At 36.6% G+C, this 68,752-nt stretch overlaps 2 protein-coding genes and 1 pseudogene across 2 annotated transcripts; all 3 read left to right on the top strand.

Moving 5' to 3' along the window:
* The window catches only part of LOC100618854 (olfactory receptor 10G9-like), a 10,446-nt pseudogene extending 9,566 nt beyond the window's left edge, over positions 1-880 (top strand).
* Positions 881-32,464: 31,584 nt separating this feature from the next.
* On the top strand, positions 32,465-37,895 carry LOC100030307 (olfactory receptor 10G9-like; the record flags this gene model as incomplete). The annotated part of the gene is made up of 2 exons (XM_001379815.3): positions 32,465-33,377; positions 37,879-37,895. Coding segments are annotated over exons 1-2 (930 nt in total), but the record flags the coding sequence as incomplete, so codon positions are not given.
* A 14,457-nt stretch (positions 37,896-52,352) lies between these two features.
* LOC100030294 (olfactory receptor 10G9-like) lies at positions 52,353-53,285 on the top strand. Its single transcript, XM_001379804.2, has one exon. It carries the CDS (start codon positions 52,353-52,355, stop codon positions 53,283-53,285), a length of 933 nt encoding a protein of 310 aa, XP_001379841.2.
* Positions 53,286-68,752: the final 15,467 nt, after the last annotated feature.

Genomic DNA, 68,752 nt, shown 5'->3' with positions numbered 1-68,752 from the left:
AGAGAGCTGGTCGAAACAACAGCAACCCTCAGGGCGGGCAAGACAGCCTCACGGGCTGGATCCTGCTATCCAAGTCTCAGTGAAAGTCCTTGCCCGGAGCTTGGGAAAGCTGCAGCCCATCCCCCCGCAGGCCAACGAAACAGCCTCACGGCCAGCGATTCTGAAGGCAACTTCCGGAAAGCCAGCCAGGGGGAGAGTGTGGCCTCGTGGTCCGACCCTTCCATTCCAGTTCCAGTGAGGCATATTCGTTTAACCCAGGGAAAGCCCATAGAACTATCTGCCCAGGACTAAAGCCTCTGAACACAGAAAGAGACAAGAAAAAACTAATCCTCCACATTCAGAAATGGCAAACTCCACAGAACCACAGAAGCCCCAAAATACCAGAAAAATAAGAAGAAAGGGGCGACTTTGGACACATTCTATGGAGCCAAAATACAAAATACAGAGCAGACAGAAGATAATATAAAAGAAAATGCTCCAAAACCTTCCAAAGGAAATGGAAACTCTCCACAAACCTATGAAGAATTTGAATCAGAAATGACCAAAAAGATGGAAGCCTTCTGGGAGGAAAAGTTGGAAATAATGCAAAAGAAATTCACGCATCTACAAAACCAGTTTGACCAAACTGTAAAAGAAAACCAGGCTTTAAAGGCCAGAATCAGGCAGCTGGAAGACAACGATCGTGTAAAAGAGCAAGAATCAATAAAGCAAAGCCAAAATACCAAGAAATTAGAAGAGAACATAAAATATCTCACCGACAAGGTGATAGATCTGGAAAATAGGGGGAGAAGGGATAATTTAAGAATAATTGGACTCCCAGATAAGCCAGAAATAAACACCAAACTGGACATGGTGATACAAGATATAATCAAAGAAAATTGCCAGAGATTCTAGAACAAGGGGGCAATACAGCCACTGACAGAGCTCACAGAACACCTTCTCACACTAAACCCCCAAAAGACAACTCCCAGGAATGTAATTGCCAAATTCCAAAGCTATCAAACAAAAGAAAAAATCCTACAGGAAGCCAGAAAAAGACAATTTAGATATAAAGGAATGCCAATCAGGGTCACCCAAGACCTTGCAAGTTCTACTCTGAATGATCGTAAGGCATGGAACATGATCTTCAGAAAGGCAAGAGAGCTGGGTCTCCAACCAAGAATCAGCTACCCAGCAAAACTGACTATATACTTCCAAGGGAAGTATGGGCATTCAACAAAATAGAAGACTTCCAACTTTTTGCAAAGAAAAGACCAGAGCTCTGTGGAAAGTTTGATACCGAAAATCAAAGAGCAAGGAATACCTGAAAAGGTAAATATTAAGGAAAGGGGAAAATGTTATCTTCTTCTTTTACTCAAACTCTCTTCTATAAGGACTACATTTATATCAACCTATGTATACTAACATGTGGGAAAATGTAATGTATAAATAGGGGTAAAGAAAGACCAAATAGAATAATCATTCTCACACAAAGATTCACATGGGAAGGGGAGGGGAAGAAAACTCCTATAAGAAGGAGAGGAAGAGAGGGGGGGGTTACTTAAACCTCAATCTCAGGGAAATCAGCTCTGAGAGGGAAAAACATCCAGATCCATTGGGATCTTGAATTCTATCTTACCCAACAAGGGTAAGGAGAAGGGAAAACCAAAGGGGGGGAGGGGGAGAGGGAGAACAAAAAGGGAGGGAAAGAGAGGGGGGAGGGGGAGGGAACAAAAAGGGAGGGACTAAAAAGGGAAACATCAAGGGAGGGGACAAGGGGGACTGTTTCAAAGTAAATCACTGGACTAAAAGGTAGAGCCGAAGAAGAAAAGGTTAGAATTAGGGAAGGCAATCAAAATGCCAGGGAGTCCACAAATGACAATCATAACTTTGAACGTGAATGGGATGAACTCACCCATAAAACGTAGACGAATAGCAGAATGGATTAGAATCCAAAACCCTACCATATGTTGTCTTCAAGAAACACACATGAGGCGGGTTGACACCCACAAGGTCAGAATTAAAGGATGGAGTAAGACCTTCTGGGCTTCAACTGATAGAAAGAAGGCAGGAGTGGTAATCATGATATCTGATAAAGCCAATGCAAAAATAGACCTGATCAAAAGGGATAGGGAAGGTAATTATATTTTGTTAAAAGGGACTATAGACAATGAGGAAATATCATTAATCAATATGTATGCACCAAATAATATAGCACCCAAATTTCTAATGGAGAAACTAGGAGAATTGAAGGAAGAAATAGACAATAAAACCATACTAGTGGGAGACTTAAACCAACCATTATCAAATTTAGATAAATCAAATCAAAAAATAAATAAGAAAGAGGTAAAAGAAGTGAATGAAATCTTAGAAAAATTAGAATTAATAGACATATGGAGAAAAATAAATAGGGATAAAAAGGAATACACCTTCTTCTCAGCACCACATGGCACATTCACAAAAATTGACCATACATTAGGTCACAGAAACATAGCACACAAATGCAGAAAAGCAGAAATAATGAATGCAGCCTTCTCAGATCACAAGGCAATAAAAATAATGATTAGTAATGGTACATGGAAAACCAAATCTAAAACCAATTGGAAATTAAACAATATGATACTCCAAAACCGTTTAGTTAAAGAAGAAATCATAGAAACAATTAATAATTTCATCGAGGAAAATGACAATGGCGAAACATCCTTCCAAACCTTTTGGGATGCAGCCAAAGCGGTAATCAGAGGTAAATTCATATCCCTGAATGCTTATATTAACAAACAAGGGAGAGCAGAGATCAATCAATTGGAAATGCAAATGAAAAAACTGGAAAGCGATCAAATTAAAAACCCCCAGCAGAAAACCAAATTAGAAATCCTAAAAATTAAGGGAGAAATTAATAAAATCGAAAGTGATAGAACTATTGATTTAATAAATGAGACAAGAAGCTGGTACTTTGAAAAAACAAACAAAATAGACAAGGTACTGGTCAATCTAGTTAAAAAAAGGAAGGAAGAAAAGCAAATTCACAGCATTAAAGATGAAAAGGGGGACAGCACCTCCAATGAGGAGGAAATTAAGGCAATCATTAGAAATTACTTTGCCCAATTATATGGCAATAAATACACCAATTTAGGAGAAATGGATGAATATATACAAAAATACAAACTGCCTAGACTAACAGAAGAGGAAATAGAATTCCTAAATAATCCCATATCAGAAATTGAAATCCAACAAGCCATCAAAGAACTTCCTAAGAAAAAATCCCCAGGGCCTGATGGATTCACCAGTGAATTCTATCAAACATTCAGAGAATAGTTAATCCCAATACTATACAAACTATTTGACATAATAAGCAAAGAGGGAGTTCTACTAAACTCCTTTTACGACACAAACATGGTACTGATTCCAAAACCAGGCAGGTCAAAAACAGAGAAAGAAAACTATAGACCAATCTCCCTAATGAATATAGATGCAAAAATCTTAAATAGGATACTAGCAAAAAGACTCCAGCAAGTGATCAGAAGGATCATTCACCATGATCAAGTAGGATTCATACCAGGGATGCAGGGCTGGTTCAACATTAGGAAAACCATCCACATAATTGACCACATCAACAAGCAAACTAGCAAGCATCACATGATTATTTCAATAGATGCAGAAAAAGCCTTTGATAAAATACAACACCCATTCCTATTAAAAACACTAGAAAGCATAGGAATAGAAGGGTCATTCCTAAAAATAATAAACAGTATATATCTAAAACCAACAGCTAATATCATCTGCAATGGGGATAAACTAGATGCATTCCCAATAAGATCAGGAGTGAAACAAGGATGCCCATTATCACCTCTACTATTTGACATTGTACTAGAAACACTAGCAGTAGCAATTAGAGAAGATAAAGGAATTGAAGGCATCAAAATAGGCAAGGAGGAGACCAAGTTATCACTCTTTGCGGATGACATGATGGTCTACTTAAAGAATCCTAGAGATTCAACCAAAAAGCTAATTGAAATAATCAACAACTTTAGCAAAGTTGCAGGATACAAAATAAACCCACATAAATCATCAGCTTTTCTATATATCTCCAACACAGCTCAGCAGCAAGAACTAGAAAGAGAAATCCCATTCAAAATCACCTTAGACAAAATAAAATACCTAGGAATCTACCTCCCAAGACAAACACAGGAACTATATGAACACAACTACAAAACACTCGCCACACAACTAAAACTAGACTTGAACAAATGGAAAAACATTAACTGCTCATGGATAGGACGAGCCAATATAATAAAAATGACCATCCTACCCAAACTTATTTATCTATTTAGTGCCATACCCATTGAACTACCAAAATACTTCTTCACTGATTTAGAAAAAACCATAACAAAGTTCATTTGGAAGAACAAAAGATCAAGGATATCCAGGGAAATAATGAAAAAAAAACACATATGATGGGGGCCTTGCAGTCCCTGACCTAAAACTATATTACAAAGCAGCAGTCATCAAAACAATTTGGTACTGGCTAAGAAACAGAAAGGAAGATCAGTGGAATAGACTGGGGGAAAGCGACCTCAGCAAGACAGTATACGATAAACCCAAAGATCCCAGCTTTTGGGACAAAAATCCACTATTCGATAAAAACTGCTGGGAAAACTGAAAGACAGTGTGGGAGAGACTAGGAATAGATCAACACCTCACACCCTACACCAAGATAAATTCAAAATGGGTGAGTGACTTAAACATAAAGAAGGAAACCATAAGTAAATTGGGTAAACACAGAATAGTATACATGTCAGACCTTTGGGAGGGGAAAGGCTTTAAAACCAAGCAAGATATAGAAAGAATCACAAAATGTAAAATAAATAATTTTGACTACATCAAACTAAAAAGCTTTTGTACAAACAAAACCAATATAACTAAAATCAGAAGGGAAACAACAAATTGGGAAAAAATCTTCATAGAAACCTCTGACAAAGGTTTAATTACTCATATTTATAAAGAGCTAAATCAATTGTACACAAAATCAAGCCATTCTCCAATTGATAAATGGGCAAGGGAAATGGATAGGCAGTTCTCAGATAAAGAAATCAAAACTATTAACAAGCACATGAAGAAGTGTTCTACATCTCTTATAATCAGAGAGATGCAAATCAAAACAACTCTGAGGTATCACCTCACACCTAGCAGATTGGCTAACATAACAGCAAAGGAAAGTAATGAATGCTGGAGGGGATGTGGCAAAATAGGGACATTAATTCATTGCTGGTGGAGCTGTGAACTGATCCAACCATTCTGGAGGGCAATTTGGAACTATGCCCAAAGGGTGCTAAAAGAATATCTACCCTTTGACCCAGCCATAGCACTGCTGGGTCTGTACCCCAAAGAGATAATGGACACAAAGACTTGTACAAAAATATTCATAGCTGCGCTCTTTGTGGTGGCCCAAAACTGGAAAATGAGGGGATGCCCATCAATTGGGGAATGGCTGAACAAACTGTGGTATATGTTGGTGATGGAGTACTATTGTGCTAAAAGGAATAATAAAGTGGAGAAGTTCCATGGAGACTGGAACAACCTCCAGGAAGTGATGCAGAGCGAGAGGAGCAGAACCAGGAGAACATTGTACACAGAGACAAACACACTGTGGTATCATCGAACGTAATGGACTTCTCCATTAGTGGCGGTGTAATGTCCCTGAACAACTTGCAGGGATCCAGGAGGAAAAAAACACCATTCATAAGCAAAGGATAAACTATGGGAGTGGAAACACCGAGAAAAAGCAACTGCCTGAATACAGAGGTTGAGGGGACATGACAGAGGATAGACTCTAAATGAACACTCTAATGCAAATACTATCAACAAAGCAATGGGTTCAAATCAAGAAAACATCTAATGCCCAGTGGACTTACGCATCGGCTATGGGGGGTTGGGGGGGGGAGGAAAAGAAAATGATCTATGTCTTTAACGAATAATGCTTGGAAATGACCAAATAAAATATATTTAAAAAAAAAAAACAGATAGGTCTTGAATAGAGATCTTTTGTTTCCTAAAATATTGCTTTTTCCACATTATCATATAAGAAAGTAAATGAGACACATAACAGAAGGATGTTTATCTGGGTAATCCTTTCTAAGACTCTTCTCTGTGACTTTTAAATTCCTAGATAAAACATATGGGTAATTTTTTATAAACAACAAGAAGTCAGGGATTGCACTTGAACAATGATGTGCTATAACTGAACCAGGGTATTAATATTATTGATTCAGTGTTGTACAGAGTGTGGGATAGTGCAAAAGTGATTATGGATAAATAGGAAGGGATGGTAGCAGGCAGATTAGTGATAAAATTTTGTTCCTATAATAGAGAAGATATATAATGGATGTGGACCTAAACTAGGACAGATGTGACAGGATTGAAAAGAAGATAAAATCAAAAGAAATCGTGGAGACAATCAGTTTGCCTTGGTGACTAATTTGAGGGAGTTGAATGAGAAACAGAAATTTTAAAGTATTTCCAACCTGGATGATGGAAAAATGTTGGGAGGAAGTCAACTTAAGGCTAATTAATGTTAGCTTTGAACATGAGTTTGAAGTGTTGGTAAGACACCCAGATAGAGATGCCCAATAGGGAGTCTAAATGGAGAAAAATAATAGTAGTACATGAAATTATAAAACAATAGAACACAGATAAAAAGGAAAAAATGCAAAATTAAAAGTCTGTATGATGCCTGCATTAGATAAGGGTGAAAAACTGGGGAGTAACAGAGGAAAAATCAGATAAATAATAGAGAACCACTTACTTTGAAGAAAAACTATATAAAAATAGAATTCCTTGTAGTAGGCTTTCAATAATATTACATTTTCTCAATTATCTATTTTAATCTTTTAACTTTTCGGTTTGTTTGGTTTTTTGTTTGTCTTTGCTACAAACCTAAGAACAAGTACCTCACTTAGAACTAAGTCTATGGCACTGTAATTTCATTGGGGGATGAGATTAGAACTTTAGAAAATTTTAGAAAACTGATACAAATACTTGTTTCTACTGAGATTCCTATGTCTTTCAACTTGGCCCAAATCTAGTCTTCATTTTTCAACCTTGACATATTCTTTTTTCTAGACTTCAGGAGTCACATATTGGCACAACCCATTTTTCCAGTCCAGAAATCAAGTAAGATTCGTTATTAGTGTAATAGATGCTCCTTACTAGGATATTTAAGGTAGGAGAGAAAGGCTGGGGCAATGACACCAGGAAATAGGTTAGAGGGAAAGCTAGAATTCTCACTCCTTCCCCCCACCCCACTTCCTTTCTCTCTCTCTCTGTTGATCCTAATGGCTCTTCTCAATGTGGTGAGATCTTAGAAATTTCAAGATTACTCTCATACTATGCCTCTTTCTGAAAGCAGTTTATTCTTAAAGAAGAGAAGTTAGGCATGGTGGGAGAAGGGGAAAGAGGGAATTTAGGGTCTCCCCAATCTTTTGTGGAATTCAATAGAAGTAAGTAAAGTTGATTTGTCTCTGAGGGGATATTGCTGATAAATTGAAAAAGATCTTCAGAGCTATGCTCCAATCTTTTCAATGTTAAGTCACTAGCCAGGAATCCAGAGCAGATGTCTGCTAGCTCCTTCTCCAAAGTTCAAGAGAGCAGAAGTGACCAGTTTTAGATGCTGGCTTTCTTAACTATCTCCCTGGCCAGATTCTTCTTTAGAATCTTCTTTCCTTCTCTACTTGATTGGCAGTTCCTTCAAGCTTCCATTTCCTTGCATTTGATTGTCAATCACACTGATGTTGTAATCTTTCCTTACATTAGGTTGTTAAATATAGGTAAAGAGAAGTCACCTCTCCTCTATTTATACAAAGAGTAAAGAGGAAATGCCAGATGAGATGAGAGAAGTAGTAAGTGTTGAAAAAGTTATGGGGAATGTTTGTTAAATGTTTGAAGTTATAAAGAGGCAAAACTGGAGGTTTTATTCTACCTTGAGCAGAGGTTTGAAAGGAAAATTGGAATATTAAGGAAAGATTATTAAGGGATTTTAATGAAAGAATATTTGAAAGGTGTTTGGTTTTTAATTAATATCCATTGGGAGTGATCTATTATTCAGGTTTTCAATACATACAAAAAATTTTAAGTGTTGTAATTAAAGTGTTAAAAAGGATTGGAAAGAAGGGAATATTTTTTCCCTTGGTAATACACTTTTACTGGGAACACAGCCAGGAGTGCAGCCAAGTGTTGAGGAAAAAAACCTTCTACAAACTTGGAATCATTACAGAAGTAATTTAACCCCTTCTTCACACACAGGAAGGAGAACAAAGGGCTTGCAATTATATTTACATTTATATATATATACATATATATATACATTTATATTATGGGACTAATACAGCAAAATATTTTAAACAGGTAAAAGTTTTCAGCTACCTTATCTAAACTTTAGAGATATAATTTGAAAGCCCTGAGATGTTAGTTGACAGCTGGAGTATATTTTGATCTAGTAATAAGACATGTTACAACTAAGGTTAAAGAGTAACAAAAATGTTAAGAGTTTATTTGAGCATGCCAAATATTATAATTTCTATATGCCATTATTAAGTAAAAATATGGTTGAAACTGCACAATGCACTGCCCAGATAATTTGGCTAAGTAAATCAATCTATAAAGCTGCAGAATTCAAACTATAAATTCAGAATTCTAAAGAAGTTCAGGTTAAAGAACATGCTTCCCATTTTTTCACAATTGATAGGTTAGAGTTAGTTAAGCTAAATTAGTAATGCAATGATTTATGAATAATTGGACTAACTGTTTAAGATGCTAATGTAAATATATCAGAATTGAAAGTTTTATGGTTCAGATGGTTAGGATAAATTTTTTGGGAGAATATCTGGATTGCCTTTATATACATCAATATGCCAGTCTTTCCTGTAAATGCTTCTGTGTGAACCATAATACATTCATGATATAAATTAAGGATCCCATTTTGAAAAGTTAAGTATATTAACCCCTCAAAGGAAATTGTTTATTAGGCAAGAATTGCTAGGAAACAAACTTGATGATTCATTCTGAGTCCTTGATTTCCCCCCATCTTTCTTTTCACAGCTAGAGTTAAGTAAACATACATTAGCTGACAAGCAGAAGCAGGTTTTTGATTAAAAATAATTTAATTGGTTATTGGAAAAAGGATTCCATTATCTGCCTTTATGTATGAGAATCTGCATATATTTTTGAAAACAAAAATCCTATGATTTTAAAACACCGTTATTGAAGATTTTATTTTTATTTATTTATTTTTTCAGTAAATCTGTCTCATCACACCCCTTCTTTCTCCTGCTGCAGCAAGGGGCACTCGTACACCCTCCTTTATCCTACTGCAGTAAAGAGGATTCTTAGAGAGCACCAAAAAGTTCTACCATAAGTAGGTTTATACTAACTTTAAATAGACTTTAAGATAGGATACGATAGTTTTTACCACTATAGTGACGTGTACATAAAGCTTCCAAGCAGCAAAGTTAATGAGAGAACCTTACATTTATTTGAGGTAAGTATTTTAGCAATTGCTAGGTTATGTGAACATGCAAACAACCTGTTTCCAAATTGTGATAATGATCAGAATTGGATTATTATTGATTATTAGTGGAATTTTTGTCCTTGAAGAAGAAAATAACCACATCTATTATACTTTGCTTTTATTGATATTTGCTGCTTAGTCTGTGCATGTATATTTCTAAACAAGATCTTTTCCCCTGAATTTCTGAGATTCTGATTGGCCTACAATTAAATGTCACAAGTATTATTTAGCTATTTACAAGGGATATATAATCTAAAATTTTAAGTTAAAGGTTAAAACCTTTAGGACGTGTCCTCACCATGACTCCCACCCCCACAACAAGCCGCATGAAGCATCCAAGCAGGAAGATGATGAAGAGAACGCAGGTACAAAGAGACTGTGCTAAAACAACTCAGAATGCTCTACCAACTTGGGGACAAATTAAGACACTTACAGCCCAAGTGAAAGAAAGAGCAGACAACAAGGATTTGCACTTCCTGATTGTATTGCTGCTCTCAAGTTTACAGCAGTGACTGACTTTCTCCGTGGTCCTATGGATGCCTACATATTGCATAAGTCTTTTTTAAAATTTTACATACTCTGGTTTGTCTCATATGCCACCCTTATGTTTCCCCACTGGTCCTACTCCCACTCCAGGTTGCTTGTTGTCAGATGATCATTTATATCTTACTGACTTCCCTGGAAAGGGCAGTAGGAAATGTATGTGATTACTTCATATGTTATCCCCTGTTTCTTCACTGAACAAATTCTCTGTTCAGACAACCCCTGTATGTCCCCCTAAGAATATTCTTGAACACAAACACATCTCTGATAAGCCTTGGCATCAAATTGATGATAGATATGGATGCCCTCCCTGGAGAGATTGTGGATTCCCCAAGAAGGGTGTCCAATTTCCATTATTAATAGTTCATTTTTTTGTATTTGATTGGTCTATTTATAGTCCTGACTATGATTTTAGAGGATTTCAAAAATACACCGCTGATAGTTCCACTTTTAATTGAACAAAATTAATCAAATTTTCCCCACTAAGGAACCAATTTCTTGCTGGTATGATCCTGGTTGGCCTTCACCCTTCTTGGCTTTCTTTGAAAACCCCTCATCTCCCATTACTCATTTTTCTTTTATGGAGACTCATTGCTTCTCTCCTCCCTGCTGTATTACTGCGCCCTAGTGGCAAGAAAGATTTCCGACCCATTCAAGCTTGGGTTAGAGCCCCTTATGCATTACTTCTGCAACCACCTAAGGGTTCTTTTTTACAACACACTTCCCCCAAGACTTTTACAATTTTTTGTTCAGGATGTATTTTAACTAATTGCCTTAATCCCTCCATTCCTGCTACCATTGTATTTGTTGTTAAATAACTACCTTTTATCATGCTTCCTGTTAATATGACTACTGACTGGTATGATGCCCCAGGCATTTTTGCCCTACAATTGATTCCCCACAATTTGAGACACACTAAACATTTCATTGCATCCCTTATTTTAGGTATTACTGCACTCATCTCTATCATTGCATCATACCTCTATTAAACCCCCTGTTATACACACTAAGGAGTAAGGAAGTAAAGATGGCTTTACTTAGACCTTAGAGGGAAATTTATATAGTTTATTACCACTGGAAGAATGTAACTTTAAATTTATATATGTAAAGAAATTGACTTAATATGACTTGAGTGTCTTTGTTTCATTGCTCAGTAGAAATCATGCTATGTTCAAAAGCTAAGCTAGTAAAACAATAGTAGACCTTTAATTTTACCTCTATCACTCTAATTTTTCTCATTTATAAAATATATGTGGAGGGTTTGGCCTTTTTTTCTGGGTAACAACATTTTCTGGGTAACAAAGACCAATATCCATCCAAGGCAAACATCAAGTATGTAATGTTTGCATGTGATATCATTTGACCATCCATTCCCTCTCTCCCTATGCCTTAATGTGCTTTAAACCTATTGAAATCTACACTTTTCTGAGTGACAAAAGACAAGAACTTGAAAAAAAAAGGAGTTTTGAAATGAATCCATACTACAGTATGAGACAGTGGAAAAAAATCAATATGCTACCAGCCCTAGGTAATTTTGATTTTGATTAAGGGACAATTCCATAGCACAAAAAGGGGTAATCATTTGTATATAGTGCAAATATACTCTCAAAGACTAATTGAGACCAACGGAGTTAAACACAAAATTTTCAGTCCAGTATGCAAATATATTTTTCTATCATGAAAAAAATGGAATAATTTTCTCCACATTTTAAACACAATTTGCAGTCCCAAATCTCTTCTTAGCTTGTCTTCAGCCTTCTCAGAGTTTAATTACAATAGTAGTCTTAGAAGGAACATATTTTTGCATATTAGTATAAGAACATAGTGAAGTTAGAATTTGTTTTGTAAATTTATTTTTTAAAATTTGTTTATAGGGTATATTGAAATTCCCAGGTCTCTTTCTTCCTTTCATTTACTCATTAGAGAGAGTATCACGTGGCAAAAAATAATATGTATATAGAAAAAAGTCCTGGGTCAAGATGGCTACCAAGTAGAAGCAGAGCTCTTCTTCTCCTCTCCACCAATCGAGACAGTGCCTCAAAATGACAAAACCAAAATAAAACAAGCAAAGAAGTTCCACAGTAGGGCACAGCACAGAAAGTAGGCAAAGTTAGGGCATTTCCATGCTAAAATGGGGTGAAATTTCCCCCACCAAGGGGCAAGCTCATCACCTCTCCTCCACTTCACCTATTTTTCCAGAGTCTTAGTGAGCATGGTACAAACTTCTAAGTTCTAGAAGCGAGACTGGCTGAGGTCAACACAAACTTCTCCCTAAGAGAAAATAGACTTTGAACATTGAGAGGCTGAGGAAACATTGAGATAGGCTGCAGAGCTTGGGGAAAGGGGGTGGCTCACAGCAAAATGCCACAGAGAACAGAAAAAGATCCAGCTCTCAACACAGAGACTTGACTATACTCCACACCCAGACCTCTTCCCAGGCAATCATTAAGTTCTAAGAGGCTGAACTTACCAGTAAGAATAGCATGACTAGGGACCCCAGGAGACTAAGGAAACATGGGGATAGGGTGCTAGAGCTTGGGGAGAGGGGGAATCTCACAGTAAAATGCCACAGAGAACCCAAAAAAGCCCTCAGGCTAAAACTTCTCTAAGTGCTCAATACAGAGACTTCCCTACACTCTACACCCAGACCACTTCCCAAGCAATATAGAACTTCTTAGGGGCTGGACCTGCCACTAAGAGCAGCTGGACACTGCTGAGGACTGAGGAAAATATCCTCAGGGCAAAAACCTTTCCAGAGCCCAATACAGAGATCACCCACATTCCTCACTTAGACATCTGACCAGGAAGGAATAAGGCAATGGCCACTAAATCCCAGGAACTAAAATCTACAAACACACACACACACACACACACACACACACACACACACACACACACACACACAAACCAAGAAGAAAACATTGACCCTTGGTAATTTTTAGGGAGAAAAAACCCAAACTAAACAAGAGACAGCAGAAGATGACAAACAATTAAACAAACCCAAACCTTAGGAAAAAAAATGAAAATTGGTCACAAATTCTTGAAGACATTAAATCTGAGATTGTCAGAAAAAAATAGAAGAGATATGGCAAGAAAAGTGGGAAAATTTCATTCAAAAAGAAAATAATGGTTTAAAAGACATGATCTTCCACTTGGAAATTGAAGCCCAGAAATCCAATGAAATAATAAGAAAATCAAAGACCAGAAATGACCTGTGGAAGCCATGAAAAGCAGGATAGATCAAACCAAAAAGGAAAACCAAAAGATCTTAGCTAAAAATCAGTAATTAAAAACTAGAGTTGGGCAAGTAAAAGCCAATGATTTCACAAGACAGCAAGAATTAATAAAGCAAAGTCAAAAGAATGACAGATTAGAAGGCAACACAAAATATCTCATTGAGAGGGTGGTTGGCCTTGAAAATAGATCTTGGAGGGACAATTTGAAAATTATAGGTCTCCCTGAAAATCTATAAACTAGAAACCTTGACACCATACTAAAAGAAATTATCCAAGAAAACTGCCATGAGGTTTTGCAACAAGAGGGCAAAATAGACATTGAAAGAGTCCGTAGGAGAGGCAGAGTCAAGATGGCAGCTTAGAAGCAGCAAAAGTTCAGACCTCTGAAAACCCTTCCTTACCGATCACAAACTGAATGCTCTTAGGGGACCGAAATTTGAACTTAACAACAGGACAGTGGCGGGGAACCCCCCTTCTGGACTCAAATCAAAATGTATGCCCCACAAAAGCCGGAATCTGAGAACACTTGGGTCTAAGGGGAAGGCAGGTCCCAGGACTCCTCCCCCCCAATCCAGAGTTCTGTGGCAGAGGGAACCTCTGGGTGGGCAAAGGTGCTGGTTTGGAGGGTCTTCCTTGTGAGCAGTGAGGCACTGGGCTCGGAGCATCCAGAACAAGCAGTGGGGAGGAAGCCAGGGAGAGTCCAGGGAGCCTGAAGCCCATGGCTGGGTCATAGCATCTGGCTCCATTCTCACTGGAGGTTTTTGCCTCAGGGCACATCCAGACCAACCCAGTTGAACCTAATCCCATCAGGACTCCTCAGAGCCCAGAGAGGCCAGAACTCCTCCCCCCCTCCCCCCAAGTGAAGGGTGGGTAAAGGCACTGGGGAACCTTGCAGACAGCCAAGAAGAAGATGGCGAGAACTGGAGAGATCCTGGGCGGCACCAGCCTCAGAGCACATACAACCCAACCCAGTTGAACCTAATCCGATCAAAAGTCTCCAGAGGGACTTCCTGGTAAGCATGGCTGCAGAGTAGACGCGACTGGCTTCCTCTCCTCAGACCCAATGACACAGATGACCTCAAAAGACCCCCCCAAAAGACAAAAACAATCATCCTCATAAGAACAGAGAGACCCCATACTAAAGTGCAGCACTGAAAGTAGGTGGGACTTTCTCATTTCCACAATATAAGGGAATGAAAAGCTGACGCACCCTCCCCCCACCCACCACGCTGATGGAGCCAGAGTTAAAGTCGGCACTGGCCAGAATCAACAAGTGAGGGAGGGGCACCCAAGGACTGAACAACGGGCAGCCCCAGGTGTGGGGACCAGAGTAATACCACCAAGAACCCCCTCCTTTGAGTTGTAAAACCCGAAACCCCAGCAGGTGGGCAAGAGGAACTCAGACTGTGGGCTCCCAGAACTAGCGTGCTATAATCAATGAGTGCACGAAGGGAACCCCTTGTAAATCTTGAAATCTCTCAGACTTGTGAATGTTAAAAATTTCCCCATCGGGGAATTCTTAATTGGAACAAATTCCCTACTGAGAAACATTCCCCATTTTGATGTGAGAACTCGCCAGGATCAGAAATGGGAGGACCTCTACTCCAACCATACTTAAGACTGCTTTAGGGGAGAAAACTCCTTGCTATGGGAGGACCCCTACTCTACCCGTACTTAAGACTGCTTTAGGAGAGAAAACTTGCTAAACAATGAAAGTACTTGGACCCATGCTTATAATAAGGCAAGGAGTTCTTTGAACCAGGCCTGTTTTTAGAATTGATACAATGGGATGCTAGGTACCTAAAAGGGTCGGGCAAGTTTTCTCTTGATGAGATTAGTTGACTCAGCTGGGTTTTCTCTTGTTCAGACTTACTGAGGAGATTGGTCGACACAGCAGCATTTTTTCTGATTCAGACTTACTGAGGAGATTGGTCGACTTAGCAGGAATTTAGATGGGCAGTCCATTGGAAAGTGTCTACAGTGATTGGTAGATGTAGAGACTTAGGGGAGGTGACATGGGAGAAAAACCCCTATATAAGAAAAAGCAGAATCTCTTGAGGAGATATCCTTTTGGAGAAATCCTTTTGGAGGATCTCTGATGAGGATCACTTGGGAAGAATCTCTCGAGAGAGGCTCTGTAGAAGGGAAGCTCTTGGAGGACAATCTCTAAAGAGGTCTCGCTGGAGCTCCTCTAAGGGGACTCTGTCCCTCTGGAGGCTCTGGAGAGAGGCTCTTTGTAACAGTCTCTGGCTGGAAGTCTTTGGTGAAGTCAGCTGAGATGGAGCTGGCCTGGTGTCACTAGAATCCTTGTTTAGGCAGACCTTGTGGTGAGTGTTAAAAGACTGACTGACTGATTCTCTCTCTTAAGACTCAGGTCTAGGCCATATTGGCTTGAGGCCCTTCATAATTATTCCTTTCCTACTCTTTCTCTCTTTCTCTAATTCCTCATTATATTATTAATTAAAAATCTCTATAAAACCCAGTTGACTTGGGTATTTGAATAATTGGGAATATTTCTCTGGCAACCACCTTATATTTGATTTAAAACCAAGACACTGTAGTGAAACATATTTTCTGCAGTCAAATTTACTCACCCTCCCTTATATCTATCACAATTTATATCTTCCACTATTTTAATCACTATAGTTTAAGACATCAACCATTTTAAATGTCACACCCTGAAGTGAGCAAGGGGCATCCACAGGTCTTGGGAGTTAACTAAAAACACCAAAGACCAACACCTGAGACTGACACCCGAAACTCCAGCAGGCAGGGGAGCGAAGACCCTGGGCTTCCCCAGAAAGACAGCACAGCTGTGGAGAACAGACAATTTTCCTGAGGCTAAAGCCTTGATCATTAGACCCATACACTGAGAGCCAGCACTCCTCACTCAGATTTCTGACTGGAAAGGGGAGAAAAAAACCATAGAGATGGCAAACACTGCACAGGAGCAACAGCCTCCAAACCAAGAAAAGCAAGAAGAAGGGGATGACTTTGGACACATTTTATAGAGCAAAAATACAAAATACAGAGGAAATAGAAGAGGAAAAACAAAAGCTCCAAAATCTTCCAAAAGAAATGGACATTCTCCACTAGTTATTGAAGAATTTAAATTGGAAATTATCAAAAAGATGGAAGCTTTCTGGCAGTAAAAAAGGGAAATAATGCAAAAGGAACTCAGCAATATGAGGAACCAAAATATGCAAATGCAGAAACAGCTCAACATCTCAAAAACAGGTCAGAACAAAATGAAAAGGGAAACCAGTCTTTAAAGGTCAGAATCAGGCTTCTGAAAGACAATGGTCTTGCAAAAGAGCAAGAATTAATAAAGCAAAGTCAAAAGACTAAGGAATTAGAAGATAACATAAAATATCTCACTGACAAGGTGACAGACCTGGAAAACAGAGGAAGGAGAGACAATCTGAGAATCATTGGCCTACCAGAAAAGACAGAAATGAACAGTAATCTTGACATTATAATGCAAGATATCATCAAAGAAAACTGCCCGGAGATTCTAGAACAAGGGGACAACATATGCATTGAAATAGTTCACAGAACACCCTCTACACTAAATCCCCAAAAGACAACTCCCAGGAATGTAATTGCCAAATTCCAAAACTTCCAAGAAAAAGAAAAAAATCTTACAAGAAGCCAGAAAAAGACAATTTAAATATAAAGGAATACCAATCAGGGCCATTCTACTCTGAATGACAGTAGGGCCTAGAACATGATATTCAGAAAGGCAAGAGAGCTGGGTCTTCAACCAAGAATCAGCTATCCATCAAAACTGACTAAATACTTCCAGAGGAAAGTATGGGCATTTAACAAAATATAATATTTCAAAGCATTTGTAAAGAAAAGATGAGAGATCTGTGGAAAGTTAGACATCCAAACACAAAGAGCAAGAGAAACATGAAAAGGCAAATATGAAGGAAAGGGAAAAGGAGAAAAATGTTATCTTTTTCTTTTATTCAAACTCTCTTCTATAAGGACTACTTATTTAATATGAGGGGAAAATGTAATGTGTAACTCTCAAAAATTGTATACATCATTAGAGTAGTAAGAAGAATCATGCCTAGGGAAAGTTTGGGGCATCAAGATGATATGGAGAAAGGAGGGGAAGAAAGAAAAACGGAGGGGGAGAAATAGTCGATGGTACTAAGATATACTCCAAGAAATAGAAAAAAACTAAATAGAATAATCTTTCTCACACAAAGATACACATGGAAAGGGGAGGGGAAGAATTCTCCTATAAGAAGGAGGGGAAGACAGTTTTTACTTAAACCTTACTCTCAGTGAAATCAATTCTGAGAGGGAAGAGCATCCAGATCTATTGGGATCTTGAATTCTATCTTATCCAACAGGGTAAAGGAAAAGGGAAAACCAAGGGGGGGGACAGAAAAAGGGAGGGAAGAAGAGGAGGGAGGGAGAGGGAACAAAAGAGAGGGGCTAGAGAGGGAAATATATCAAGGGAGGGGACTAGGGGGACTGATTTAAAGTAAATCACTGGCTTAAAAGTTTATAGCTAAAGAAGAAAGGTCAGAATTAGGGGAGGTTATCAAAATGCCAGGGATTCCACAAGTGACAATCATAACTTTGAACATGAATGGGATGAACTCACCCATAAAATGTAGACAAATAGCAGAATGGATTAGAATCTAAAACCCTACCATATGTTGTCTTTAAGAAACACACATGAGGTGGGTTGATACTCACAAGGTCAGAATTAAAGGATGGAGTAAGACTTTTTGGGCCTCAACTGATAGAAAGAAGGCAGGAGTGGTAATCATGATATCTGACAAAGCCAAAGCACAAATAGACCTGATTAAAAGGGATAGGGAAGGTAAATATATGTTGTTAAAAGGGACTAGAGGCAATGAGGAAAAATCACTAATCAACATGTATGCACCAAATGGTATAGCACCCAAATTTCTAATGGAGAAACTAGGAGAATTGAAGGAGGAAATAGACAGTAAAACCATATTAGTGGGAGATCTGAAACAACCACTATCAAATTTAGATAAATCAAATGAAAATATAAATAAGAAAGAGGTAAAATAAGTGAATGAAATCTTAGAAAAATTAGAGTTAATAGACATATGGAGAAAAAATAAACAGGGACAAAAAGGGATGCACCTTCTCAGCACCACATGGCACATTCACAAAGATTGACCATACGCTAGGTCACAGAAACATGGCATACAAATGCAGAAAAGCAGAAATAATAAGTGCAGGCTTTTCAGATAATAAGGTAATAAAAATAATGATCAGTAAGGGTACATGGAGAGCCAAATCAAAAATTAATTGCAAATTAAATAATATGATACTCCAAAATCAGTTAGTCAGAGAACAAATCATAGAAAATATTAATAATTTCATTGAGGAAAATGACAATGGTGAGACATCCTTTCAAACCTTATGGGATGCAGCTAAAACAGTACTCAGAAGAAAATTCATATCCCTGAGTACATATATTAACAAATTAGGGAGTGCAGAGACCAATGAATTGGAAATGGAAATAAAAAAAACTTGAAAACGAACGAATTAAAACCCCCAAGAAGAAAACCAAACTAGAGATCCTAAAACTGAAGGAGAAATTAATAAAATCAAAAGTGATAGAACTATTGAACTAATAAATAAGACTAGAAGCTGGTACTTTGAGAAAAAAAACAAAATAGACAAAGTACTGGTCAATCAAATTAAAAAAGGAAAGAAGAAAAGCAAATTAACAGCATCAAATATGAAAAGGGGGAACTCACCTCCAATGAAGAAGAAATTAAAGCAATCATTAAAAACTACTTTGCCCAATTATATGGCAATAAATATACCAATCTAGGTGATATGGATGAATATTTACAAAAACAAAAATTGCCTAGACTAACAGAAGAAGAAATAGAACTCTTTAATAATCCCAAATAAGAAAAAGAAATCCAATAGGCTATAAAAGAACTCTTTAAGAAAAAATCCCCAGGGCCTGATTGATTCACAAGTATATTCTATCAAACATTCAAAGAATGGCTAATCCCAATACTATCCAAACTATTCAACATAATAAGTAAAGAGGGAGTTCTACCAAATTCCTTTCATGACACAAACATGGTACTGATTCCAAAGCCAGGCAGGTCAAAAATGGAGAAAGAAAACTATAGACCAATCTCCCTAATGAATATAGATGCAAAAATCTTAAATAGGATACTAGCAAAAAAACTCCAGCAAGTGATCAGGAGTGTCATTAAATATAACCAAGTAGCATTTATATCAGAAATGCAGGGCTAGTTCAATATTAGAAAAACTATCCACATAATTGACCATATCAACAAGCAAACCAACAAAAATCACATGATAATCTCAATAGATGCAGAAAAAGCCTTCAATAAAATACAACACCCATTCCTATTAAAAACACTAAAAAGAATAGGAATAGAAGGGTTGTTCCTAAAAATAATAAACAGTATATATCTAAAACCATCAGCTAACATCATCTGCAATGGGGATAAACTAGATGCATTCCCAATAAGATCAGGAGTGAAACAAGGATGCCCATTATTACCTCTATTATTTGACATTGTACTAGAAACACTAGCAGTAGCAATTAGAGAAGAAAAAGAAATTGAAGGCATTAAAATAGTCAAGGAGGAGACCAAGTTATCGCTCTTTGCAGATGCCATGATGGTCTACTTAAAGAATCCTAGAAAATCAACCAAAAATCTAGTCGAAATAATCAATAACTTTAGCAAAGTTGCAGGGTACAAAATAAACCCACCTAAGTGATCAGCATTTCTCTATATTTCCAACACAGCTCAGCAGCAAGAATTAGAAAGAGAAATTCCATTCAAAATCACCTTAGACAAAATAAAATACTTAGGAATCTATCTACCGAGACAAACACAGGAACTATATGAACACAACTACAAAACACTCTCCACACAACTAAAACTAGACCTGAGCAATTGGAAAAATGTTAACTGCTCATGATTAGGACGAGCTAATATAATAAAAATGACCATCCTACCCAAATACATCTTTCTATTTAGTGCCATACCCATTGAACTTCCAAAAAAATTTTTTTTACTGATTTAGAAAAAAACATAACAAAGTTCTTTTGGAAGAACAAAGGGTCAAGGATATCCATGGAAATAATGAAAAAAAATACAAAGGAAAATGACCTTGCAGTCCCAGATCTCAAACTCTATTATAAAGCAGTAGTCATCAAAACAATTTGGTACTGGCTAAGAGACAGAAAGGTGGATCAGTGGAATAGATTTGGGGTAAGTGACCCCAGTAAGACAGTATATGGCAAACCCAAAGAGCCCAGCTTCTGGGACAAAAACCCACTATTTGACAAAAACGCTGGGAAAACTGGAAGATAGTATAGGAGAGATTAGGTTTGGATCAACACCTCATAGCCTACACCAAGATTAATTCAGAATGGGTGAATGACTTCAACATAAAGAAGGAAACTATAAGTAATGTAGGTGAACACAGAATAGTATATATTTCAGACCTGTGGGAAGGGAGAGGCTTTAAAACCAAACAAAACATACAAAGAGTCACAAAATGTAAAATAAACAATTTTGATTACATCAAATTAAAAAGTTTCTGTACAAACAAAACAAATGTAACCAAAATGAGAAAGGAAGCAACAAATTGGGAAACAATCTTCATAACAAAAATCTCAGACAAAGTTCTAATTACTCAAATTTATAAAGAGCTAAGTCAATTATACAAAAAATCAAGCCATTCTCCAATTGATAAATGGGCAAGGGACATGAGCAGTTTTCAGCCAAAGAAATTAAAACTATTAATAAGCACATGAACAAGTGCTCTAAATCTCTGATAATCGAGATGCAAATAAAAACAACTCTGAGGTATCACCTCACACCTAGCAGATTGGCTAACATGACAGCAAAGGAAAGTAATGAATGCTGGAGGGAGGGGATGTGGAAAAGTCGGGACATTAATTCATTGCTGGTGGGGTTGTGAATTGATCCAACCATTCTGGAGGGCAATTTGGAACTATTCTCAAAGGGTGCTAAAAGACTGTCTGCCCTTTGATCCAGCCATAGCACTGCTGGATTTGTACCCCAAAGAGATAATAAGAAAAAGGTTTGTACAAGAATATTTATAGCTGCGCTTTTTGTGGTGGCCAAAAATTGGAAAATGAGTGGATACCCTTCAATTGGGGAATGGCTGAACAAATTGTGGTATATGTTGGTGATGGAATACTATTGTGCTCAAAGGAATAATAAAGTGGAGGAATTCCATGGAGACTGGAACAACCTCCAGGAAGTGATGCAGAGCAAAAGGAGCAGAACCAGGAAAACATTGTACACAGAGACTGAAACACTGTGGTACAATTGAATGTAATGGACTTCTCCGTGAGTGTCAATACAACATCCCTGAACATTCTGCAGGATCCTAGAAGAAAAAAACACTAGCCAGAAGCAGAGGACAAATTGAGGGAGTAAAAACACCAAGGAAAAGCAACTGTTTGATTATAGGGGTTGAGGGGACATGACTGAGAAGAGACTCTAAATGAACACTCTAATGCAAATACCAACAACATGAAAATGGGTTCGAATCAAGGACACATGTGATACCCAGTGGAATTGTGAGTCAGCTATGGGAGGGCTGGTGGGAGGTGGGGAGGAAAAGAAACTTATCTTTGTTTCCAATGAATAATGTGTGAAAATGACCAAATTAAAATAATGTTTAAAAAAAAAAAGAAAGAGTCCATAGATCAACTGCTATACAGTGGTAGTCTTTTGGTGATTGAGAATGACTATTGTCTTTGTGCAGTTTCATCTACGGTGTACCCTCATGTGGCTTTGAAGTCCAAAGGCTGAGGCGCACAGTTTGTGGCACATGGGGCATGGGACACCAGTTGTTACAGGAGGTGCAGTTGTGGCCTGGTGTCGGCATTCACGCACAGCGGCAAGACGTCAACGTCGCTCATCTTCAAAGGTGGTGGCGGCATGGTTAATGTGGGTTCGCCAGCTTCTTCTGACAGAGGCAGCGAGTTCTAGTTGCTTTGGTGTAATGCCAGTCCACTTCAAGTTGGATTTTAGCTGATCCTTGAATCTTTTCTTTGGTCGGCCTTGTTTCCTGAGTCCAGCTGACAGTTCACCATAGAATACCTGTCTTGGTATATTCGCTGTGGGTCCATGTGGATGACGTGTCCAGACCATCGTAGCTGGGTTTTGAGGACCATGACTTCGATGCTGGTGGAGTTGGCTCTGTCGAGGACTTCCTGACTGGTGATTCGGTCCCGCCATTGGATCCTCATGATTGACCGGAGGGAGCATTGGTGGAATTGCTCCAGCTGTTTCATGTGCTTCTGGTACAGTGTCCATGTCTCACAACCATACAGGAGCAAGCTGAGGACCACTGAGTTATACACTTTGAGCTTCATTGCAGTGCTTACACCTCTGTGTTGGAGTACTTTGCAGAGCTGCCGCCCAAGTACCTGGATGGCCTTTTGGATCCTGGCATTAATCTCGTGGTCTAGGGACCCATCGTTGGTGATGGTGCTGCCCAGGTACTTGAAAGTGTTGACGTTAGAAAGCTGCGTGCCGTCGATTGTAATGCATGGCTGGTTCATTGGCTTCCCTGGGGCAGGTTGGAACAGTACCTCTGTTTTGCTGAGGCTGATAGTCAGGCCAAACAGTTTTGTTGCGGTGGAGTACCTGTCCACAATGGTTTGGAGATGATTGTCTTGGTGGGCCATGATAGCACAGTCATCTGCGAAGAGAGCTTCCAGGATGAGTCTCTCTGTTGTCTTTGTTTTTGCAGTCAGGCGGCGAAGGTCAAATAGTGAGCCATCCAGTTGGTATTTGATGTAGACGCCCAGGTCTAGATCCATCACAGCATGTCGTAATACTTGGGTGAAGTATAGGTTGAATAGCACAGGAGCGAGGACACAGCCTTGTTTCATGCCATTGGAGATGTTGAAGTGATCGGAAGTCTCTCCACCAGATAGGACTTCCCCTGTCATGTCAACATGAAAGAGCTGGATCAGTTTGACGAATTTTGCTGGGCAACCAAGCTTGCTGAGGATCACCCACAATGCGTCCCTGTTCACTGTGTCGAACGTCTTTGTCAAGTCTATGAAGACAATGTAGAGACTCAGGTTCTGCTCAAGGCATTTTTCCTGCATTTGCCTCACTGTGAAGACCATGTCGATGGTGCTGCGATTTGGTTGGAAGCCACATTGTGATTCAGGCAGGTTCTGCTCTGAAACAGATGACAGGAGTCTGTTGAGTATAACACGGGCGAGGATCTTTCCAGCAGTAGAGAGTAGTGAGATGCCTCTGTAGTTGTCACAGGCTGCTCATGAGCCTTTGTTCTTGTATAGGGCTAAGATGGAGGCATCTCTGAGTTCTGGGGGCATGTCTTCCTCTTCCCCTATGCTGGTCAGCACTATGTGGAATTCCTGGAGCACCTTTCCATTTAAGGCTTTGTACACCTTGGTTGGGATCTTGTCTTTGATCAACTGCTATACTAAATCCTCAAAAGACAACCCTCAGGAATGTAATTGCCAAATTCAAGAGCTTCCAACCTAAAGAGAAAATATTACAAGAAGCCAGTAAGAGACAATTTAGCTATCAAGAAGCACCAACCAGGAGCATCTAGATCCACTGGGGTATCGAATTCTATCTTACCTTATAAGGAAGCTGAATTGAGAAAATGAAAGTGGGGCAGGGAATGGGCTGGTGAGTTAGAAAAAAGGGGGGAGAGAAAGAGAGGGGTAAGGGAATTTAATAGACCCTAAAAAATAAAAGGACAATAAAAAGGGAGGGGCAAAAAGGGAGTGTAGGGAGGGAAGCAATACAAGGGGGTGGGGAGAGTGTGTGGAGTAGCTTAAAAAGACCCCAAAAGAAAAATAAGAGAGGAATAAGAAGGGAGGGTGAGAAAGGAAGTAAAATAAGGGGGGGATTAGGGGGATTGATTAAAAACAGAACACTGATGTAGAAGGAAATAATGAAAGAGGAAAGGGTGGAACAAGGAGAGAAAATCAAAATGTTGGAGAATACATCGGTAGTAATCATAACTTTGAATGTGAATGTAACCTCCCGGCCTGCGAGAGGCTGCAAGGGTGAGAGAAGATAGAGATAGAGTAGAAGTTTTTGATCCCGCGAAGGGCGTGAACGAGCCAACTTTAGAGATGTAAATAATTGAGTCAGTAGACAATTATTATATTTAAGAGCCACAGCTACTCCGACCACTGGGTGTTATTATTCAGGCTGTCCCACCCAATGATCTCAATTTAACACTACACTGGTCAGAGGATAATGCTAGCTCAGATGGAAAGGAGATCAGAAACTAAAGGAGGTAGATAATGCTAGGTAGCATTAGGAGAGAGAGAGAAAGTAAGGCAGGCCTGGCCTAAAGACCAGGCCTTAGTGAGAAAGATAGAGAGGAGAGAGACAGGGGAGAAGATGCTCCTTATCAAACCTGTGGATGTTCTTCAAGTGGGCGGAGCTGGCTGCGGCTCGTTTATTTATAATCTTGACAGCTCAATACATATTGAACAGTTATATGATACCTCAATACATATGGATGAGTTACCTGGGGTATTCCCATTGGATAATGCAACTTATGACAAGGTGAAGGTGGGGTTATTATCCCCGGGAGAGTGAGACAAAGGAAAGCAAGGTTTCGCGCCTAAACTTCAGCCACGCTGGCAATAAAATTTATTGCCATGCACAGGATGGCCATGTCCTCACTCACAATCCTTGTCTCTCCATAATGCCTATGGGCTGGACTGCTACAGTGAATGGAATTAGCGGATTAGAAACCAAAATCCTACCATATATTGTCTACAAGAAACACACATGAGGAAGGTAGATATGCATAGGGTAAAGGTAAGCAGATAGAGCAAAATTTGATGAGCATCAAATTAGGAATAGAAGACAAGAGTCGTAATCATGATATCTGACAAAACAAAGTAGAAATAGATCTAGTCAAAAGAGTTAGGGAAGGTAATTACATCCTGATAAAAGGCAGTATAGACAATGAGGAAATATCTGTACTCAACATGCATGCAAAAAATGGCCTAGCATCCAAATTTCTAAAGGGGAAACTAGTGTAACTCAAGGAAACCATACTAGTGGGAGACCTGAACCTTTCTCTGTCAGCACTAGATAAATCAAACCAAAAAATAAATGAGAAAGTAGTAAGGGAAGTGAATGAAATCTTAGAAAAATTAGAGTTAGTTGATATATGGAGAAAAATAAATAGGGACAAAAAGGAATATACCTTCTTTTCAGTAGCACATAATACATTCACAAAGATTGACCATGTGCTAGGACATAAAACCATTGCAAAGAAGTGCAAAAGACCAGAAATAATAAATGAAAACTTTTCAGATCACAATGCAATAAAAATAATAATTAGTAAGGAGACATGGGGAGGCAAATAAAAATTAATTGGAAATTAAATAATATGACTCTCCAAAACCAGTTAAAGAACAAATCAAGACACAATTAATAATTTCATTGAAGAAAATGACAATGATGAGAAACCCTTTCAAAATCTATGGGATGCAGTCAAAGCAGTACTTATGGGGAAATTTATATCCTTTAGTTCCTATATTAAGAAATTTGAGAGGGCAGAGGTCAATGCATTGGGCATACAAATTTAAAAAAACTAGAAAGTGAACAAATTTAAAATCCTCAGATAAAGACTAGAGATCCTAAAAATTAAAGGATAAATTAATAAAATTGAAAGTAAAAGAAATATTGAATTAATAAATAAGACTAGAAGCTGGTATTTTGGGAAAAAAAAGAAAAAGGACTGGTCAATCTAATAAAAAAGGAAAGGAGAAAAGCAAATTGACATTATCCAAGCTGAAAAGAAAGACCTCATCTCTAATGAAGAGGAAATTAAGGCATTCATTATAAATTGTTATACCCAATTATATGGCAATAAAGATGACAATCCAGGTGATGTGGTTGAATATTTACAAAAATATAAATTGCCTAGATTAAAGAAGAAATAGAATGCTTAAATAACCACATATCGAAAAAAGAAATTGAACAAACCATTAAAGAACTCCCTAAGAAAAAAATCCCCAAGGCTTGTTATATTCACAAGTGAATTCCATCAAACATTCAAAGAACATTTTTTCCTAATACTATACAAACTATTTGACAGCATAAGCAAAGAAGGACTTCTACAAAATTCCTTTTTTTTTTTAAATTTTAAACATTATTTTATTTGGTCATTTCCATACATTATTCACTGAGGTATCTTCAACATTGATCCATAGAGAAGACATCCTATCATAAGTGGCCCATTTCTCAGGAACCCCATTTTTCAAAAGTAGCCTCTTTGCAGGGGGCATCTCTCTCCTTTTACTTCACTGGCAGCCATATTCCCTCTCTCCCTTCAACTCCTCCATTCCCTGTTACAAAACCCTCAGTATCCCCTTTTCTTCAATCACCAACACATTTTCCCTAAAAATATTACAAACTTGCTAAGAAATAGAGTGGTAAATCTGTAGAAAAGATTACCTACACTAGTTATAAATGACCCTAAAACTAGCAACATATGACCATAGTATTTTAGTGATGAATTAAAAGATTCAAGCTTTTGGAACAAGAACTCACAATCTGACAAAAACTGTAGGGAAAATAGGGAAATGGTGTGGCATTACATGAGGAAACACCAACATCTGACACTACATAACAATATAAGGTCAACATAGATACTTCATTTAAACAGAAGGGGTGATAATATAAACAAATTAGGAGGACATGGAATAGTTTACCTGTCAAATCTATGGATGGGGGAAGAATTTTTGATCACACAAGAGATCGAGTGAATCACAGGTTATATGACAGATATACTTTATTATTAATTATTATTAATTAAATTTTAAAGATTTCTATAAAAAAAGCCAATGTAACAAAGATTAGAGGGAAAGCAGAAAGGGGGATAAAATCATTTTTTTTTTATTTTTTTATGGGGTAAAATTATTTACAGCAAATTTATTTTTAAAAATGTCATTCTCTGATAAATTGTTGAAGGTTATGAACAGGCAGTTTGCAGATGAAGAAAGTTAAAATGCTTTAAATCCTTACAACTCTGAGGTACAACCTCCTACCTATTATAATGGTTGTTGGAGGAGGTGTGGGAAAATTGGGATACTAATGTACTATTGGTGGAACTGTCATCGGATCCAACATTCTGGGTATCAACTGATAGAAATATGGATATTTGGGCATCTAGTGATTCAGGATACAGAGAGCCAGGCCTGGACTCAGGAGGATCTGAAGTCAAACCTAACCTCAAGCATTTTCTAGTTGTGTATGTATGGGAGAACTCTTCTGCTGTGGAATAGATATTTTGCATGGATTCTAAGACATAAGATAAAGGTTTTAACAAAGAAGAAATGTATGGAAATTATACAGCCATAAACTTGGACTTTTTTCTAAGGAACTCACATTTGTATGCTCCATACTCACCTTCTCTCCAAGAATGTTCCATACTTAAACTATTCCTAGATACAAAATGTGAATCTGAGGTTTCATTTGTACAGTAAACATGAAAAAGCAGTGATAATGAGGTACTCTCCCTCTTGTTGTTGCAGATTGCCATCTATTCAGAAATGACTAAAAATGTTTCTGGAGAAAAAAGGAGAAATCACCAAAGAGACTGTTTATCAAACTGAGGTATAATACCTTTGGACAACAGAACAATATTTTGTAAACCTTTTAGTTTGTTTTTTTATTTTAAAAAACAAATTTTCCATGGTTACATGATTCTTGTTGTCTCCCTCTACTCTCCTCTTCTTTTCCCCCTCATAGAGTTGACAAGAAATTTCATGGTGTTATATATATATTTAGTAAATCTTTTGGCAGAAAATATTATAACTTTTTATTTATCAAGAAAAGAGTTCCTAAACAATTTATGTACTCATTAGGTATATAGGACAATTCATAAATATTTATGGGTTTTTGTCATGGAACATTCACATTCTAAAGAAAACATACAATGGAGAGTAGCATGGTAGTATAATGAAAAGTCTTAGGTTTGGATTTTGGAAGACCTGGATTCAAATATGGTCTCGGATACTTTCTATAAGAGCCTGGGCAAGTCACTAATCCCCAATTACCCAACCTATCATGCTCTTCTGTCTTAGAGTTGATAATTAATGTTGACTTCAAAACAGAAGGTAAGGGTTTAAAAAGAAAAGAAAATATGAATTTGGAGGCATCCATACTCCAATGTACATTAAATGTTTAAACACTTCAGCCTATGTTGTTTTGCCTCTTGTTCCCCTGAGCCCCAAGGGAGTTGAAGGCAATCTCAACCCTGTGGAATGAAGCCAATTTAAATTCATTCTCTTTGGAGGTTAGAGGGTTGCTATTCTTGTGGAGTTTGCTCTTAGGAGAAGTTTCATTTCAAAGAAGCAACTACTCTCTTTAACCTTTTCCTAGCCTTTGAAATGCACTTCTTTACTCAGACTTCTTATCTAGCAGGTCAGTAACAAAGGATGAGAAAATTCATGTTTTCCTCATTGGAAAAAAGAAATGGGTATATTTATTCATTCCCTCCCTCCTTTCTTCTCTTATTCTTCAACCTTTATTTAGTAACTCTTGTGGGTCAGGCATTGTGCTAAGTGCTCTAGAGAATTTAAATGAGATTAAGCTTCTGCCTTTGAGGTATTTAAAATTATATTTAATTTTGTCTTAGATATGATTTCTATGGAAATTAAATTTCATAAACCACTTTCTGGACCATCATTCTATTAAATAGACCTTGAAAATATTATACCTATTTTTATAAATGGGAAAAATCAAAGTCCACATTGATGAAATTATTTGCCTGGGATCATGTATTAGAGATAGGACTTGAACAGAGATGTTTTAAATTCTCAGACTTATTTTTTCCACATTATCATGTTGTAGAGGAGTAGAGACTTCTAAAGTAAATATATTTAACTCAACAATTCTTTCTAAGTCTCCTCCTTCTCTATGACTTTTAAGTTCTTGATTACAAAGTATGCACTTTATTCTATAAACCATTAGGAGTCACAAAGAGCCCTTGAAATGATATGACAAAATTAAACAATTGCATTAGTATTGTCAAATAAATAATATACATGTTTTGAGCTATTTGGTGGGAGGAAATAGAAGGAATTGGAGGCAGGCAAACTAGTCAGATAATTTTGTTATAATGTAAAAGAAAGATAATTGATGAGCACCTAAACTAGAATGGTGGTGATGGGACTGAAGAGCTGATGGAATCAACTGAAATTTCAGAGTCAGAATTAATTTGTTTTGGTGACTAATTTGAGGAAGGTGAGAGCAAGACAAAAATTTCAAAAGAATACAGACTGTGTGACTAAGAAATTGATAGTACCAATAATAAAGATGGAAAAGTTGCAAGGAGGTCAACTTGAGGAGAATTATTTGGCTTTACACTTGAGTTTGAAGTATTGTTGATATAACTACATAGGAATGTCCAATAGGGAGTTTGAAATGAAGGAGGCAAGTAATGGATGTTTATATCAATTTGATAGCCTGTACATTGAGTTGATGCCATGGTAGTGGATGAGACTGTAAAGAATAGAACATAGAGGAAAAAAGGAAAAGAATACAAGGATAAAACTCTGGATGCTGCTGAAATTAGGAAAGGGTAAAGAACCAGAAAAAGAAATAGAAGGTAAATAAGAGAAATTGGAGAAAACCCACCTCCTTGGGAAAAAAATTCCATGTAAATGGAATTCCTTATATTGAGTTTTCCATAACATTACATTTTCTGTATTATATGTGATTTTTCTATTTTTTATGTTTTTTTTTATGTAGTAAACCTAATAAAAAGGTAACTAACCTAGAATGTAGTACCAAGCATGGGAATTTAATTGGAGAAGGGTGGATTTAGAATTACAGAAAATTGATACCTATTAGAATTTTGTTTCCACTCAGATTCTTAAGCTTTTTTTCTTGACTCAAAGCTGCCTTCATTTCTCCTCATCTGTCATATTCTTTGTTCTAAACTTCTGGAATCATATAAATATCTAGAACCGTATTTACATATAAGTACCATCATGGAATTGCACTCTACCTCCCTTCATTGCTGAAACTTGTAGCTTCAGTTATGTATTTTTGGATTTTCCAAATACAAATCAACCTGGAGCCATATTACAATATGTCCTACTCTGTTGCTCTTGTGTGACCAAGAGTTCAATGCTCAATTGCATCATTGAAGAGTTTATAGGTTTAATTTTCTTCTAACCTTTTCTTCTAAGAACTAGCTTAAGGAAGGGAGAATATCTAAGGAGAAGACAGTATAGCTTTATTCTGGAATAGGAAGAAGAGGGATATTAGAAAATAAAAACAGGGATATTTTGAAATCCATGATCCTTCCCAACCACTATTCTTTTTCCAAAATGACATGAAGAAATACAGTTGGCTCTTCTTTATGACATCAGACTAAAATATTCTGATTTCCTGTCATCTAGAGAATCAGTGATGTGGCAGTGTATTTTATCTATAGTTTGAATTTCCTGATTCTCAAAACCTATGAGTATGGTGTATGCAAAGAAACAAAGAACTTGGAGACACAATTCTCAGAAGATTTGGCTTTGAGATTTGATTGTGCTCCTTCTTGTTATCTTAACTTGGGCAAGTGATATTAACTTTCTGATCTGCAATTCCCTCAGCTTAAAGGTAAATGGTTGGACAGAAATCTAGCTCATCTTCAAAATCTTTTCCAGATCTAACAAAATAATGAGTGATGCACATACAAGAGAAGAAAACATTTATATGATATTTTAAATTTTTGTGATCCTTCCCCAAAAGAACATTTAAGACAACTGTTATTATTATCTCTAGTAATAAAAAAAAATTGAAGAAAAAAGAAGCTAATTAACTTGTAGTGTCATAGCATGTTTCTGAGGCAGGACTTATATACTCAGATATTTATTACTTCATGTTATAATATATTTTAATTTATTTTGTTAAGCATTTCCCAATTATATTTTTGTGATGAGATTTTAAAAATATTTTAAAATTTGAATTGATTTTATTTTCACTTTGAAATTCTATTCCTTTCATCTTTTTCTCCCGAATCTATTGAAATGTTAAGAAAAGTAGATTCCATTACAAATACTTAGAGTAGTGCCTAACAAATGTCCTTATCAGTGATGTTGATTTCAGGTAGTTCTTGACAGACTCAATTTATTTGTTTAAGAAAAAAATTGGCTTAAGGAATATCTCTAAGTTCTATTTCAAGTTTCATTGTCCAAGAACAGTCTAAATCTTTTTTTGAGCTGATTTATCTTTCCAGTTGAGATCATTTCTTTGGGAAATGACTTTCAGCAAATTATATTTTTCTGCTTTTCCAGTATATAGTTGCTCTGAACTGCAGAAATTGTCAATGAACTGGGATAAAAGAGGGGGGTGAGGAAAATTCAAATATTAATTTGAATAAATGAATGTCATTTTCTATTTCCATTCAGAGGAATTTTTATGTATCATTACCTAATATATCCTCTCCTTAGGGAAGTAATTCTTTTTTGAAAGAAATATTTTAACCTTTCTTTTGAGGAAACATGAAAAGAATTCTTGATAAGAATTTTAAATTGATATTCTTACAGAAATGAATGATGGTCTTGTGTTTTCAGAACAAATGAGAAATCAGAAACATTAGAGATTGTCATAAATGACTATGGCAATATTTTTCTCAGACCTAATATATTATAAATAATTATTTATGTCTTTGTTTCATTTTTGTTGCATTGTTAATAAATTATATATAATAAATTAATGCTCATTTAATCTTAGAATATTAGGGAACAGTACTGAGATCAGAAAAAAAGTTGTGTGAAAAGAAATTTCTCTGGTATATTTAATTTAAAAACATCAAAATTAGTGAGAGAGAAGAAGAATGGGTAATTAGAAAGAAAAAGGGGCGATTATATTACATATTGAGAATGTCAGCTCTTATTCCCTATTACAATCCTAGAATGACAATTCTCCAAAAGAATATAATATTCTTGAAAGCAAGAACTGTTTTATTTTTCTCTTTGTATTTACAGTACCTACTCAAATGATTAGCATATAATGTGTTTTAAGAAGCTTGCTTATTTGTTAAATGTTTTTTCCTCCTTTAGGAAGAAGAAACCATTATCTAAATGGATAGAAAAAATGAAAGTGTTGTGACTACATTCATCCTCACAGGGATTCCTCATGCACCAGAACTAGGGACCACCTTATTTGGGATCTTCTTACTGATTTATATACTCACTTTGGTAGGGAATCTTCTCATTTTGTTGGTTATCAAGGTAGACTCTCATCTCCACACTCCAATGTATTATTTTCTGGCTAATCTCTCCTTCATTGACATGTGGTTCTCCACTGTCACTGTGCCCAAGATACTGATGACTCTCATCTCCACAGATGGTGGAGCCATCTCATTTCATGGCTGTGTGGCCCAACTCTACTTCTTCTATGCTTTGGCAAACACTGAGTGTTTCCTCTTTGTCCTCATGTCCTATGACCGCTATTTGGCCATCACTTATCCCCTGCGCTATACTACCATGATGAGTGGGAAAACATGTGCCATTCTAGCTGGAGGCACATGGCTTAGTGGTATCATTCACTCAACAGCCGAGACAACTCTGACCTTCCGCCTGTCCTACTGTGGTCCCAATAAGATTGAGCATTTCCTTTGTGATGCACCACCCATTCTCAAATTAGCCTGTGCAGACACCTCAGTCAATGAGATGGTGATCTTTGTCAACATTGGAGTTGTTACTTCTGGATGTAGCTTTCTGATTTTTCTTTCCTATGTGTCCATTGTTCGTGCTGTCTTGAAGATCCACACAGCTAAAGGCAGACACAAAGCCTTCCAGACCTGTGCTTCCCATTGCATTGTGGTCCTATGTTTCTTTGTACCAGGTGTCATCATTTACCTAAGACCAGGCTCAAAAAATGTTATGGATAGGATTGTGGCCATTTTTCAAACAGCTATCACTCCCCTAATGAACTCACTGGTGTATACACTAAGGAACAAGGAAGTAAAAATGGCTTTACTCAGGCTGAAAGATAGAGGGAAATTTTTATAGTCTATAACCATTGGATGAATGTTGCTTTAATTTTTGTATATATATATATATATATAATAAGTTTTCAAAACTGTTGCTTATTATGTCAAATATTGTACCAATATCAAGGGCTAAAACACCAAAATAACATGTGACCTTAGATTTTACCTCTCTATCTCACTTGCCTCATCTGTGAAATATCTACAGAAGGCATGTCCTAGAGAATTCCCAAAGGTATTTTAGCACTACATTAATTATTCTGTGATATAGTCAACATTATTGAACCTCAAAGACACATATTCTAGATAGAAAAATCCAATGCTTATCCTAGGTAAACATTATGAACTAATTAAACTTTGTATGTGTTATCTTTTCAGCTTTGATTTTTGTACCATCCATCCCCTCTCTCTCTGTGTTCCTTAATGCTCTTTCTATTCTAAACAAATCTCCATATGTCTGGATGACAGAAGACAACAATTTAAATAACTGAATTATTGAATCAGTCAAGACTAAAAAGTCTGTGTCTTAAGGAAGAACTCCATAGGTTGGCAACCTAGAGCAATTTTTATTTTGAATAGGGACAATTCCTTACCAACTGATAAGTAATCAAATCTATTTAATAGGACTTTGAAAATTTAACTTGGGACAACAGAGTTAAAAATAATTTATCCCAGTTTATAAATATATTTTTTCTATTATGTCAAAAAATTATTTTTTTTCTACTTTTAAAGCATTTTTTTGCAGCCCCAAGACTACTCCTAGCCTTTTTTTTAGCTTTCTCAGAATGAAACAACTTTAGTATTAAAAGGAAAATAGCATCATGTCAGAGATAAATGAGGTTAGAATGAAATTTTTAGCATAACATTCTAGAAGATATATTCCAAATTCTGTGTATTATGAATTGCTTTGAAAATTTGTTTAAGCCTCAGATCTCCTCAGAATAAAGTTTATAAATGCAGAAAATAAAATATATAGATTACAAAGAAAATAATTTTTACTGAACTACAATACTTTAGTTGTTTTAAATGTTCACTTCACCTGGAGCCAGGAAGACTTGAGTTCTGATTCAGACACTGACTAGCTGTGACCCTGGGCAAATCACTTACTCCAATTTCAATCAGTTCCTCATCTATAAAATTAGAATTCACTGGAGAATTAAGTGGAAAAACTTTGACTTCTTTGCTAAGAAAACCCCATGGTCAATATCTCAAGGGTCACATAGATACAGACATGTGAACTACTGAATAACAATAACTGCAATATAATAGCAGTAATCAATAAGATATTCTGTGACAACTTTAGTGGAAATTCATTCCAACACAATTTTCTTCAAATGATTTGTCATTCTGTCTTACTATCACTACTACTTAGCAAAATGTTATCCATAGAGTAGATGTTGAATAAATGTTTGTGGCCAGAGGTCTACTTTACTTAGGTCTCCTTGAATTAGACTGGCATTCCTCCTTGGTCACTAGTCTCCTCTAAACAAAAGAGCATGAACTCTTCAGGTATATACTGATTGACTGTTTTTCTGGACTCTGAAAAACATATAGAAAAGGCTTAGATATTAAGAAAGTGTGTTTTCTGTGTCTCCTTTTAATAATCTCAAAATTCTTATCTTGATTTATTGTGATTTCAGTATAAAACTTGTTTAATCAAGGTTGAACAGACTGAAATCTGGGTTGGAGATAGCAGGTTGAAGATACTGTAGGTAGAATTCTGGACCTTACGTCAGAAAGACCTCTATTCATGTCTGGCCTTAGACACTAGCTGTGTGACCCTAAGGTAGTCCCATAATCTTCGTCTACATGTTTCCTCAACTCTAAATAAAAATAACAATGGCACCTACCTCATACGGTTATTATAATAATCAGTGCCTGTTAAATAGTGTTTAATAAATGTTTTTCCCTTCCTCTAACATAATCTTTCACAGAGGTTAAAAAAATTAATGTCTGTGTTTGTCAAGAGGTCAGAGGACTTGATTTTTTGCACATTACCAATTCTACATTAAAAAAATAATAACATATGTTAGGTATAAATAATAAATCTTCAAAAAAAAGAAAATAAAAATGGATAATGTACAAGGTAAAAAATACCTGATGAAATAAATTGGTGAACCTAAATACTTAAAACTCTTACTCTGCATCTCCCACTATAATCCCTTCTATCCTCAGGACACACAGAGAAAAAATACTCTTATAGTCTTAATACTAATCGTCTGACTGTGAGAAATCTTGCCTGGTTTTCTACATCTCCCATGATGGTGACTCTCCCTGAATCCACTTATATCCAACCCTTTAGAAAGCAGAAGCTATTGATTTTCTCCAGATAAACGGAAAAATTGAACAGGAACTAAAAGGCAGTGAATGAAAGAGGCAAATACTACACATCAGAGTATAGGGGGAAAAAAGCTTCTGTCCAAGAAGGGGATTGAAAATGTACCTTTGACTTCTCCTTTCCTCTTAGCCTTTACTCTAGTCAGGGACACAGGTCAGATCCCAATAATCCCTAATGATAATCATCATCATTCATGAATGTCTATTTAACAGAAAAAAGAGGAAAGTCAAAGAATGTAGCTGGAAACTAGAAACAAGTTACTATTAATACAAGAAAAAGAATCTAGAGACCAAGAGAGAAAGATAAAATAAAAATCTAGTATAAAACCTTTTAAAGTACATAAATCAAGAGGAATCCATAAAACTGAAGGAAGCAACTTTCAGTGCCAGGATGGTAGAGAAAGGTCACAACTCTCAGCCTCCTAAAATTCCCCTCTGTACAACCTTGAAACAAAGTCTTCTATCAAATTTTGGAGGAGTTAGACAGTTTTCTGGACCATAACATCTAGGAGAATTAGCAGGAGAGATTGGTTTCAATGAGGTGGTAAGGGACAAAGTCTGAGCAGGCAGCTGGAGCAAGAGTTGGCTTCATCTCAGCCTCCATAATAGCAAGTCCTTAACCTAATACAAGGTTCTACCCTTATAACTGACCAACAATGATCTCTCACCCCTATATCAGACTATTAGTGAGGCCCCACTCTTTACAACTGGTCATCAGTGAAATGTCCCTCTTAGATCAGAAGTGAGACTCCACCCCTGAAGCTGACCAGTACTGAGGTTCCTCCATCAGTATAGGCCACCAGCAATATTCCCATCCCATACAAACAAGTAGCAAGGCTTCCCACCAGTGTAAGCCAACAGTGAGGCTATCTACCAGTATAAGTCAGCAATGAGATATCTACCCCTCTAACATAGGAGAGTAGTGGGGCCCCACACTATGAAAGCAAGCAACAAAATTCCCCCACCAGAAGCCAGCAGTGAAGATCCACACCAGTGCAAGGTAGCATCCAGGCCTCTTACTATACTAGCAGGCAGCCATATCCTGAGACCCAGTGCAAGCCTACAATGAAGCAGTGTAAGTCAACAGAGAGAACTCCTACTAGTACAAGTCAATAATGATACATCCCACCAGTTTAAGTCAACAGGGAAGTTTCTTGTTGCAAAACAGCAGTGAGACCCCCTATGTCAAGATAAGTGAGTAGCTAGGCCACAAAGTCTGATTCAAGTCAGCAGTAAAGTCCCAGGTCTTAGCACAAAAATGAACTCTCCAATCCATAAGCAGAGGTCAAATTTAATAAATAATGAGAGGTTACAAAACATCTAGAAAAATGAATGAAACAACAGCAACAAAATCTATCCCAAGCCAGTTACTATGGTGATAAAGAGAATCAAGGCACAAACTTAGAAAAGGACAATAGTGTCAAAACAGATACATGTGTGCTGATGAAATACCAATGTGCTATAACAAATGGTGACCAGGATGATTTCAGAAAAAAAAAAACTGTAAAGATCTACAAGAAGTGATGCAGAGCAGAATAAGCAGAACCAGTAGGTCCTTGTACATACTAACTGTAATATAATATGAAGATCAATTGTGAAAGACTTAGGTATTCTCAGGAATATAATGATCCGGGAAAATTTGAAGGACTTATGACAAAGAATGCTATTTTCCTCCAGAGAAAGAACTGTTAGAGTCAAAGCATACTCTCTTTTTTATGTGAGTTTATTTATGTTTTTTTTTGGGGGGGGGTTGGTTTTATATCAATATTCTCTTACAATGACCAATATAGAAGTATGTAATAATACAGGTATAATTCAGATTGAATTACTTGATAACTCAGATGGGAAAGTGAAGAGAGGGAGGGAAATGTTTGGGGTCTCATAATTTCAGAAAACAGAGTCAGAAGAAAAAGTAAAACAAGAAAGGAAAGTAATGAACAAAAACCTTGGGAAATGAATCAATAACATGGAAAAAGAAACACAAAAAAATTGCTAAAGAAAACAACTACTTTAAAAGTAAAACTACTAACTGATCAAATGGAAAAGGAGATACATAAACTCAAAGAAGGAAATAATTTTTATAAGAATTAGAATTGGGCAAATGGAATCTAATGACTCAATTAAACTTCAAGATACTATTAAAAGAATGAAAAAATAGAAGAAAACATGAAATATCTCATTGGAAAAACAACTAACATGGAAAATAGATTAAAGAGAGAAAATCTGTTCTAATAACCTAGAATCAGAGGGTAAAATAGAAATTGAAAGACTTTAACAGTCAACTCCTCAAAGGGATGAAATGAAAATCCCAGGAATAATTATAGACAAATTCTAAAACTTCTAAGTCAGTGATGGTGAACCTTTTAGAAAAGACAAAGGAACTAGGTGCATAACCAAGATGCACCTACCCAGCAAAATTGAATATGCCCCTTTAATGGAAAAATGGATATTTAATAAAATTGAAAACTTTCAAGTATTCCTAATGAAAAGACCTGAGATTATTAGAAAATTTGGCACTGAAACAGAAGATTCAAGAAAAGCATAAGAAAGTAGACAAGGAAGAGAAAACAAGGTTTTAAATAAACTCAATTGTTAAACTATTTTTATTCTTACATGAGAACATAGTAATAATTCTTAAGAACTTTATCAATATTAGTTCAATTAGAAGAGACAGAGAGAAAGGGAATGAGAGAGGGTTTGGGGTGTGAATCATCTATGATACGATGATACCAAGAAAAAAATTAAGGGATGAGAGAAGAGTGAAGATAGAAATAGAATTGGTTGGGTTATCTAACATAAAATAGTCATAAAACAACTTTTGCCATGGAAAAGAATATGAAGGAGTGTCAAGCAACATTTGAACCTTACTCTCACCAGGCTGGGATCAACACTCAGTAGGACAGAGAAATATATATTATCCTATAGAGAAGTATAAAAGGGACTGGGATAAGGGAAGGGTGAAACTGATATGTGTGAAGACGAATTGGAGGAGATGGTGATCAGAAGTAAAATACTTGTGAGAAGGAATAGGGTGAAAGGGGAGATAGAGAGGAATAAAAAGGGGGGAAAGTAGGATGGAAGGAAATACTTAATTATCATTACTGTAAATAATACTATAAACTTACCCATAGAGTGAAAGTAGATAGAAGAATGGATTAAAAATCAGGATCTTACAATGTTCTCTTTGCAAGAAATACATACAAATCAGGGAGAAACACACAGAATTTATCTTTACTTTGTAAAGGTCTGGAGCAGAATCTATTAAGCTTCAGCAAAGGTTAAGAAAAAGCACACCTAGCTATCATGGTCACAGACAAAGTTAAAGCAAAAATAGATCTAATTAAAAGCTATAAGAAAGCTATATCATATTAACTGCCTTCTTGGAGAGGAGAGAGGGATGGGAGGAGAAAAAAAGAATGAGACAGATTTTTATATATAGCTAATGTGAAAATTTGTTTCTTTTGGATAATCATATTATAAATTATTATTATTATATGCAAGACAAATCATACATAATATATTGTTATGTCATATATTAAAAAATAAAAGAAATAAGGAATGAAATTTTATCTTGTTTAAAGGTGTCTTAGACAATGAAGTGATATCAACACTAAACATATAAGCACAAAATCATACAGCATCCAAATTTTTAAAGGATACATTACATAAATTGCAGGGGGAAATATACAGTAAAATCATACAAGTGGGAGACCTCAAGTTTCCTCTCTCAAAATTAGACTGTAAATCTAGCCAAAAAATAAGTAAGGAAGAAGTTAAGGTGAATCAAATTTCAGAAAAGTTAGATATAATAGACATTTGGGTGAAATCCAATGGAAATAGAAAGGAATATACTTTTACTTAGCAGTTCATGGCACCTTCACAAAAACTGACCAGGTATTGGGGCATAAAAACCTCCCAACCAAATGCAGAAAAGGAGAAAAATTAAATGCTTCATTTTCATATCATAATACAATAAAATTGCATTAAATAAAGGACCATAAAAAGAGAGATAAAAATTATATGGATATTAAATAATCTAATTCTGAAGAATAAAAGAGTCAAAGATTATATCATAAAATCAATTTTTAAATTGTAGAAAATGTAAAGACAATATCAAAATTTATGGGATACAGTGAAAGCAGTAATTGGGGGCAAAAATTATATCTGTAATTGCTTACATCAATAAAATAGAAAAAGAATAGTTTAATGAATTGGGTGTGTAAATTAAAAAAAAATAGAAAAAAACAAATGAATAATCCCCAATAAAACACAAAATTTGAAATCCTAAAAATTAAAAGAGGCGTCAATAAAGTCAAAAGTAAGAAAAAAGTGAACTAATAAACAAATCTAAAAGCTTGTTTTATGAAAAACTCAATAAAATACACAGGATATTGGTTAATATAATTTAAAAAGGAAAGAAAACCAAAGTATCAGTATCAAAAATGAAAAGAGTGAATGTAGAACCAATAGAGGAGAAATTAAAGCAACTGTTATGAGTAATTTTATCCAATTATATTGCAAAAAATCTGACAATTTAGGTGAAGTGAATGAATCATTTCAAAAGCATAAATTGCCCAGATTAATAGGAAATAAAATATTTAAACAACCCATCTCAGAAAAAGAAATTGAACAAGCTCTCAATGAATTCCCTAAGAAAAAATTCCATTGGCCAGATGGATTCACAAATTAATTCTATTAAACATTTAAAGAAGAATTAAACAATACTACATAAACTGCTTGGAAAAATAAGCAAAGTAGTCCTCCTAAATTTCTTTTAAGACACAAATATTTTGCTTATATTTAAATGAGTAAGAATAAAAACAAAGAAAACTAGACCAATTTTTCTAATGAAAATTTATTCAACATTAAAAAAAAATAGTAGTCAAGCGATTCCAGCAACATATTCCAAGGACCATTCATTATGCTTTGATGGCATTTATACCAGGAATGCAGGGCTGGTTCAACATTGAGAAAACCATTAACATAACTGTCTCTACCAATAATATAAGCAACAAAATCATATGATTATCTTATGATTATCTCAATAGATGCAGAAAAGGCCTTTGACAAACTACAATGCCCAAACCCATTAAAAAAAAGTAGAAAGGAATTAATGAATATTTCCTTAAAATGATAAATGATATCTATTTTAAAACATCAGCAAGTATTATCTGTAATGGAGATAAGATGGAAGCTTTCTCAATAAGATCAAAGGTAAAGCAAAAATGTCCATCATACCACTGTTCAAAATTGTACAAGAAATGGTAGCTATAGCAATGAGAAGAAAATGGTTTTGAAATTCAAATTGACAATTAAGAAATAAACTGTCCTGTTTTTCAGAAGATATGATGGTATTCATAGTAAATGATAGAGAATCAACTAAAAACTAGTAGAAATAATTAACAACTTCTACAAAGCTTCCAGATATAAAATAAACCCATATAATTAATCAGACATTTTTTAAATTTCCTACTTAGCCCCCCAGCAAGGGATAGAAAAAGAAATTCCACTTAAATCAATTCTAGATAATACAAAATACTTAAGTGTCTACCCACCACAACAAACACCAGAATAGTATGAACATGATTACAAAACACTTTTCACACAAATAAAGACCTATCTAAACATTTGGAAAAATATTAATTGCTCATGGGTTGCCCAAATAAATATAATAAAAATGACAATAATACCTAAAGTAATCTACCTATTCAATATCATGCCAATCAAATTGCCAAAAATTTATTATAATACTTGAAAAAAATAACAAAATGCATTTGGAAGAATAAAGATCAAGAATATAAAGGGAATCAGTGGGAAAAAAATGGGAAAGGAGGTGGCCTAGCAGTACATAGCAATACACAAACTGTACTACAAAGCAGAACTATCAAAATAAGCTTTTAGTAGCTAAAAATAGAGTGGTGGAGCAGTGCAATTGACTAGCTATCCAATACGAAGTTGCAAATGACCATAATAATTTTGACTTTGATCAAAAGAAAGATCTAAGCCTTTGTGACAAGAAATCACTTTTTGGCAAAAATTGCTGGGATAACTGGAAAACATCATGGAAGATAGTGGGTGTAAACCAACATCTCAAACTATATATGAAGATAAAGTCAAAATAAATATGAGATTTAGACAAAAAGAGTGATACCATCAGCAAATTAGGGGAGCATAAACTAGTTTACATTTTAGATCTGTAGATATGGAAATCCCCAACACATTTTCCTAATAATTACTAAAAACTTACTAAGAAATAGAGTGGGGAATCTGTAGAATAGATTACCGACACTAGTTATAAACCTGACCATAGTATTTTGGTCATAAATTAAAAGATTCAAGCTTTTGGAACAAGAACTCACAGTCTGCCAAAAACTGTTGGGAAAATAGGGAAATGGTTTGGTGTTACATGAGAAAACACCAACACCTCACACCATATAACAATATAAGGTCAACATGGATACTTCATTTAAGCAGATGGGGTGATAATATAAACAAATTAGGAGGACATGGAATAGTTTACCTGTCAAATATATGGATGTGGGAAGAATTTTTGATCACACCAGAGATAGAGTGCATTATAGGATGTATGATAGAAATATTTTATTATTAATTAAATTTTAAAGATTTGTATTTAAAAAGCCAATGCAACAAAGATTAGAGGGAAAGCAGAAAGGGGGATAAAATCCTTTTTTTTTATGGGGTAAAATTCTTTACAGCAAATATCTCTTATATCTCTCACTTTAAAAACATATAGAGGACTTCCAGGTAAACATGGTGGCAAACTAGACTTGAATCGCTTCCTCTCCCCAGCACCCAATGAAATAGACTACCTCAAAAAAGCGTAAAAATCATCTTTGGAAGAACAGTAGGGCGCAGCACTGAAGGTACATGGGGTTTGAGCATTTCCACACTATAAGAAGGAGAAAAAGCTCACACCCAAACGTGATCTGAACAACCCTCCTCACTGACAGAACCAGAGTCATGACCAGTGCATGCACCAGAGACAGCAAGTGAGCAAGGGATGTCTCTATAGTAAGTGGGGAGCACACCAGGGTCCTTGGGATCTAACTATGACTGCCAGGGATCTACCCCTGAGAGCATTTACCTAGGAGACCTGTGTGCACTGGAGAGCACAGACCACAGGTGCTCTAGCAAACTATGGAGGTTGTGGAGACGTCAGAACCTGCCTGAGGCAAAAGCTCCGCCACATAACCCCACAGAAAACCTGCTCATCACATTCAGATTTCTGACTAAAAAGGAAAGGGAAAACCACTAAAGGGATGGTTTATTGTGCTCAAGACCAACCCTTCAAGAAAAACAGGAAAAAGGGACTCTTAAAAACTTTTATGGAGGGAAAACTCAGGCTACAGAGGAAAAAAATGATAAAATTAAAAAAAAATCAAAACCTTCCCCCCAAAATGGAAATTGTCCACAAGCTCTGGAAGAATTCAAATTGGAGTTTATCCAAAAGATGGAAGCCTTCTGGCAAGACAAATGGGGGAAAAATTCAAAGAGAGAATAACAATCTGATAGACAAGAACTCCCAATTGGAGAAACAGTGGGAAGTCACAAAAATCAGGGCAGACCAAACTGAAAAGGAAATCCAGTCTTTAAAGACCAGAATTAAGCAACTGGAAGACAATGATCTTGCAAAACAGCAAGAATTAATAAAGCAGGGGGCAGCTGGGTAGCTCCATGGATTGAGAGCCAGGCCTAGAGATGGGAGGTCCTAGGTTCAAATCTGGCCTCAGACACGTCCCAGCTGTGTGACCCTGGGCAAGTCACTTAACCCCCATTGCCTAGCCCTTACCACTCTTCTGCCTTGGAGCCAATACACAGTATTGACTCCAAGATGGAAGGTAAGTGTTTAAAGAAAAAGAATTAATAAAGCAAAGTTAAAAAACTAATGAATTAGAAGAAAACATAAAATATCTCACTGACAAGGTGACAGACCCAGAAAACAGAGGAAGAAGACACAATTTGAGAATCATTGGTCTACCTGAATAACCAGAAGTCATAAGCATTTCTATATATCTCCAACCCATCTCAGCATCAAGAATTAGAAAGAGAAATCCAATTCAAAATCACCTTACACAATATAAAATACTTAGGAATCTATCTGCCCAGACAAGCACAGGAACTATATGAACACAACTACAAAACACTCTCCACACAACTAAAACTAGACTTGAGCAATTGGAAAAACATTAACTGCTTATGGATAAGACCAGCTAATATAATAAAAATGACCATCCTACCCAAACGCATCTATCTATTTAGTGCCATACCCATTGAATTTCCAAAAAACTTTTTTACTGAATTGGGAAAAAAAAGCTATAACAAAATTCATTTTGAAGAACTAAGGATCAAAGATATCCAGGGAAATAATGAAAAAAAAATACAAAGGAAGGTGGCCTTGCAGTCCCAGATCTCAAACTATATTATAAAGCAGTGGTCATCAAAGCAATTTGGTCCTGGCTAAGAGACAGAAAGGAGGATCAGTGGAATAGGCTTGGGGTAAGTGACCTCAGCAAGACAGTCTATGACAAACACAAAGACCTCATCTTTTGGGACAAAAATCCACTATTTGATGAAAACTTCTGGGAAAATTGGAAGAGAGTGTGGGAGAGATTAGGTTTGGACCAACACCTCACACGCTACACCAAGATAAACTCAGAATGGGTGAATGACTTGAACATAAAGAAGGGAAGTAAATTAGGTGAACACAGAATAGTATATATTTCAGACCTTGGGGAAGGGAAAGATTTTAAAACCAAGCAAGACTTAGAAAGAATCACAAAATGTTAAATAAACAATTTTGACTACCTCAAATTAAAAAGTTTTTGTACAAACAAAACCAATGTAACTAAAATCAGGAGGCAAGCAACAAATTGGGAAACAATCTTAATAACAAAAACCTCTGACAAAGGTCTAATTACTCAAATTTACAAAAAGCTAAATCAATTGTACAAAAAAATGAAGCCATTCTCCACTTGATAAATTGGCAAGGGACATGAATAGGCAGTTTTCAGTTAAAAATATCAAAAGTATAATAAGCATATGAAAAAGTGTTCCAAATCTCTGATAATCAGAGATGCAAATCAAAACAACTCTGAGGTATCACCTCACATCTAGCAGATCGGCTAACATGACAGCAAAGGAAAGTAATGAATGCTAGAGGGGATGTGGCAAAGTTGGGACATTAATGCATTATTGGTGGAGTTGTGAATTGATCCAACCATTCTGGAGGGCAATCTGGAACTATGCTCAAAGGGTGCTAAAAGACTGTCTGCACTTTGATCCGGCCATAGCACTGCTGGGTTTGCACCCCAAAGAGATAAGGAAAAAGACATGTAAAAGAATATTCATAGCTGCTCTCTTTGTAGTGGCAAAAAAATTGGAAAATGAGGGGATGCCCTTCAACTGGGGAATGGCTGAACAAGTTGTGGTATATGTTGGTGATGGAATACTATTGTGCTCAAAGGAATAATAAAGTGGAGAAATTCCATGGAGACTGGAACAACCTCCAGGAAGTGATGCAGAGTGAAAGGAGCAGAACCAGGAAAGCATTGTACACAGGGACTGATACCCTGTGGTTCAATTGAACATAATGGACTTCTCCATTAGTGTCAATACAGTGTTCCTGAAAAATCTTTAGGCATCTAGAAGAAAATGACTACCCACAAACAGAGGACAAAGAGTGGGAGTAGAAACACCAAGGAAAAGCAACTTCTTGACTACAGGGGCCAAGGGAATATGATTGAGGAGAGACTCTAAATGAACACCCTAATGCAAAAACCAACAACATGGAAATGGGTTCAGATCAAGGACACATGTGATACCTGAGGAATCAAGCATTGGCTATGGGATTGGTGGCAGGAGGTGGGGGAGGAAAAGAAAATGATCTTTGTTTCCAATGAATAATGTTTGAAAAAGACCAAATAATATAATGTTTAAAAGGGAAAAAATAACATAAAATAAATAGGGAACTAAGTCAAATTTATGAAAAAATGTCATTCTCTGATAAATGGTTAAAGGTTATGAACAGGCAGTTTGCAGATGAAGAAAGTTAAAATGCTTTAAATCCTTACAACTCTGAGGTACAACCTCCTACCTATTATAATAATGGTTGTTGGAGGAGGTGTGGGAAAATTGGGATACTAATGTACTATTGGTGGAACTGTCATCAGATCCGACATTCTAGGTATCAACTGATAGAAATATGGATATTTGGGCATCTAGTGATTCAGGATACAGAGAGCCAGGCCTGGACTTAGGAGGATCTGAAGTCAAACCTAACCTCAAGCATTTTCTAGTTGTGTATGTATGGGAGAACTCTTCTGCTGTGGAATAGATATTTTGCATGGATTCTAAGACAAGATAAAGGTTTTAACAAAGAAGAAATGCATGGAAATTATACATACATGAACTTAGACTTTTTTCTAAGGAATTCACATTTGTATGCTCCATACTCATCTCTCCAAGGATGTTCCATACTTAACACATTCCTAGATAAAAATGTGAATCTGAGAAGGTTTCAGTTGTACAGTAAACATGAAAAAGCAGTGATAATGAGGTACTCTCCCTCTTGTTGTTGCAGATTGCCATCTATTCAGAAATGACTAAAAATGTTTCTGGAGAAAAAAGGAGAAATCACCAAAGAGACTGTTTATCAAACTGAGGTATAATACCTTTGGACAACAGAACAATATTTTGTAAACCTTTTAGTTTGTTTTTTTATTTTAAAAAACAAATTTTCCATGGTTACATGATTCTTGTTGTCTCCCTCTACTCTCCTCTTCTTTTCCCCCTCATAGAGTTGACAAGAAATTTCATGGTGTTATATATATATTTAGTAAATCTTTTGGCAGAAAATATTATAACTTTTTATTTATCAAGAAAAGAGTTCCTAAACAATTTATGTACTCATTAGGTATATAGGACAATTCATAAATATTTATGGGTTTTTGTCATGGAACATTCACATTCTAAAGAAAACATACAATGGAGAGTAGCATGGTAGTATAATGAAAAGTCTTAGGTTTGGATTTTGGAAGACCTGGATTCAAATATGGTCTCGGATACTTTCTATAAGAGCCTGGGCAAGTCACTAATCCCCAATTACCCAACCTATCATGCTCTTCTGTCTTAGAGTTGATAATTAATGTTGACTTCAAAACAGAAGGTAAGGGTTTAAAAAGAAAAGAAAATATGAATTTGGAGGCATCCATACTCCAATGTACATTAAATGTTTAAACACTTCAGCCTATGTTGTTTTGCCTCTTGTTCCCCTGAGCCCCAAGGGAGTTGAAGGCAATCTCAACCCTGTGGAATGAAGCCAATTTAAATTCATTCTCTTTGGAGGTTAGAGGGTTGCTATTCTTGTGGAGTTTGCTCTTAGGAGAAGTTTCATTTCAAAGAAGCAACTACTCTCTTTAACCTTTTCCTAGCCTTTGAAATGCACTTCTTTACTCAGACTTCTTATCTAGCAGGTCAGTAACAAAGGATGAGAAAATTCATGTTTTCCTCATTGGAAAAAAGAAATGGGTATATTTATTCATTCCCTCCCTCCTTTCTTCTCTTATTCTTCAACCTTTATTTAGTAACTCTTGTGGGTCAGGCATTGTGCTAAGTGCTCTAGAGAATTTAAATGAGATTAAGCTTCTGCCTTTGAGGTATTTAAAATTATATTTAATTTTGTCTTAGATATGATTTCTATGGAAATTAAATTTCATAAACCACTTTCTGGACCATCATTCTATTAAATAGACCTTGAAAATATTATACCTATTTTTATAAATGGGAAAAATCAAAGTCCACATTGATGAAATTATTTGCCTGGGATCATGTATTAGAGATAGGACTTGAACAGAGATGTTTTAAATTCTCAGACTTATTTTTTCCACATTATCATGTTGTAGAGGAGTAGAGACTTCTAAAGTAAATATATTTAACTCAACAATTCTTTCTAAGTCTCCTCCTTCTCTATGACTTTTAAGTTCTTGATTACAAAGTATGCACTTTATTCTATAAACCATTAGGAGTCACAAAGAGCCCTTGAAATGATATGACAAAATTAAACAATTGCATTAGTATTGTCAAATAAATAATATACATGTTTTGAGCTATTTGGTGGGAGGAAATAGAAGGAATTGGAGGCAGGCAAACTAGTCAGATAATTTTGTTATAATGTAAAAGAAAGATAATTGATGAGCACCTAAACTAGAATGGTGGTGATGGGACTGAAGAGCTGATGGAATCAACTGAAATTTCAGAGTCAGAATTAATTTGTTTTGGTGACTAATTTGAGGAAGGTGAGAGCAAGACAAAAATTTCAAAAGAATACAGACTGTGTGACTAAGAAATTGATAGTACCAATAATAAAGATGGAAAAGTTGCAAGGAGGTCAACTTGAGGAGAATTATTTGGCTTTACACTTGAGTTTGAAGTATTGTTGATATAACTACATAGGAATGTCCAATAGGGAGTTTGAAATGAAGGAGGCAAGTAATGGATGTTTATATCAATTTGATAGCCTGTACATTGAGTTGATGCCATGGTAGTGGATGAGACTGTAAAGAATAGAACATAGAGGAAAAAAGGAAAAGAATACAAGGATAAAACTCTGGATGCTGCTGAAATTAGGAAAGGGTAAAGAACCAGAAAAAGAAATAGAAGGTAAATAAGAGAAATTGGAGAAAACCCACCTCCTTGGGAAAAAAATTCCATGTAAATGGAATTCCTTATATTGAGTTTTCCATAACATTACATTTTCTGTATTATATGTGATTTTTCTATTTTTTATGTTTTTTTTTATGTAGTAAACCTAATAAAAAGGTAACTAACCTAGAATGTAGTACCAGGTATGGGAATTTCATTGGGAAAGGGTGGATTTAGAATTACAAAAAACTGATACCTGTTAGAATTTTGTTTCCACTCAGATTCTTAACCTTTGCTTCTTCACCCAAAGCTGCTTTCATTTCTCCTCATCTGTCATATTCTTTATTCTAAATTTCTGGAGTCAAATAAATATCTGGAACCATATTTACATATAAGTACGGACATGGAATTGTACTCTAACTCCCTTCAGTGCTGAATCTTGGTGCTTCAATTATGTATATTTGGATTTTACCAACTCAAATCAACATGGAGCTTGGCTATTTGCAATTATTGTGTCCTATTCTGTTGCTCTTGTGTGACCAAGAATGCAATGCTCAATTGCATTATTGAAGAGTTTATGGGTTTAATTTTCATCTAATCTTTTCTAACAATGTTCTTCTAAGAACTAGCTAAAGGAAGGGAGAATATCTAAGGAAAGTACAGTTTTTTCTGGAATAGGAAGAGGGATATTAAAAAATAAAAACAGGGATATTTTGAAATCCATGATCCTTCCCAACCACGATTCTGTTTCCAAAATCACATTAAAGAATACAGTTAGCTCTTCTTTCTGACATTAGACTACAATATTCTGATTTCCTGTCATCTAGAGAGTCAGTGATGTGGCAGTGTATTTTATCTATAGTCATAATTTCCAGATTCTTAAAACCCATGGGTATGGTGTATTCAAAGAAACACAGAACTTGGAGATACAATTCTTAGAAAATTTGGCTTTGAGATTTGATTCTGCTCCTTCCTGTTGTCTCATCTTGGGCAAGTGATATTAACTTTCTGGTCTGCAGTTTCCTCAGCTGAAAAGTAAATGGTTGGGCAGAAATCTAGATCATATAACAAAATAATGAGTGATGCACATATAAGAAAAAAAAGCATTTACATGGTACTTTAACATTTTGTGATCCTTTCCCAAAAAACATTTGAGATAATTTATTATTGTCACTACCAACAAAAAAATTTGAAGAAAAAAGAAGCTAATTAACTTGTAGTGTCATAGTCAGCATGTTTCTGAGGCAGGACTTATATACTCAGATATTTATTGCTTCATGTTATAATATATTTTATTTTGTTAAGCATTTCCCAATTATATTTTTGTGATGGGATTTAATTTTTTTTAATTTGAATTTATTTTATTTTCTCTTTGAAATACCATTCCTTTCATCTTTTTCTCCCTAATCTTTTTAAATGTCAAGAAAAGTAGATTCCATTACACATACTTAGAGTAGTATCTAACAAATGTCTTTATCAGTGATGTTGATTTCAGATGTTTCTTGTCAAACAGTTTATTTGTTTAAGGAATGAATTGGGTTAAGAAAGTTCTATGTCAAGGCTCATTGTCCAGGAACTGATCAAATCTTTTTTGAACCCATTTATATTTCCAGTTGAGATGATTTCTTTGGGAAATGACTTTCAGAAAATTAATTGTATCCTATGGACAAATGACTACTTCATTTTATTAGTTTGCATGTATTTATAATTTGAAGAAGTCATCTCTAGTGTACTATAGAGCAAAAATAAATATTTGATAAATTTATATTTGTTGCACTAACTCTTTTGAGGTGTCATATGTCCCTGGATTTCTGCTCTCTTTAGTCACCCATAGGAAGTCAGGTTCAAAAACCCCTAGCTAATTGGAATCTCAGACATGCCTTCTAGCTGCAGTGTGGTTTTCTTGAGTAATTACAAATAAGACAGAGAAAAGCATTCCAAATACATGTGCCATCTGACCTCTTATAAGACAGGATAATGGTTTCTGTGTGTTCATTTTCTGAAGCATCATATCAACTAATATATTCAGTCATGATTATAATGTTTATTTAGTAACCACATTTATCAAATCCATTCAGTTCTTTCATATCCATAAATCATTTTCCTAACAATATAATATTAGATACCTGCTAGAAGTATTATTATCTTTATTTTTCATAAAAGTTCCTGGAAGTTCAGAGGGATTGAGGTCCAAAGATCATGAATATGCTACAAAATTTACTAGTTCCTCTTTCTATGTCAGAACTGATACCTCATAGTCCTTTCCTTTTATCTGAATTTTATATGATTTTGCCTTTAATATTTTATTCATATTTACATTTGTTTTCTGCCATCATAAAATTTTCTAGTATTTATCTCTTTGACTTTAATATTTTATTACCCTAAATTATTTTATTACCCTAAAGACTCTGTGTCACAAACCAAAAAACAATTTCACTCTGAACTTTATAATATCAGATCTTTTTTCAAAGGGAGGGAGAAAGGTAGTTAACTAGACATTTTAATGGAAGAAACAAATTTTCTTTACATAAATTAAATTTTAAAAAATGGATATATGTAACATTTGGATTGAAGTGTCCATGGTATGGAAAAAACCCAACTGAAAGTCTCAAATGGTAACTGTGAATGGAATTCACAATATTATGGGCAAATTTTATCAAAAGAATTAAGAAAACTAAATAGAAACTATTGAATTAGAGAATCAGTTCAATCTATGTAAAATGTAAATTCCTAATAATTTACCTTCCTCAATATGAAATCTCTTCTGGGAAAGATATTTCTTCCCAGACAGAGTGTGGAAAATAATTTTCTCTTTTTCACTCAGTCTCTCTTTTTCATTCCCTTCTCTCCTCTTCTTTCTAGTTATCTCTCTAATGTCTCTTATCTCTCTGCCTGTCTGTTTCTTCTCTGTTTCCAAACCTACCACTGCTTTCCCCAGATGTACAGTAATGCTACCTATTTTAAGAATCTTCCCAAACAATGTAGGAAAAAAAAATCTCTAGCATTCTTTGTGTGCCATTTTTCTTGTGAAAAATGAGGGATAAGTTTTCCATAGCTTTTCTTTGGCTTCTATGTCCCATTGTTTTATTCTCTATGACTCTTACATTTTTTTTGCCCCTTCTCAACTTTGATATTTATCATTTGTCAAACTCTACTCTTAATATGATTTCTTTTTCGACATTTCCACCATGTAGTTGCTCTGATCTGCAGAAATTGACAAAGAACTGGGATAAAAGAGGGACAGCAAAATTCAAACATTAATTTGAATAAATGAATGTCATTTTCAATTTCCATTCAGAGGAATTTTTATATCATTGCCTCTCTTTAGAGAAATAATTCTTTTTTGAGAGAAATATTTTAACCCCTCTTTTAAGGACACATGAAAAGATTTCTTGATAAGAATTTTAAATAGATAATCTTACAGAAATGAATGATGGTCTTGTGTTTCCAGAACTAATGAGCAATCAGAAATATTAGACATTGTCATAAATGATCATGATTTTAATTTAATTCTCATACCTAATATATTAAAATAATTATTTATGTCTTTGTTTTATTTTTGCAGCATTGTTAATAAATTATATTTAAGTAAATAACATCAATAAACTTGGGTATTAGCTCAGGAGAAACTAACTAATGAGAGAGATGTTTCAAATTTAATTAAGAGAAATGTCACAACACATCCTTTGATTAACTTAAAATAAGACAGAAAAATAATGGATACATAATGGATTATTAGAAAGTAAAAGAGGCGATTAAGTTACATATTGAGAATGTCAGCCCTTATTTCCTGTTACAATCCTAGCTTTATAAGTTATTTTCTCCAAAAGAATATAATATTCTTGAATGCAAGAACTGTTTTATTTTTCTGTTTGTATTTATAGTACCTACTCAAATGATTAGCATATAATGTGTTTTAAGAAGCTTGTTTATTTGTTAAATGTTTTTTCCTTCTTTAGGAAGAAGAATCCATTATCTAAATGGATAGAAAAAATGAAAGCATTGTGACTACATTCATCCTCACAGGGATTCCTCATGTACCAGAACTAGGGACCACCTTATTTGGGATCTTCTTACTGATTTATATACTCACTTTGGTAGGGAATCTTCTCATTTTGTTGGTTATCAAGGTAGACTCTCATCTCCACACTCCAATGTATTATTTTCTGGCTAATCTTTCCTTCATTGACATGTGGTTCTCCACTGTCACTGTGCCCAAGATATTGATGACTCTCATCTCCACAGATGGTGGAGCCATCTCATTTCATGGCTGTGTGGCCCAACTCTACTTCTTCTATGCTTTGGCAAACACTGAGTGTTTCCTCTTTGTCCTCATGTCCTATGACCGCTATTTGGCCATCACTTATCCCCTGCGCTATACTACCATGATGAGTGGGAAAACATGTGCCATTCTAGCTGGAGGCACATGGCTTAGTGGTATTGTTCACTCAACAGCCGAGACAACTCTGACCTTCCGCCTGCCCTACTGTGGTCCCAATAAGATTGAGCATTACCTTTGTGATGCACCACCCATTCTCAAATTAGCCTGTGCAGACACCTCAGTCAATGAGATGGTGATCTTTGTTAATATTGGGTTACTTGTCTGTGTATGTAGCTTTCTGATTTTTCTTTCCTATGTATCTATTGTTCGTGCTGTCTTGAAAATCCGTACAGCAGAAGGCAGACACAAAGCCTTCCAGACCTGTGCTTCCCATTGCATTGTGGTCTTATGTTTCTTTGTACCATGTGTCATCATTTACCTAAGACCAGGCTCAAAAAATGTTATGGATAGGATTGTGGCTATTTTTCAAACAGTGATCACACCCCTAATGAACTCACTGGTATATACACTAAGGAACAAGGAAGTAAAGATGGCTTTACTCAGGCTGAAAGATAGAGGGAAATTTTTATAGTCCATAACCATTGAATGAATGTCACTTTAATTTTTTTTATATAAAGTAAATAACTTCTCAAAACTATTGCTTTTTTATGCCAAATACTGTACTAAGCTCAAGGGCTAAGACACCAAAACAATATTTGACCCTAGATTTTGCCTTTTTGTATCTCACTTGCCTCATCTGCAAAATATCTACGATGGGCATGTCCTAAAGAGTTTCTAAGTATCTTTCAGCTATAACTTAAGGATTCTGGATATAGTCAAGATTATTGAACACCAAAGACATATTTTCTGGATAGCAAAATCCAATGCTTATCCCAGGCAAACATTATGAAGTAATTTGACTTTGTATGTGTTACCTTTTCAGCTTTGATTTTTGTATCATCTATCCCCTCTCTCTCTGTTCCTTAATGTTCTTTCTATTCTATCCAAATCTCCATATGTCTGGATGACAGAAGACAACAATTTAAAGAACTGAATTATTGAAATTAGTCAAGACTAAAAAGTCTGTGTGGTAAAGAAGAACTCCAGATATTGGCAAGCTTGAGCAATTTTTATTTTGAATAGGGGCAATTCCTTAATCCAGGAATGAGTAATCAAATTTAATTAATAGTACTTTGAAAATCTAACTAGGGACAATAATGGTAAAAATAAATTAGCCCAAAATATAAACATTTTTCTATCATGACAAAAAAAATATTTTTTCCAATTTGAAGCACTTTTTGTACTCTGAAGATGAATTCTATCCTTTGTTCAGACTTCTTAGAAATGAAGTACTTTAATATTAGAAGGAAAATAGCATAATGTCACAGAAAAATGAGGTTAGAATGAAATTTTAGCATAATATTCCAGAAGATATATTCCAATTTTGTGTATTATGAATCACTTTGAAAATTTGTTTAAGCCTTAGATCTCCTCAGAATAAAGTTTATAAATTCAGAAAATAAAATATATAGGTTACAAAGAAAACAATTTGACTTCTGGGTAAACAAGGTTGCAATCTAGATGTGAATCGCTTCCTCTCCCCAGCACCCAATGAAATAGACTACCTCAAAAGAGCATTAAAATCATCTTTGGAAGAATGGAGGGACTCTAAAGTAGGGCACAGCAATGAAGGTGCATGGGGTTTGAACATTTCCACACTATAAGAAGAACACAAAGCTCACACCCCAATTTGATCTAAACTACCCTCCTCCACCTCACCTATGGAACCAGAGTAGGGATCAACGCACTCACCGGAAAAAGCGAGTGAGTGAGGAACATCTCTGTAGTGATTGGGGGGCACACCAGGGTCCTTGGGATTTAACTAGGACTGCCAGGAACTACCTCTCAGGGCGGTATCATAGGAGACCCCTGCCCACTGGAGAACACACAGTCCGTGGGGCTCTTGCAAACTGCAAACACCACGGAGACTCTAGATAGTGCCTGAGGCAAAACTCCTTTCTTGGCTGTAGTGGGGGGGGGGGGTCACACCAGGGTCCTTGGGAACTGACAAGGTCTGCCAGGGAACTACCCTTCAGTGTGGTTTCACAGGAGACTCCTGGACACAGGAGAGAAGAGACAGCAGACCACAAAGGTGCGCAAACAAACTGTGAAGGCTGCTGTGGAAGAACCAGCCTGAGGCAAAAGCCTCGCCACTTAAATCCACAGAAAACCCACAGATCTCAGTCAGACCTCTGACTAAAAAGGAAAGGGGAAACTATCAAAGGGATGGCTCATAGTGCCCAAGATCAACCCTCCAAGAAGAAAGGGAAAAAGTGACTATTGAAAACTTTTACAATAAAACTATACTAGTGGGAGACCTGAACCAACCACTATCAAATTTAGATAAATAAAATAAAATAAATAATTAAAAAAGAGGTAAAAGTTGTGAATGAAATCTTAGAAAAAATAGAGTTAATAGATATATGGAGAAAAATAAATAGGGACAAAAAGGAATACACCTTTTCAACAACACAAGAATATTCATAGCTGCACTCTTTGTGGTGGCCAAAAATTTGAAAATGAGGGGATGCCCTTCAATTGGGGAATGGCTGAACAAATTATGGTATATGTTGATGATGGAATACTATTGTGCTCAAAGGAATAATAAAGTGGAGGAATTCCATGGAGACTGGAACAACCTCCAGGAAGTGATACAGAGCAAAAGGAGCAGAGCCAGGAGAACATTGTACACAGAGACTGATACACTGTGGTACAATCGAAGGTGATGGACTTCTCCATTAGTGTCAATGCAATGTCCCTGAACAACCTGCAGGGATCAAGGAGAAAAAAACACTACCCACAAGCAGAGGACAAACAGTGGGAGTAAAAACACTGAGGAAAGGCAACAGCTTGACTACATGGGTGAAGGGGATATGATTGAGGAAAGGCTCTAAATGGACACCCTAATGCAAAAACCATGGAAATGAGTTCAGATCGAGGACACATGTGATACCAAGAGGAATCATGTGTTGCCAATGGGAGGAGTGTTGGGAGGGGTGGGAGGAAAAGAAAATGATCTTTTTTTCTAATGAATAATGTTTCAAAATGACCAAATAAAATAATGTTTAAAAGGAAAAACAAAAAACAAAAAAAACAATTTTTACTGAATGACAATTCTCTAGTTGCATTAAATGTTCACTTCAAAGCAAATGGAACAGTTCTATCAGATCTCCCACAGGTCTTATTTTTGTAAAAGAGGGTGGAGCAATGTAAAGTTCCCAAGACATTCTGTTAGACCAAGTATCTCAATTATTATAATCAGGAGGTAGCTAAGTCAAATCTCCGAAAGTATGGTCTAAGTAGGGTGGAGTAATTTTAAAGTTCACAATCCCCCTGATGGTCATTGGGAGACAAGTCTCCACATTGACCATTTAGCATAATCATCTTGTAGTCCTAAAGTACTTCTAACTACAGATGTATACAATATTCAATTTCTAAGAGGAAATTACAATGTTAGGGAGGAATAGAAAAGAGAGAAAGCAAAACCAATGTTTTGCTAGGCACATTGAAAAAAGCCAAATTAGGGGCAGACCCCTTTGGCATAAAAGTGTACATTTACAATAAATGTTCAATCAAACTTCAGTTCAATCAACCACACCAAAAGTTCATTCTTGATCTTCTTGATGTAGTGTAGGTTTTCTGGCATCTTTCTGCAACAGTTCATTCTCTAGATTTAGGAGTTAGTAAGCTTCTTCCTTGAAGATCGTTTCTTGAAGAAAAATAAAAATCTTAGACTTTTATTAAAAGACCATCCCCCCTGAAGTAGGTGTTAAAGAATATCCATTTCAGCTCAGGATACATGGTTGAGTTATGGTGATGTATGAGTCAATTATTAAAAGAAGAGAAAAACAAAACCAAAAAATCAGGAAAAAAATGGAAGAAAGTTAAGCTTTTGGAAGAAAGAAAAAAAATCCAAAATGAGAATCAAAATACCAAAATCTATGTATATAAAATGTTGAGTAAACAAGAATAAATACACAATAGCTCCTTGTATTAGGGTTCAATAAATTTCTATCCCTCAAGTCTGTAGGAGAGAATGCAGTAATATTTCACTTACCCATTTGCAGCCAAAACTACAGGGAGTTGCCATACTATAAGAAGAGAAACTAGAATTTTATTTTAATAGGGAAGTGTCATTTCCTGGTCTGAATTTTTGTCATTCTCAGGGATATAGGGAGCCAGAATGATAGTCAAACTTTGGTACTTGTCTGAGTACTTCACAAAGAGTGTAGATACTAGGAAGTCTTAGGACTTAACATATGTCAAGCATCGCAATCTCAAGCCTCACATTAGTTTTTCAAGGCCTTTTGTATTGGCTTAGAAGTGCATCAATCTGTGATCCTTGTTTTTATCCTATTTCCTAGAATAGGACACAAACATTAATCACAGTCCCATAACATTTTATTAATAAATTATTAATAAATTTCAGGTTCCCACAGTTAAAAGCTTTTGAGTATGCATTGATATTGTAGCAAGTATATATATATATATATATGTATATGTATATATATACACACACACATATATATATTAAACTTATATTACTGCAGAAAAATATTATTAATTGTATGTACTATAATAAAAATGTAAGCTAAAGGGAAACTTATCACTGATTGAAATAGTGAAGGTGAACTAAGGGGAACCTGTTTCTTCAGCAATGGCTGATGTTCTCTGGCTGGCTGTGTCTAGAGAGGGCTGCCTATAGGGAACTTGAGGTTGCTTACAGGTAATGCAGGCATGCCATACACATAGAGATGCTGGAACACTGAGGACACTGCTCTGGGGTTTCTGCCTATTGATCCCTACTGATTGCTGATGGATCGATCTATTTCCTAACCCCATTCCTTCCTCACTCCCTCCTCTCCTTTTTGACCCCCTCACCTCCCAAATCTTCTTTGAAGCCTTTGCTTCTTCCCTCCCTCCTGAGTGAACTATAAAGATACTCTACTTGCTTTTTCAGTCAAGGGGTTTATTGGGATAACAGGATGGTAAATTGAGGTAAGAAGGCTGAGGAATTTCCCTAATCTAAATGAGATAAAATTGAGGGTTTGGGGAGTCACAAGTCTGACTCTTAGACAGTTAGGAAGATGGAGAACAGCAGCCCTTTCAAAATCTTCTTTCTTCTTCTTCTTCACAATTTCAGTCTGGCTGGTCTCCCAAAAACAAAATCAGTCTCACAAAAGTCTTTCAGCCAGCTTCAAAACCTCCAAGGAAAGAGAGTGATTCTTCCAGTCAGAGACAAAGTCCCCTTCCCCTGTCAGCTCAACTGCCAATACCCAGGGACATTCCACTGGCATCTTCTCTTGCATCTTGGTCCACAAGTACTGCAACATCTCTCTCTCTCTCTCTCTCTCTCTCTCTCTCTCTCTCTCTCTCTCTCTCTCTCTCTCTCATGTCTCTATCACAGTACCTTAATAAAAGAAATGAGAAAAAGGGGAGAAAGCAAATATTCTAATCAAAATAAAAGAAAAGCAATAATAAAAATAAGGGAGAAAGCAAAAAAAATCATGAATTCAATGTGTTCTTGAAAAAAACAGCATCCACTTGACAATGGATTATTATCTACAATGCATGTGATAGGTACAGTCAATCAGTCTCAACAGAAGATACTCTCTTTACATGTGAGCAATGAATCCAAGAGACCTTCTTTCCAATCTTTATAGATGTTGGAGTTCACAATATTTGGAATGGCCCTTCCCAGGAAGGCTGAATTGCTACAGTACACTGGAAATTCTTAATATACACCTTGTCTCCTGGGTTCAGATCATGAACTGAAAAGTCCAGCCTGTACTGCACCTCTGGATTCATGAAGTTCACACAGTGTGTACTGTAATCCCTGTATATAGGAAGCAATAATAGTATCTCCCCCTATTACTGATGTATATGCAGGGGAGAAAGGTTTAGCCTGTATAGGTGGATGTCCAAAAAGTATCTCAGATGGTGAGATGTGTAGGTCTCCTGTAGGCCTGCTTCTAAGATAAAATAGGGCAAGAGGGAGAATTTCAGGCCATTTTACATTGGTTTCAGTGCATAATTTGCCAACCATAGTTTTAAGTTCTCTGTTCATCCTTTTAACTTGGCCTGAGCTCTGGGGATGATATGTTACATGAAATTTTGGAGTTATCCCCAATTAAGAATATATATGATTTAGGACAGAATCAGTAAAATGATTTCCTCTCTCTGAATCAATACATGCTGGCAAGCCAAAGCAAGGAATAATTTCTTTTAAAAGCACCTTAGCAACAAAAGACGCTGTGGCTCAGGTCACAGGAAATGCTTCTGGCCATCTGGTCAGTTGATCTACTGTGACTAGTGTGACATTTAAAACAGTGGAGTAATAAACTGCGGCAGTTAAAAGAGTTATTGCCTTAAACTGTGACCACAAAGATGTTTTTTATATTAAAAATAAAGTGGCTGCCAGGGAAAAATTCTCAAATATGAAATATACCCAAGTTAGCTGGGTTTTTATGGAAATTTTAATTAATACAAATAAGGAATTAATGAAAGAGAGAGAGTAAGAGGAAACAATGAGAAAAGAGATAGGCCGGCCTAGGCTAGCCTAAGTTTTTAAGCCTTTAAGAGAGAGATCAGTCAGTCTTTTATCCACTCACCATGAGATTTGTCCCGAGCAAGATTCTAGTGTTCAGAGAGACCCACCAGTTCAGCTTCGGCAAGCTGAACTAAGTTCAGCCACCAAGCCCTTCAAGGCAGCTCTGGAAAGCTGCCTCTCTCCAATTCAACTTGAATTTTTTAGAGACCTCTTTTGAGCTCCTTTTAAAGAGAATTTTCTCCTACATCACCTCCCCTAAGTTCTCACATCTACCAATCATAGTAGATGTTTTTCCAAAGGATTGACGATTCTTAATTCACACCTTCTTTAGTTCTCAACTTCTCTGGGTAGACTAAAACTTTTGAGTGAGTTTTTGCAAGTTGCTTGACCTTTTAGTGATTAATTTGACCTTCTTAGGTACTTAGCACTCCTTTGCATTAGATCTAAAAATAGACTTAGCATAAGTGCTTGGCCTCACTATAAGTAAGGGTTAAGTACTTTTTCATTGTTCAGTAAAGTGTTTACAACTTTATCTTCCCCTAAGGCATGCTAAAGTATGGGTGAAGTAGTGTTCCCACATTCCTGATCAAGTATCTTCATTGTTTAAATGGGGAATGGTCTTAACGAAGTGTTATGAAGTAGGGTCTGAGAATTTTTAAGATTCACACTAGGCAAAATTTATAATGGCCTGCCTTTGCAATTGTTACAAAATCTATCTATAGATGCTCAAAAGGTGTGTTAGCCAGAGGACACCCACCAAAGGCTTTGCCAAGAAAAGGCATGCTTGGCAGGTAGAGTAGGCTGTACACACTTTAGAGGCTATAGTAGTTATACCAGGGGCTATCCATACTCTCTTAACAGAGTCCATGATGACCTGGGTGCCAAAGTGACCATTTTTATGAATAGATTGACAAATTTGGTGATAGAAACTTCTAGGGAACAAGGGTTTTCCTTCAGATGACACCCATACTCCATTAATCTGTTTTGCTTTGAATTTTTGCTTCCAGTTTTCTACTTCCTTTTCATTATAGGAAAGTGATAAATGTAGGTCATCAGTGGTTGTTAATGTTAAAATTAATTCAGGCCCTCCTATGGCTCCTAGCTTTGCAGTGGCATCTGCTTGATCATTTCCCCTAGAGACAAGGTTAGTGCCACTTGTATGGGCAGAGCAATGAACTACAGCTAGGTCTTCAGGCAGCAGTAGGGCAGAAAGAACTTCATTAATAATTTTTTGCATTAGTTATAGATTTTCCAGAAGGTTAAAAATCCTCTTTGAAGTCATAGCATCCCAACTGAGTGACAAATGCCAAAAGCATATCTAGAATCCATATAAATTGTTGCCTTTTTATCCTTGGCAATTATAGAGCTATGAGTTCTGTACCTTGGGCACTAATATTAGAGGGCTGTGAAGTTGACCACTCAGTGGCAAATTCTGTGACTACAGCAGCTCCAGTGTAGCATATGCCTTCCCTTATAAAAGAGGAACCATCAGTAAATAAGACCAGATCTTGATTATCTAAGGGAGTGTACAAGAGATTATCTTGAGTCTTTTCTGCCATGGACACTAGTGTTTCACAACTCTGTAATGGTTCTCCTGAAGTTGGTAAATCTGGAAGCAAGGTGGCAGGGTTAAGGGTTGTACAGCATTTCAAGGTAATGTTTTCACTATTTAACAAGGTTATTTCATACCTTGTAATTCACTGATGCAAGAATGCCTGTGTTCTATGCCTTAGCAACAATGCTTCTACCTCATGTGGGCAAATAATTGTTAATGGGCATCCCAATACTAGATCAATAGTTTTTGTCACTAGTAAGGCTGTAGCAGCTACTCCTCTAAGACATGGTGGTGCTCCTGATGCTACTGGGTCCAGTTGGGCAGAATAATAATCAATTGGGCACTGAGAAGGCCCCAAAGTCTGAGTTAAAATACCTGAAGACACCCCTCTTCACTCATGCATATACAAAGTAAATGGCTTGTTGTTATCTGGGATGCCTAGAGCAGGGGCAGACAGGATAGCCTATTTTAAATCTGATAGAGCTGACAAGTGTTCTGGCTCTAATTTGAGGGGTTCAGAGACCAAATGCCTTGTTAGTGCTATAAGGAGTTTAGTCATTTACCTGTGGCAAGGAATCCATTGTCTACAAAACCCTATTGCTCATAAAAACTGCTCTCAACTGTTTTTTAGTGATAGGAGCACTTAAATTTTGAATATTTTCAATTTGTTTGGGAGAAATAGAATGGGTACCCACAGTCAGGATGAACCCTAAATATTCTACTTTAGGGAGAAATCACTGAACCTTATCCTTTGAGATTTTATATCTTCTTTTGTACAATTCCAAAAGAAGTTGTTTGCTATATTCCTGACATGCTTCTGCATCTGTTGAAGCCAAGAGTAGATCATCTCCATATTTGATTAATTTGCTATTTTTAAATGTTATATTTTCTGTGTCTTGGCTCAAAATTTGTGCAAACAAATTTGGGCTTTCCATGTAACCCTGTGGCAAACAACTCCATGTATTATTGGAGTTCTTCCAGGTGAAAGCAATGATATGCCTGGAGTTCTCATGTATGGGAATGGAAAAGAAGGCTGGGCACAAGTCAACTACTATAAAGTATGTAGCTGTGCTAGGAATAGAAGAAATAATTGTATTTATGTTGGAAACTACCAAGTGTCTCTTTATAATGTGGTTGTTCACAGCCCTCATATTCTGTACGAACCTATAGAGGTGCTTGCCTTCGGGTCCCCATTTTGGTTTTTTATCGGGCAGGATGGATGTATTGTATTCAGATTTACAAGGCAGTATTATTCCCTGTGCAATTAATGCATTTATTACTGGGGTAATACCATCTATTGTCTCTTTTGAGAGGGGATACTGAGGAATGGCAGGAGGTTGGCTAGTTTAGTTTTAATCTGCACAGGAATAGTTGATTTAAGTATGCCTACATAAGAAGAAGATGTGGCCCAAAGATACTCTGGTATATCTGTAGATACTACAAAGGTGGAATGCTCCTTTGCCTCCTGGCTCTCTGAAAGGATTCAGAGAGAAATTTTAAAGATTCCTTAGATACTTACAATGATAAGGAGCCATCTGGGGCACAAATTATTGTGGCTTGTAGTTTGCATAGTATATACTTCCCCAGCAAGTTTGTGGGGAATCCATGCATTAAAAGAAAAGGATGTTCAACAGTCAGGGGTCCCATGCATACCATGTGAGGAGAAAGTTTTGGGACCTTTAAAGGTTTTCCTGATACACCTACTACATTTAGAGAGCCAATAGAGTAGTATTTTGCATCTGGTTTCCTTACCAAAACTGACCTAGATTCCCCAATGTCCAAAAGACAATCATAGTATGAATTTCCCACCTTTAAAGTGACATGAGGTTCCTTACTATGCATGGGGGGCATATATAGGGATTACTGGCATTGAAATATAAGGGTCTGGAAAATAAAAGGTTTCACTGTTTGATTCCAAGGCCCTCACCCCTCCTCCCTGCCTTCACATCTTCCTAAAGGTCCTTGGGCAGTTTTCTGGGATCCCCCATGCTGATTGGGATTCTCACCCTGAGTATACCATGGACGAGCTCCATTTTTTATAAATTGTTGTTGGGCATTGTGTTGGGTATTATCATTTTCCTCATTTGGAGTACTGTCATTATTTTGATTGGCATTACAATTCCTATAGTTATTATTTCTAAAATTATTATTATTCCTTTTTTCCCATAGCCATCTCCTTCAGACCATCGTTGCATGGACTCTCTTCCCACAGTAAAGGCATGTTAATGATTTATCTGTGGTTTCCTGCAAAGGGGCTATGGTCTCTCCCTTATTTTCCAATTGTCCCTTTAACATTTCAATTTCTTTCTTTAAGTCTTCCACTGACATATTATGTTCCTCAGGTCTTTTTACACAACCCTTATAAATACAGGCTGCTACTCTCCTCAATTCTGTGAGGTCCATAGAGTCCCAATTAGGACAGCTAGTTTTAAAGTAGTCTTTTACCACTGAACAACAATTCTCAATGAATTGCCTACATATTTTCCTAATGTCCCTTTCTCTGGATAAATCAAGGTCCATATATGTATTTCCTACATCAATAAATCTGTCCATAAACTGGGAGGTGGTATCATAAATTTCTTGTCAGGTTCTTTCAATTTTTGACCATTTTTCAGGTCTATCAGAGCAAGCTCTCATGGCTATTGATAATGCTTCTGGCCTGGATTAGTTTTGTGTGATCTAGTTCAATATTGGGGTTTCAATGTGTATCTTTAGTTGGCCAATAATTTGCTCCTCTACCTCGCTTCAGATTAACCAAAGAGATGACATTATTTTTCTCTCTCTTTGTCAGAAAATTTTCTAATAAATTTTCAACATTCATCCAAGTGGGGTCAAAAGATTTGAATATGTTCTCCAATATTTTTATAATTAATATTGGTTTTTGCTCAAATGATGTAAGATCTTCCTTGAATTCACTTAAATCTTCAGGGCTAAAAGGTGTATGGTGTCTTATAGATATTAAGTTCCCATCTTTATTGAAAGTTGGAACTTCCCTTAAAGGAAATAAACTTCTATCTGGATTTTCTCGTGTTTCTGTCTCTAGGCTTCTTGCTTTATTCTCAATGGGGTAGGTGTGAGAAAGGGAAGGGTTAGGCATCCTGAGGGGGAGGATTTGTTGTTATCCCATAGTGCCAGAAGGATCAGAGGTATGAACGGTATGGGAGTTGAATTGGGCAAGGTGGGAAGGGGCAAAGGAAGAAGGGTCAGTAACTGGGGGGAAGGATGCAGAGAGTTTAGGGTAGGAGGCATGGGCAGGTGGGTGGAAGTGAACTTAGGGTGGAAGGGGTGGGGTAAGAAGCATGGGTAGAGGGAGGGACATGGGCTGAGGGGTCAGCACAGGAGGCATATGTAGGGGGAAACTGGGGCTGAGCAGGTTAGGCAGGGGCATGGGCAGGGGGAGGAGTGGGTTGGTTAGGAGTGGGTTGGCTAGGACTCAGTGGGATAGGGGTGAGGAGGAAGGGCATGGGGAATCATCAGGGATAGGAATAGGTTGGGTATGGGAGGGGGAAGTTTGAGAACTAGGAGCCAAATTGAGTAGAGCAGGGTGGGACAGGGATTCTGATAATGCTGGAGTATGGAGAGATAAATCACTCCTTTTCCGGGATGTTCTTCAGTCTTTTAATGCTTTTTATAGAAGCTATGATCTCCCCCAAACTTTCCTCTATAATCTCAAGCTGGGTATTTCCACATATTGCTGAATAATAGAAGGAACAATTGGTTGGTTTGGCTGGGAAATATGTTTTCCAAGGAGATACAATATTATAGCTACAACAGTTAAAATACCAAGGGCGAGTAATGTGTCGATTAGACTTTGCCATAAGCTCCATGGGATGAGCCATTTCAGAGAGACAAGGAATAATATATTTATAAGTTTGGTCATGGAGCCTATAAGCCAGTTGTTAAGTAAGTTGTGAAATGGCTGTAACCACATATTTATTAAGTAAACACATGGGAAGCAGGACAAGGCCAAAACTTTCTCCAGGTTTCATAGCTAATCAGCTTCCCCAGTTCTGCCACTTTTGGTTTAAAAAAAAAAAAAAGAAAGAAAAACAGCTGTATTCTATCTAATTTAAGGAGAAAGGGAAAAAATCCAAATTTACTTACCTCTACAACTGAACAAAATAAGCTATTAAAAGCTGAATTTAGGTATAGTCACAGTAAAGAAAAAGTTTAAGAAAGTTAAAAAGATTGAGGGTATTTCATCACAATCAACGTGGTCAGCCAAAACTGTAAGGATAATTTTAGTCTTGTGACCTAAAATCTAAATTAATTATTGGTCGCCATGGAGTATCCCAAATAATAAAATACCCAAGTCAGCTGGAAATTATGGTCATTTTAATTAATATAGAGGGAAGGAATTAAGAAGAGAGAGAAAGAGGGAAAGAGTTAATTAAAACTGCTCCAGCTCAGCCTGAGCCAGGCAGGAGTTAAAGGCCTTGGCCAAGGGGGGCCTCCCCTGAGTTCCAAGGGACAAGGAAGTCAGTCTTATCACTCACCACAAGACTGTCTCAAGGAAGCTGTCTGAGAGAGCTCCTCCAGGCTTGAGTTCCAGGATTGAACTGGCGCCCAAGCCTGCTCACAGGAACTGATCAGCCAGAGCCACCTCTCTGGGGAAAACCACCGAAGAGAGGAAGTGATGCACCTTATATAGACGGTTTTATGTCACTTTCCTGCATCTTATCTGTACCAATGGTAGCTTAGCTTGACTTAGGCAAGCCCAGGGGTCTGTCAGCTTTTTCTGCACATGTCTATCAAAGGCCATCCTCCTAGATACTTAATCTTTAAGTATGGGTGCAGACATTCCTGACCTTTTTAGACTAAGTAGGGTGGAACAATGTAAAGTTCCCAAGACATTCCTGATTCTGTTAGACCAAATATCTCCATTGTTATAATCAGGAGGTAGCTAAATCAAATCTCTTAAAATATGGTCTAAGTAGGGTGGAGTAATTTTAAAGTTCACATTAGTAATATGGAAAATGGTAGATAGGGGCTCATGAGCAAGAGTACTAGAAATAATATCCAACTGCTTAAGTTACCCCTACAGTCCTGTGAGGAAAAGTAGTAGACACTGCTCTCTCGGTACTTAATATGTCAACAGGAGGAAAAGTTGGGAAGTAGTCCTAGAGTAAATGTCATAATGTGTTATAATATACTCTTGTTTTAGAATCAGCAAAAGTCCAGACCTCTTTGAAAACCCTTCCACATCAATAAAAAAACATAATGCTTTGAGGGGACAGAAAACCATCTCTAACAAGAGGACAGATCTAGGGGTCCTTTCTCCTTCAATCAACTTAAAAGTTACTGTAAACTTTAGATTACTCCATCCTACTTCATCTAACAAAATCAGGAATGTCTACACCTATACTTAAGGATTAAGCATTTAGGAGGATGGCCTATGATAGACATGTGCTAGTAAATGACAAATCAGAAACAACTGACAGACCCCTGGGATGTCCTAAGTCAAGCCTAAGATACCATTGGTACATGTGAGATGCAGGAAAGTGATGTGAAACCATTTATATATTTCATGTCACTTCCTCTCTCCAGGCTCTTTGGAGGTGGAGAGGTGGCTGGCAGCAGCTTGCTGAGCAACTTGGCATCTTGGCAGGGCGACAGCTATTGTCCAGTTTAGTGGTGAGTTTCCCTAGGAACCATACTGAAAGAAGCCTAGTAACATAATTCAGGTGAAGTGTCTTCTCTGAGCTCTCTCAGAATTTAGGCTGATTCTTTCTCCTTTACCTTCCAAACCCTATCCACTTAGAAGTCTCTAATCTTCTTCAGAAACCTTGTGGCGGAGGACTTTGAACTCTGCCTGCACAGACCAGGTGGGAGAAATCCTATACACTTTCCCTCTCTCTTCTGCTTGATTGCTTCCCTCTATATTGATTAAACCACCATTTATTTCCAAACTGACTTGGGCATTTTATTTGGGATATTCCTTGGCAACCAAATTAATCTGGTTTAGGTCACAGCCCTAAAATTATCCTTTACAGTACACCTAGAAGCCTGATTTTTCAGGTTTAAGGAAAAGGAAGAAGGAAGGTCCCAGGACCCCTCCTCCACCTACTGTGATGAGTCTCTGGCAGTCACTGGAATCTAGGGGCACCTTGCTGCCACAGCTGCGCCATGCTCAGAGCTCTAATCACAGTTGGCAGGGAAGCAGCTGGAGGAGAGGCAAAGAGGGGGAGGGCAGCCTAGTCACAGCCACTATTCACCATCTAGGGCCTCAACTTCTGGAGATTTTGGCCTCAGGGCACATCCTCCCGGATTAATCTAATCTATCAATAGGGCAGAGAAGAAGCTTTCAGAGGACAGGGAAGCTCAATCTCTAATACCTTTCCTCCACAGACTGTCTGTAAGAATCCTCCTGACTCAAATCCCAGGGTGAAGACTGCAACTGACAGAATACCTTGATAACAGGGTGGGAAGCATAGCTCCCTTGAGCCTCCACATCTTCACCTTCACTTTCAGCTTCTGCTGCCAGCTGGGGAAGATCTGATCTCAGGCCTCATTAATACTCCATCAGCCTAATCTAGTCAATCAGCAGAGCAGAAAAGAAGCCTCTTTAGGACAGAATAACCCAAACCCACAGATCTTGCAAATAATCAGAGGAGCAAGATTACATCTAATGAAAGGGGGGGGGGGAGAAGGAAAAAAATATGAGCAAACAACAGAAAAAGAAAAAATAAATTACCATCAACAGCTTCTATCAGACAATAAACAAAGAACAAATGTAACAGGGGAGGACCAAGGAATTGCAGGCAAAAATGCAGAAACTCCAGCAAATTGAACTCAGGCTTTAGAAGAACTCAAAACCCAATTCAAAAAGCAATTAAAAGAAGCAGAAGACAATAGGGAAAAGAACTTGAAAAACAAAAAAGTCATCTGGAAACAGAGGCACATGAACTAAGACAAAAAAATATTGTCTTGAAAACCAGAATTGACCAGGTTGAAACTAAAGAAAGCAAAAGATGACCTACAAAGAAAAACAGGCCAAAAGGAGAAGGATGACAAAAAGCCAGGGATGAAATTCAGTCTTTAAAAATTATAATCCAACAACTAGAAGCAAAATGACTTGACAAGGCAATAAGAGTCTATAAGGCAAAATTTTTAAAAATGAAAAAATTGAGGAAAATATGAAACTCCTCATTGATAAAACTACAGACCTGGAAAAAAGATCAAGAGACAATTTAAGAATTATTGGACTACCAGAAGATCATGAAAAAAGAAAAAGCCTGCACCTCATTCTATAGGAAATTATCCAAGAAAACTGCCTCAACATTCTTGAACAAGCAAGAAAAGTGGAAATTGAAAGTCTACAGATTAAATCCTGCATTTAATCCCCAATTTACAACACCCAGGAATATTATAGCCAAATTCAAGAGCTACCAGACTGAGGAAAGATACTACAAACTGCTAAGAAGAAACCATTCACATATCATGGAACCACAGTTAGAATAACACAATATACATGGCTGCATCCACACTGAAGGACCAGAAGTCATGGAATATGATATTCTGGAAAGCAAGAGAACTGGGTCTACAACCAAGAATCAAGTATCCAGCAAAGTTGACCATATTCTCGCAGGGGAAAGTATGGTCATTTAATAAAATAGAAGACTTCCAAGCATCCATAAAGAAAAGACATGACTTAAACAGAAAATTTGATGCCCAAACACAAAACTCAAGAGAATCATTATAAGGTAATTAAGAAAAGGAAAAACAAACAAACAAAAAAGTTTTTAAGGGACCCAATAAGTTCAAATGGTTTGTATTCATATAAGAAAAGATAATATTGGTAACTCCTAAAAAATGTTATTACAATCTGGGTAGCTAGAAGAAGTATACTTAAAGGGAACAGTGACAAACTATATAGGATGAAATGTTTAAATAT

This window comes from Monodelphis domestica, chromosome 4 (genome assembly GCF_027887165.1).
Source record: "Monodelphis domestica isolate mMonDom1 chromosome 4, mMonDom1.pri, whole genome shotgun sequence".
NCBI classification, from domain to species: domain Eukaryota; kingdom Metazoa; phylum Chordata; class Mammalia; order Didelphimorphia; family Didelphidae; genus Monodelphis; species Monodelphis domestica.
The sequence above is the reverse complement of the archived record's forward strand: the minus strand, read 5'-3'. Positions and strand labels throughout refer to the sequence as shown.

What these genes read in the sequence shown, in the direction of transcription:
- LOC100030294 (XM_001379804.2), top strand. Translation starts at nt 52,353, where the DNA reads ATGGATAGAAAAAATGAAAGCATTGTGACTACATTCATCCTCACAGGG.